Source organism: Gambusia affinis, linkage group LG11 (assembly GCF_019740435.1).
Source record: "Gambusia affinis linkage group LG11, SWU_Gaff_1.0, whole genome shotgun sequence".
NCBI classification, from domain to species: domain Eukaryota; kingdom Metazoa; phylum Chordata; class Actinopteri; order Cyprinodontiformes; family Poeciliidae; genus Gambusia; species Gambusia affinis.
The window spans coordinates 17,772,407-17,835,698 of NC_057878.1; the positions used below are offsets into that span (position 1 = coordinate 17,772,407).

At 37.9% G+C, this 63,292-nt stretch overlaps 1 protein-coding gene across 1 annotated transcript; it reads right to left on the bottom strand.

Moving 5' to 3' along the window:
* Positions 1 to 18,774: 18,774 nt before the first annotated feature.
* On the bottom strand, positions 18,775 to 57,222 carry kcnj3a (potassium inwardly rectifying channel subfamily J member 3a). The gene is made up of 3 exons (XM_044132212.1): positions 55,677 to 57,222; positions 52,422 to 52,638; positions 18,775 to 20,597 (listed from the first exon to the last, which is right to left on the bottom strand). Exons 1-3 carry the CDS (start codon positions 56,352 to 56,354, stop codon positions 20,005 to 20,007), a joined length of 1,488 nt encoding a protein of 495 aa, XP_043988147.1. The 5' UTR covers positions 56,355 to 57,222; the 3' UTR covers positions 18,775 to 20,004.
* Positions 57,223 to 63,292: the final 6,070 nt, after the last annotated feature.

Consider the following 63,292-nt stretch of genomic DNA (forward strand, 5'->3'; position numbering starts at 1 on the left):
CCCGGCAGAAGACCCCGAGCCGAGGATCGCCGTGAGCAGGCGGTCTGCTCGGCGAGCTCGGATAGTCTTCCCCCCGGGACCGAATCTGGTGGTGGAGCGGAGCCTGGAGATGGGAGAGCCCGGAGGATCCTAGAGTATGTCCCTCATGGTGAAGGTGGAGATGGGGAGGAGGTGGGTCGTAGCACGGCTGACGAGCAGGAAGCCCCGAGGGTAGCTTGAACTCTTGAAGGTGTCCTCGGACGACGATTGGCTGGAGCGGCGTGGAGCTCCGTACCGGATTGGCTGAGGCCCGGCGTGGTGATTAGATGATGTGTTGAAGCTGGTCGAGTCTCCCAGTTTGAATTTTCGCCTAAGCTCCATTTCAATCTGGAGAGACTCACAAAGAGAAGAAAATAGCAGTTAAAAAGATTTAATGGTACAATTCTTTGGCGCTCGGACCCGGCAGAAGACCCCGAGCCGAGGATCGCCGTGAGCAGGCGGTCTGCTCGGCGAGCTCGGATAGTCTTCCCCCCAAAAGAGGGAGCCGGGCCGAGGCCTGACTGACCTGCAGTCTGACGGGACTGATAGGCGTTGGTTGAGGCCTGCAGTCTGACAGGACTGATAGGCGTTGGTTGAGGCCTGCAGTCTGACAGGACTGATAGGCGTTGGTTGAGGCCTGCAGTCTGACAGGACTGATAGGCGTTGGTTGAGGCCTGCAGTCTGACAGGACTGATAGGCGTTGGTTGAGGCCTGCAGTCTGACAGGACTGATAGGCGTTGGTTGAGGCCTGCAGTCTGACGGGACTGATAGGCGTTGGTTGAGGCCTGCAGTCTGACGGGACTGATAGGCGTTGGTTGAGGCCTGCAGTCTGACGGGACTGATAGGCGTTGGTTGAGGCCTGCAGTCTGACGGGACTGATAGGCGTTGGTTGAGGCCTGCAGTCTGACGGGACTGATAGGCGTTGGTTGAGGCCTGCAGTCTGACGGGACTGATAGGCGTAGGTCGGGGCCTGCAGTCTGACGAGACTGATAGGCGTCGGTCAGGGCCTGCAGTCGGACAAGACTGATAGGCGTCGGTCAGGGCCTGCAGTCGGACAAGACTGATAGGCGTCGGTCAGGGCCTGCAGTCGACGACTGATAGGCGTAGGTCGGGGCCTGCAGCACGGCGAGACTGATAGGCGTCGGTCGGGACCTGCAATCTGCCAGACTGATAGGCGTCGGTCGGGGCCTGCAGTCGGACAAGACTGATAGGCGTCGGTCAGGCCTGCAGTCTGACAGGATTGATAGGTGTCGGTTAGCCTGCAGCCTGCCGAACTGATAGGCGTCAGTCAGGGCCTGCAGTCTGCCGAGACTGATAGGCGTCGGTCGGGCCTGCAGCACGGCGAGACTGATAGGCGTCGGTCGGGACCTGCAATCTGCCAGACTGATAGGCGTCGGTCAGGGCCTGCAGTCGGACAAGACTGATAGGCGTCGGTCAGGCCTGCAGTCTGACAGGATTGATAGGTGTCGGTTAGGGCCTGCAGCCTGCCGAACTGATAGGCGTCAGTCAGGGCCTGCAGTCTGACGAGACTGATAGGCGTAGGTCAGGCCTGCAGCACGGCGAGACTGATAGGCGTCGGTCGGGGCCTGCAATCTGCCAGACTGATAGGCGTCGGTCAGGGCCTGCAGTCGGACAAGACTGATAGGCGTCGGTCAGGCCTGCAGTCGGACAAGACTGATAGGCGTCGGTCAGGCCTGCAGTCTGACAGGATTGATAGGCGTCGGGTAGGGCCTGCAGTCTGCCGAACTGATAGGCGCCAGTCGTGGCCTGCAGTCTGGCGAGACTTGTTAGGCGCGAAGTGCGTTGGCGGGGGCCTGCAGTCTGATAGACTTGTTAGGCGCGAACCGCGTTGGCGGGGGCCTGCAGTCTGATAGACTTGTTAGGCACGACCGCTTGGTGACCTGTGGAGGATGGAATGGCTGCTGTCGAGCCGAGGGCTGAGGACCGATGGTCCGGCCGGATCTCCTAGGCAGAATGAGATGTTAGAAATGGCGAAACGCTCCACCACCATATATGACGAGATGCTCACCTGCAGAAATGGAACTTTGAGCTTCGAGTATGGTTGAGAGATCCGGTCTGATGTAAGACTAGAAGGCTGAGGAGGACCAGCGACGGAGCTGAAGGAGGGAAGCTGTGGGGACGCCTTGAACGGCGGCAGAAGTTGCGGCGCCTATTCTAAAAGAATGGCCCGAAAAGTGACTAGGTGGAAGACCGCAAGCTGTTAACGCGAGTCTGAAGTGGTGAGTGAACCAGTTAGCAGTCCAGGTGAAGCATTCAGGTGTGAGAAACAGAGATTTGGATCCGTGGCAGAGTTGATGTCTTTGCATGTGAATCTGAGCATGGTGTGAAAAGCGCAGAACGGACCGTCCATGCGTGCAATAGCACGCAAACCTTTTGTTTTGTTGTGTTTGATGTAAAGGATTGTAGTGGTCCGCAAAGAATTTTTAGATCAGATATAGATAGATCTCATGACGAACTGAATACTTTCAATGCAGACATGAACTCACTCAGCCCAAGAAATCCATGGAAGGCTAGGATGCAAGCGCACGGAGGAGCGCTTAGGTGTAGTAGGAGAAAACTCCGGAACGGAGCGCAGTGATGAGACGCCTAGGTAATGGGAGTGATCGGTCTCCGCTATCGGAAATAGAGGAGCTATGCCTAGCAATCCCTTTGGAAAGAAGCTTCGCAGCAGAGTTCGAGAAGAGGCTAGGTGATTAACTGGGTTTCTGTAGCTTCATGTGAAAACTGATGCCCGCGAGCGGACTGCGGATGGAGGACAGTACGAATCGATGGTCGAAACAGTGTGATAAAAGCGAGGACTATGGATATATTATCAGGGTAAAGGGATAATTGATAGCAGCGCGAACGGTGAAGGTTTGCCAGGCGTGAGTATGTGAAGAAGTGGAAGTGTAGATGGGGCGAAGACCAACTTTATGTAGTGGCGTGATGAACGCGAGGAGTGGAGAGCCATTTATTAAGCATCAAATCTTCGAAGGCTGGCGTTAGCTCGGGTTGAGCGTCGGTAGCACGGCATGAACAGCGAAACCTGAAATTTAGAACGGGACGGAGGGTCGGCGATAGCATTGTATGACCGGACACGTGCTGAGCTGAGATGATGAATGTTGTTGACAGCTTGCCAAGTGCAGCGGCGATTGAAAGGCATAATGGAGCTAACGGATGGGCGGCCTTTATTAATGCTTGGATTATGGCAATATTATCGCAGCGCGCTAATAAACGCATTCTGCTCCAAAGACGGCCCCAGAGGCAGGAAGCTATGGCAAAGGGAAATATTTCATAAAATGAAGAGGATTCAGACTGAGGAAATTAGGATGGCCACTCCGGCAACCATTTACCTTTTAAAGCCCCCAAAACTAGAGGGCGGGGCGGCGTCCGTGAAGACTGAAGTGAGTCGGTCGAGAGAATGTCGCGTGGTGGGGTGTGCGGTCTGTGAGACTTGATGGCCGTAAGCTTTGTTGTCTCCCCACGACTAACAGCCCTGCGCCTGATTACTCTTCTGCAAGGAACACATCCTACCTTCACACATACAACATGACACAACGCAGAGCCCGTAGGGTGTCTCCACCAGCTGCAGGTTTGAAGAGGGAAAGCCTGGGTTACGTTTGCAACCGACAGGGAGGGACAACCGATAACAGTTTTAGGTAAACGGCCACATGCCAGGGAAGTTAGATCTTGTAAGCTTTATACAGGCGATGTGTGTTGCCACAAGGTTAATATCGCTGATTTCCCTCGTGTGTTTGAGGAGGAAAACACAACTTCCACAGCGCTCCGATGTAAAGATGTAAAACAAAAGATTTATTCCACTGTATCTTGTGTTATCCTTTCATAAGCAGTCAAATCTTAAATAATCCCCCACAAAACCAACTACGGTTGAAAACCCGTGGCTCTGTCGATTCTCGCCAGCGACCTCGCCTTTTCCCTTTCTCTTCCCTTCCGTTAACACCAGGCACCTCGCCTCTTTTGCATAAATTACTAAGTGGCCACTGAAGTTATAAGGCATACAAACTAAAATAAAACACTTAAAACATTATGCATTTAGATACATGCAATATAATAATACTTCCTAAACCTCAACAAATTCTCTTACTAAATTACTAACTAAACGATTAAGTTTTTTTTTTTTTTTTTTCCCTCCTCCGATAAAAGAGGAATTTGTAAGTAAAAGATTGCACCAAACTCGTTCGTTTTCAGGTGCGTTTCATGTGTAGCTTTAAAAGAATCCCCTCTATTAGTAAAAAGAGCTTAAAGAAACATAGTGCTGTGATTAGGAGACCAGCGGCAGCTGGGCTGGAGGGCAGAATGTGCTGAGATACGAACTGGGACTTCTGACAGAATTTGGAGCGAGCTAAGCAACAGAGTAAAGAGAGGGCTACAGCGGCCTGAGCGGGAAATACCGGAATGAGGTTGACAAAGAGCGTCCGTCATTAAATGGCGGGCCGTGAGAACCCCGGCTCTTCTAACTAATTGAGCTACTCTAGACCCTGAAGATGCCAACTGACCAGCAATAGGAGGCGAGATAAACTTGAATTAAAGGTACTGGTGCGCTGACGGTGACATGATGCGATGAAAATGAACGAATCAGGAGTGGGTACGTCTTATTTAGACGACGCCCGAGGGGCGTAACGAAGTTCCCGGTTGATGAGGCTGAAGAGCCAGCTGCGAGCTGAGCTACGCGGAGGTGAGCGTAGTGATCTGATTTCGGTTTTCTCCTGGAGGTGGACTGGTAGAGAAGATCGGGCAACGGATGGAGTCCATGATGGGACGAGGAGGAAGAGCCGACGTGCGTCAATGGAGCCACGGCGGATCGTGGAGACAACCAGCGCTTGGCTGCAGGTTGACAGCACCAGTGAGCCGTAGCAGCTGACCACGGTGAGCCGGAACGGGGAGCCAGGCGGATGGCAGAGGACGCCTGCGTCATCAATGAGGGAAAGACATCAATGGAGGCCGAATGCAGGCTTGATGGGGTGGTTAGATCGGTGAGGAATGACTGGGAGTCGACAGGAGCGCAGCCGGCAGGTGAGGGACACTCCCTGCATTTGGTTCTGAAAGAGGGCTAAGATAATCGGAAGGTGCGCCAGCGAGCTGAATTGGGGACTGCAGGACAGGGCTTGCAGGCGGACGGGAGGCAGCTGACTAGCTGACTGAATGTGGGAGAGGTTGGAAAGCGCATACGTAGAGTCGTAGCACGGCTGACGAGCAGGAAGCCCCGAGGGTAGCTTGAACTCTTGAAGGTGTCCTCGGACGACGATTGGCTGGAGCGGCGTGGAGCTCCGTACCGGATTGGCTGAGGCCCGGCGTGGTGATTAGATGATGTGTTGAAGCTGGTCGAGTCTCCCAGTTTGAATTTTCGCCTAAGCTCCATTTGTTGCGTTTTAATTAACTAATCATAATTAAAGGAAATGAAGGCTTGTCAACCTCAGTGTGAGTTTGGGTGCTCTATAATGTGTTGCAAAATAAATGATCTCCATAACATTTTAATTTGTGGAGTGAGCCTGTATCTTTGCCAAATGGTGCAATGTGGTCCTGGTCTTTCAAATAAAATCTGAGCCAGTTAAGTACTAGAAAATTCCTTACTCACACTAAGATACCACTGGCTTGTTTTAACACTCCACTAAAATATTTTCACATCTGCTGGAAATTTAAAATTCAGAAAAAAATATTCAAATTTACATTACATTTTGCTTCAGATAGTGGATTACTCATTAAAAACATATGGCTGAAAATACAGAATTATTTAAATGATAATAAGTGATAAATAATTATTTATCACTTGTAACCTTTTCACTCCAGCTCTGGGGTTCTTGTTTCACTTTCTCATTTTAAAGGCAAAAAAATTAAAAGTTCACCTGACATGTCTCCGACAAAGGCAAAAAATAATTGCAGATCCTGAGATATCATGAACGAAAGCAAAGGTGGAATGATTATTGCTTCATTACATGGCTGTAATGATGTAATAATGTAATAATAATGTCTGGTGCTGCATGTTATTAAAAAAAAACACTTTTTACACTGAGGAATAGCTACAATTCAAGACCAATAATAGTGGGCTACACACAGATCTGTGTGTAGATCTGGCACACAGGTTTTGTAGACTACATCTATAAGGAAACATGCCTTAAAGGCACAATGTTTATTTTTCTTCATAAGTCCACAAATTATTCTCCTGGGTGGAAATCATATTATAGTGTGTCACACCTGACCTCTCAAGAAAAGCATTTTAATAGATTTTAAATGTTGCTTCTGCACACACCAATTACTTCCTTGTTCCTAATGTATCACATTTATATTTGATAATTTGCAATTTGAATGCAAAAGCAGTCAGATTTCTTTAGCCTTTGATTTATGCTTTATATTTTAAGATGACAATTATTTTGTAGGTTTTAGAGGTTGCTGCACAAACAATTCAGAAAAAATGTTATTCTGAGTGCATCCACTTTTTCACTGCAGCCACCGATTTCCTGATACACAGCTTGCTATTGTACTGTACAAAGATGATGCTATTAGCACAGATACATTAAACATGAACCATGAGTTGGGGTCTGGAATAAAATAGAACAGATGGTAAGCATATTTAGCGCTGAGCCAGAATGAATAATTTCCTAACAGATGACACAGCAGTGCCAGCAACAGCTTTACATACTTCCAATTTGTTGTAAGCAAAGTTGGCATATATAAATATATTTTTTTGTATAATTGTCACAAGCCTTGGTACAAGCCTATGAAATTTCAATGATGTACTTACAATAAAATGTAAAAGTTTGAAAAAGCAATAGAAAAGAACAGCTGAATGAATGTTCCTCACTTAATTGAGTTCTTCTGTGCATCTCTGTTGTTGTAATGATTTGCGGTCTACCTTGGTAAACAAGTTGTCTCTGTGTGTGACATTCTCCTTCAACAGCAGCCTAACTCTGCAGTTTGGAAAGGCGGATGTTTGTCCTTGAGGGGCCTGCTGCCCCCAGACCTTCCTGTCAGTTTAAATGAGAGATGATGGCGTGGTTTGTAGTACATTTCCTGCAAGTACTTTGAATATAATTTATTTCCAAAATACAAAGTATATCCTGATGGAATATTAATGCAGAGTGAGCCTTACACTTTTAGTCAGCAGAATATGAATCTGGTCCATTTTGTCTTATTACTTTTTTTCAGCCACGGGGAGATTTGTTCTCACTGCAGCCACTGATTTCCTGATACAGAGAGGCACAGATTGTCATTTCATGTCACAATCAATATAATATGTATGTAACTATGCTACCTTTTCATAACAACATTCCAGTTGTTATGAAAATGTATGTATACATCTAAAACAAAAACAAAGTAAAATTTAAAGGAAATTTTACTTTGCCATATGTGACACCTTGAAATTGGCCTTTGTCTCTTTAAGAACCTTCTACTCTTTCCTACACTACATATTCAGCAAGTCACCACAACAGTGTTTCTCCATGGCATTCATTGAAACCATTTGAAAAATTCAGAACTTAATTATCTATACTGTAGGTATATTTACAGTAAATACTTGCTCACGTTTACTTTTGTTCTAGAATGATAGTTCAAAATCTGACCAGGCACCCACCTGCCACTTTCTATAGTCCCTCAAGCCTTGTCAGGGTTTATCAGGTAGGGGTTGTAGCCAATCCCAGCAGTCAATGGGCAGGTTATAATCTGTAAAGATCACCAGTCCATTGCCGGGGAAACACAGAAACAACTATAATGTGTGCAGAGTTGTACTCCTACCCAAGGGCACGTTGAAGTTTCCAGGCAATCTAACCTAACACCTACTAATGTGCAAAAATGAAACAAACAAACAAACAAACAAACAGAAAACACATGGAAAGGGAGAAGTACATACAAAAGTCTGCAGCCACTATTTAAAACAAATTACTTTTTGTTGTGATGGAACAGTGATAACCAGCGCCCAACAATGAAAACATGGAAAATTATTTTCAGTCTATCATCTAATCTAGTGACATGTATATATATATATATATATATATATATATAAAGACACACATTTATGTGCCTCTTTATCTACCACTTGAAATACTGATAAATACATTGACGTTTGTAGCTATAGTGTGATAAAATGTGAAAACCTTCAGGATGCATTAATATTTTGGTAACTTTTTATGTCTGTTGATCTGTTTTTCTCACCATGATTCAGCCACTCTGCCTTTAATTTAAGTAAAATTGAAACCCATCTATTCACTTTTTGGCCCACTCATGTGTCTCTTGGGTTCCACAGTGACCTCACCCTTCACTGTTTATCTTAATGTTTATTGTCCTGAAACCCATTGATCTTGCCAGACCTTCAAACTAACAGCAGGACGAGAAAATTAAGCCCTTTTGTGATTACGTGACCCTGACAAAGAAAGAACACAAAGAGATGAAGAAAACAGTGCTTCATTCTGCAACATTTAGTCCAATCAGCTCCCTGAGGCTAAACACCAATGGGAGGTTAGGCTCCCGTGGTGAGGGAAAGTGGAGGCTTTAAGCCTGCTCTATTTTTCCATAGCATCAAAAATGCATGGGAGAGGAGTGCATTATGAATTACATGGAGGGTTGCATACAACAAATTCATATAGCCTGTAAACACGAGGCTGTTCAACATCTCGGTATTTAGACCAAGTAGCATCTTCATCCAGAAACAGACTCTGCAGATTATTAATAGCCTGCAGAATCAGTTTTGGAAAAACAAATTCACAGAGAAGACAAATGTGCATAGATGATTTGACTTCTTGACAGCCATTTCCACCTTTATTTGCCATTTCAGATCTGTTCTCTAGATATAAACACATTTTATAAGTTATCTTCAGAAAACCACTTGATTTATTTACTATGTAAGCAGAAATTATGGGATGTAAATTCAGTTCTCAAATTTTAGTTGTAATTTCTTGTGAGCAAATTGCCAATTGTTTGTGTAGAGTGAACAGAAGCTTTTGGCAGGATGTAAACACCTAAGTACCTGTGGGGAGACTCCATCTCTGTTCACAGCCAAAGTAACAAATGGAACACCATGTTGACTCCTGAAATATTCATTCTGCTACTACCACAGCAGACAGTGCTATGGCAGTGAAGAGACAATGATGAAGTGAGTGACCAGCACAAGGGGAAAAAGGTTTTGCTCAGCCAGGTGAAACGAGCCTTTAGTCTGGGCTTTTATTGTTTTGCTCATTGTCATTGAATACATACGCCTTCTCACAGAAGACAAAAATATGAAAAAATTATCCAAATTTGAATTAAAACATGTAAAATCCTGGCAACATGCAGATTTGATGTATTCTGGTTGCAGTTGCTAGGAAACAAGTGTTGGGAAATCCTTGTTATGAAGTATTTAAAATGCACTTTTAATTGCTTTTTTGCAGTTTGAGGTATTTCAATATCTGTTATAAATACTCACACATCATTACAACAAAAGCATGTGTGTGCATTTGACTTGATTTCATCAAAAGTTGCATCGGTGACTAAGAATTTGCAGTGTGTGTACAAGATGCTGGATTTGAAGCTGTACTGCGAGCTGGCTCCAAACCTCTCTGTACTGCACATCACGCTTACAGAAGCACACATTTAAATTCTCTTTCTCATAGCTTTACACTTATCAAACAGTTGCCTCCACAGCCATAGAGCAGAGGATGCAGCCGAGAATCTGCCACCCTCGTCTGAGCAAGCTTATTTTTAGCAGCCATGGATTGTAAGAGAGCACTTGTTTTATTTCAGTCCTTCTGGCTGAGCTTAAAGCACCACAGTTATGTTTGGTGCCTCCTTTTGTACGCAGCTATTCTAAAGAAGTGCATGGAAGAATATGGATCTCAGCTAATATTTTTCTTTTGTTCAGTTTACATAAATATCTCTTCATTAACAGAGTCTTCAAATGAGTGGAATTTATATTATCTTGGAAAGTTACTGATTCTCTTTTAACTTTTTTTTTATTTATTTTTTTGTTATTACGTGACCAAGAACAAGCAATGCATAATTTTAAAGTGAGGGAAAATCAGAGATGGCTTTCAATTTATTTATTACAAATGGAAATATGAAGAGCGGGGTGTGTATGTCCATAAAGCCTCTCTATAAGTCAATACTTTGGAAATCAACCTCTCTCAAAGTCAGTTAGATTGGTCACAGAGCGACTGTTGGATTGTTGCCACAGATTCTCAGTTCGTTTTAGGTCTCAAATTTGACTTTGCTATTTCCTACATGAATGCTTTGATCTAACCAATCCATTGCAGCTGTGGCAGTAAGTTTACGGTTGTTGCTCTGATGGAAGGTGACCATCTATCACAGTCTTAAGTCTTTTACATTTCACAGGATATTTTCCAGGATGGGCGTGAATCCAGTTCCTTTTCTCTTCCCATGAACTCTGATTAGCTTCCCTGTCTTTGCAAAGGAAAAGCACCCCCACAGCATGATGCACCCACTATTATTTCTCACAGTGGGAAAGTTGCGGTTAGACTTTTGACACACATCCTTTTTGCATTTTTGCCTAATCTGAAGATAATAACTTCTTCCATACATGTTCTATCTCCGCTAAAGAGATTTTTGCAAATTGCAAAGAACCTAGGGTGGTTTTTTTTTTAATTTAATTAATTACTTTTTTTTTTTTACCAGACTCCTAAAGTGGACATCTGTGACATGTGTAAAGTTTCATATATCCTTTTATAATCTAACCTTAAGATTTTCTACAACTCTATCTCTGCTCTGTCTGCTGTCCCCCTTGTATTTTATGATATCTGGTCAGTAATGTCCTGAGGCCTTCAAAGCAGAGTTGTATTTACCCTGAGATCAAATTACACACAGGTGAACTCTATTTAAAATGTTGGTAATTTCTAATGATAATTGGATTGATTTTATGAATATCAGAGTAAACACAAATGCCACATTTTGATTTTTCTATTGAAAAAGAATCTAAAAAGCAAGTTTCACTTTTTTTCTACTTCACATTGTGCTTTTCTTTGTTGGACTGTCACAAATCTCAACGTAACACTAAATTCTGTGACTGTAAGAATACAAAATGTCTTCAAGAGGAATTAATCCTTTTGTATGGCATTTTATGTATTTTATGAAGTTTTAATACTAAGCAGACTCATTAACACAAAGCTAATTAAAATGTAACAAAAGAAAAAAATCCTTCTACACTAATGACTCGCACATCATTTTCTGCTTAAATTCACATCTTTAGCTGAAGGACGTAGAGTGGCCTCTAGTAGCACAAAGGAAAAAGACCCTGCTTCTTCCTGTTCTCCAAAAAATATCATTTATACCAGAAAGACGGCAGTTGCTTACTGATCTTAAAGCAAACATGAATTGCAGATAGAGCAAGCATCAGGCAGACAGACTCGGTATTCTTCAAAGAGAGTGGGCTTGGTGTGATGTGTCCTACTCAGCTCCTTTTTCCCCGCGCTGTTGGCGACTAAAGCAGAGATAGATTTTGACTCAGGTGCAAACTGAGTTGTTTTGCAAACACCCACACCGGCCCGTTATCTTACAAATACAATACACCAGAGACGAGGCATCTGTTGTGGCTATGTGTGGACAGTATGTAGAGGATGTGTTTGTGCATCTGCGAGCATGAGGATATGTTTAAAAATAATATTTTTGCCATCACTTTTTCCCTCAACCCTCTTTTGCCACGTTTATTTTAAGCGCCAACAAAAAACCTTCATGGAATAAAACAAAGGGCGACACTGCGTACTGACTCGGCAGTCGTTGAGCCGGGCAGCTGTTTCCACATCAAATTATCAAATCTATTTGATTTGCAAGGAGAGCAGCGTTGGGATAAGGAGGCAAAGTGCAAATGTAAAACAAGTCATGACAGAATCTGACAAGAGACAGAAATATCCTCCATCCCCCCCTCTGGTGTTCTCTTTTACACTCTCCCAGCCATTTTTAATCTCTACTTTAATACCAATCCTCCCAGACTCAACTTTAATCACTGTCATTTTGCTAACTTACAGGACTAGAAGGATTGAGCAAAATGTTTTATTCATCCCACGCACCAATTTGGGTCTCCTTTTCTGTCTGTAATGCACTTCTCTCATCTCTCTGTCAGTTTTGTCTTTTGTTCGCCTTAGTCTATCACTGGAAGGGACTGATCTGGGGATTCATGATGGACGACAAAGTTCAAGAGGAAATTCTGGTAAATTGGTTAATAAATATTGTGGTTTTAATTTTGTAAAACAACAGAAATCCTTTAGCTTGTTTAGTGTAAAGCAAATAAGGACTTACATAAAAGTGATGAATGTAAGAAGCTACCTTCTACATGAGTGCTGATTCTTTTTTCTTTTTTTTTTTTTAACGGGATTAAGCAGCCACAGAGTGCTAGTATTTATTTTACGGAGTTGCTACCTGCATCACCTTGAGCTTGACTGAGCACTAAGCTTCCTGACCCAAACTAAACCTCGTTAAATCCCACCTAGAGCTCATGAATCAGGAGTTACAAGAATAAAGATTAATTGGAAATCACTATTCTGACCTTGAAAACTTCCCCCTCTTCCTCTCTCCCTCTCTCAATTTGGTTAGATGCATTTAAACTAATCTGAAAAATATGACTGACTCAATGTGTTAAAATATTAATTAGATTTTCAGTTGAAAACATTGCTTTTTATATTTTCCATTGTGGTTACACTGACATGCAGGTTAATTATCGAGGCCTTCGTTTTAATGCATGATTAAACCCAGACAAATAAAAGGAGCTTAAACCATTTAGTCACATTCACAGGAAGGGGAATTTGTCAGAAGACAAACCAGACACAACATCATACATCTCTAGGATGAGAAAATGATTAAAAGTGTAAAATTAAACCATTGGGCTTGTCAAAGTTTACTAAAACCATATTTCTTAATTGGAAAACAACAGGTTGAGTGTCACTCTAAAAGGGCATGTTGAACAGCACACCTGCACAGCAGTTTTCCATTCTGAACTCTCCTAATGTTTGGAGTAAAAAAGATGGTTGCAATCCACAGCAAAGCCAGTTTGCTTTCATCCAACACCAAGGCTACTCACATATTTTCAGAACTTACTGGGTAAGTTCTTTTTTTGAGAGAATGTTTCACAAACTTTTCTCAAAAATAGCCGGTAATGGAAACTAACCTTTTGGTTACGTCATTCATAGTTCATTAAAAGTAATCTTTAAATTTGATAACTATTTCAGAAAGGAGGCTGAAAGTGATGTAAAAGTTTTCTTTTTTTAAATTCAATTATGTATTGCTTAAAATGAATGCTGTAACCCCATTTGTTGGGGTTACAATTTCATTGTTTTCATCTGCTTTATTTTCTTCATGCTGTATTTTTGTTGCAGTTTAAATAAAGCATGTCACTAGACGTCAAAGGCGAAAGACTAGCTGTTATGATGCTAAGAAGACATTTGTCATGCAGTGCAAAAGACACACGCAGCTCAGTCTTTCTGTTGCACAAATCTCCATATGTGATGCCTCATATATTATCTCATCTTGACACTGGTACTGATGTGGTTCAAGAAGTGCCAGCTAGTCAGTAAGCCACATTTAACTTGGTTGTAAAGTATGCTAATCATAAGTGATTATAGAAGTGTTTAAATTCAATAAAACCAGTAAAACCAAAATGCTGCCATTTTTTGAGCACATTTGTTTCTTTGTCCCATAATTGTCACTTGATGACTTTACAGAAGTTGTTGTCATGTCAGATACAACAGAAACAGTAAGTTATCAAGACATCACTCCAAGTAGTAATTATTTTTGAGGGGTTTTTTAAGGCTTCTAAACCATGAACAGTCCTGTCTTCTCTTCCCCACTGAGCCCTCCCACTTCTTCCATCTCTGTCTCCACCAATTATTTGAGCTTTTAAATGCTATTTCAGAGGATAGGCACAGCCCCGCCTATCCCAAGACATGTGGAACACCAACCTGAGTATAGCAATGCACCACCTTTCTACGGTGATAGTGATGTAACCTGCCCTCCTACTTCCCCTCGGCTGGAGAGAAGTGAACAAGGGAGGAACTATGGGAATATCACACCTGAACTTTCCCCCTACAACCTGCGGGAGTTCCCCATGCAACCCCCTCACACAAGATTTAGAGCTTTGCAGGTGGAAAGAGAGAAGCTATTTCAATCACAGGAAGTTCTACAGGAGGGCCTGAGAGAACTTAATGAAGCGAGGAGTGACATCAAAGCACTGATTGAAGCTGCCCACTCACTGAGAAATGACATGGCTCAGCTGACTGCTTCAAAATATACCACGTATCAGCTCCCTATGAGTAGCTCAGAAAGGGTGTACACTACCACCACTAACACAGGACCGATTAAAGATGAAGATGAGGAGGAGTGGCCTGATCCACCTCCGTGGCCTGAACCTGGAGATGAGCTGCCTACAGGATTTTCCAAACTAAAGGTTGAAGAACAGTATTCAGATATATATATATATATATATATATATATATATATATATATATATATATATATATGTATATATATATATAATAAACTCAAAATAACTATTTTGATGTTGTATTTCTACTAAATACAACACTGATGTCCCAGTCATCAATTTAGATTTAATTTGATTTGTTGACTGTCCATCAATAAATATTTCACTTACAAAAATATCAGTATAATATTGTACAACTGTTCAGTGTATTTTTAAATTAGCAAAACATCTGTATTTATAGATCTATGTGGCCCTTTAGCTTGGTAAGAAGCAAGTTGCAACTTAAAAGTTTTTGAACAAGTTATTTTAACAAGCAAATTGTGATTTTAAGAAAGTAGAGGAGTGTTATAAACATTTAAAACATTTTTGAAAAGCCTTAAGTTCCTACTCCAAGTCTCTGCCTATTTCTGAATATCTCTTAGCCGAATCAACGTTTAATCTGTTAACCATCTTTCCGTGCTTTTACACAGCAGGTGAATCACTGGCTTTTATACCTTTGCTTGAGGTGCTGTAGCTAAAATTTTAAATAATAGATGGAAGTGCAGATAAAATCTGTCTTTATTTGACAACCAGATACAGAAGAAGAGCTAAAAGAGAAAGTGCATTCCTAATGGAACTGGCTACAGTGATTTACTTTGAGATTTTACCTTGTTGCTCTTCCTGTTTGGTGAGTAAGCAGTACTCAGCGCAGAATGTTGCAAAATCGAGAGGAGCACGGCATGACATCCCCCCCAATGCATTATGGGTTGTACTTCTGTTGCAAGATGACTTTCATTTTTCTGTTCATACTGTTCAATACTAATCCCAAATAATAAACACTTATGTTTTATTCACTGCATTTCCGAGTATTTCCATTAAAATCTCTACTGTTACCAGTTTTCAATTCAAGAGGTTATTCAAAATTTAGGTATTGAAGGAGTATTTTATCAATTCACTTTTGTTATTAAAAACACATTTGGTTTTAAAATACCATCACAGAAAATGTCATGAAAGTTGCCATTAAAAGGTACAATGTTTTCTTTTAATTAGTGTGAGGAAAATAAACTATTCAAGTGAAGTATCAGCAACTTGAATCTACATTTTCTCTTTTGCAGTTAGCATTAGTTCAGCAGTAGTTTTTCCCTAAAGAAGTTCAGCAGCCAAGTCGCAACTCAACGTTAGGAGTTCTGAGATGCTATCCTTTATAATTTCATGCTGTGTACATTTTTTAAATTAGGTCCAGCAGCCGCGTTAAGTAAACGCATGTTGCAGAGGGCATTTGGACCCCTCACTTCCCTTTCTTCAAGATAGAAAGCGCTTTTCAAAATTGTTTGTAAGAATTCCTGTGAGATTAAAAGCCAAAACTGTAATCACAGCCCATTCTCAATCTGCTGCAGCCTAAAGTGTTAGAAATCCACTTAGAAGGCCATCAGTTTCAGTACATCGAGGCAACACTGAAAAGATTCACTTTATTCACTTTTTATTTCACTTTAAGTGAAAGAACAATCCTGAAAATGTCTGAGTAGCACTGTCGACCTAAACCTAAATAACTATTTCTTTTTACATTAGGGAAAGCAAAAGCAAACAGCAAATAAAAGAAAAAGTAAAAAAAAAAAAAAGACGATAATTGCCTTCTCTATTCAGCCTAAAGCGTGGCCTATTTGTCCATAGATAAATACACTTTAACATTATCAGGCCATTCAATCTTGCAAACGGAGGTAGTTTCCACACATTCACTGCAGTCAAGGAGTTTTCTAGAAATGCTCCTCAGGGATTGCAGCCACTGTATGTTCTGAATACAAATGTCTGCATTCCAGACTTCTGAAAGAAATTTTTCCTGCAGCGCTCTATGCAAAAGTCTCTCGAACGTAGTTAGATGATAAAATATGCAAATACAGCATTTACATTTTTGAAGTACGGTATTTAATATGAGCCAGTGTGCAATTGTGTTTATAGCGTTCTGGATTGTGTATTTCCTGTGGGTTGTACCTCACTTGTTGATGCCGTGGACACATTAGGGTAAATGTGATATTGGTATGAACATAAGACAGACTACTTCTATTGTGAAGTAAAGCACATAGATGTTTCCACAACTTCATTTTTGCATCATATCCTTCCTTTAAGGATCTCTATGGGACCCTATTGCTGGGGACTGTCCTGCATGTTTTCTGCTTTAAAATACCCAGAATTAATGAATGAATAGCTTCTTCTGCTTGTCATCAAGTTCTGCAATAGTAGTGAATGATTCAATCATTTATTTGGCTGTGCTGAAGCAGGTAAATGACTAAAACAGGATCTGAGGACCAGGAGCTATGCCTGCTGCTCTAGAGGAACCTTCCACTGCATGCTCTTGATCCGTTTTCCTGCTTTCTCAAACATTCCCCTGAACTTGTCCAAAAAATTGAATGTTTATATCCATATGTAAATCTGTGTGCATCTGCAAGGATGAACTCACACATCCTATGCAAAACATTTATTGGTTAATTCACTTTTGTTTACTTTGCAGCTGGAGCTTCTTCCATCAGCTAAATGTGACTTTGTGGTGAAGCTATGAGTAAACAGACATTTGAACGTTTGCCAAAATGACAATAAATCAAAACAAAAATCACTTCAACTTATCATCCTCTGGATGTCACAGACATGAGACTGAGCCTGGGAACTGGCAGGAAGAGAGTTCACTTAAAATAGGTAGGCTTTGTTTTCCGTTTTTGTTATTTAGTGTAATTTGTAACAAATAGTCTATGTGGGCATATATGTATGTGTGGGTCAGATGCGCTGCTTTTGAGCAGCATGCGCATCACGCTCACTTGACCTGCTTGTGTGGAGCAGGAACTGACTGTCTTGTCCTCAGTGCCACATTGCTGTTTTTGTGTGCCATTTGCACCGCACACGTGGCCTGTATTTATGTGGGTTGGGTGCATTGTGTGGGTTTTGTTTGCCACGCACATTATGTGAGTTAGGGATGTGGTTGTATTTGTGTGGGTGAGGTGCAGTGATGGTTTTTGTGCATGCCCTCCAATAACATCCCTGGCCTCATACACACACACACACACTTCCTCGGTCTCTCTTTCATTGTCATCCCAATGTCACTTTCGTCTTTCTCTTGAGCTTGTGCTGTCCTCTACATCAAGCAGCAGTCAAGCTTTTTGAAACACGTTTGTTAAAAAGCCAAACATCAGCTGCATCGCAGTATTCAAAATGCGTGGAAAAAGTAGCTGCTTATAGTCCAGAAATTATGGTACAGTTAAAATTATGAAAAGTGTACATTTGTGTTTAACTTCTATTAATCTGATACCCCAAAATAAATACTGTTCAACCAGTTGCTTCAAAAATAGATTAAGATTTTCTTTTGTCAAACTACTCCTTTTCATTCAGAGCTTTGTGTTAACATGTGGCGTGTTCGTTTCAAACTGTAAATGAAATGAACAAATAAATCACCTATTTGTAACGACAGTCCATTTAGTTGCAATTCAATCCTATAAACTGTGAAGGGTTCAGAAAACATTAGTGAATAAACAGTACCATGAAGACATGTTAGAGATACAGTTGTGGAGAAGTTTCTGGCAAGGTTAGGTTATAAAATAAAGTCCCAAACTTTACACATGACAAAGAGCACTGTTCAATCTGTTATTCAAAAATGTAAAGCGTTTACATGACAGCAAACCAGTGATGACATTCCTGTCCATTTAACTTGAAACACTAGGTATTGAGAGTATTAATTGGAGAAGCAGCTAACAAGAAAAGTTAGGTGAGAGATGAGTAAAAAAATTAACTTTTAGCATTACTTGTACAATGCTAAACTGATGATCAAATTGCAAGATTTACTATCTGAAAAATGGTGCTTATTGTCTTCCCAATAACCCTGACAGTAGTTTTTTAATCAGGTGACTATTTTTTTCCAACAATCAGAGGAATTTTTATGGGTAAGGCTGAATATGAGCAGACTGCAATTATAACTTGGCCCTCCAAGTTAAATCCACCAATCAGACAATGCTGCAGATAAGAGGTTTTTGCATTTTGGCAATGGATTCGTGACTGAAAAGTAATAATGCTTATAACCTTGAACACATGGAGCGTTTAATGGCCATTGTGGCAGCATTGTACTGTGGCTTTTTTCCTTCAGGAGGGACATGAAAGCTGGTCTGAGTGTGTGGGAAGATGGATGGAGCTAAATCCTGCACATTCCTGGAAGAAAATTTGTTAGAGACCACAAAAAAAATGCTGTGAGCTGCAAACAAGTCATATAAGTACATAAATATAAATACGTTTAGAATTTCTGATTATTATCTCTTGTAATCAGCTGGCAGTAATGCATTGATAAAACATGCAAAGCACCAAATATCTTCATCCAAGTACCAAGATACTAAACAGTTATGTTAGATCTTTATTCCTGAATAGATCAGTTATCATACAATGTCTTTGATGCATTTAAAGAAAATCAGATTTCATGGCACAGATCAAGTAAACAAAACGATCATAGGGGGTGTGGTAGACCCTGTGGCTGTAAGTTGAAGTTTTTATAATATTATTGCTTTCACCACAAAGGAGGAATATTATGGTCCCTAAAAACAAAGATTAGTAAAATTTTTTTTACAGGCCCACCAAATCTAAACAGTAACACATAAGTTGAAAGTCTAACGGTGCCCTTGTTAAAGCAGCACTGGCTTACTGAAGATTGCATTTTGGTATATGATGAAACAAGAAAGAATTTCTAATATCTTAAGGATTTATATGATTGTTTTGTGCTTATCGGTTACAGCTATAGAATATTTCAACTTAAGTGTTACATTAATAAGCAAGTGAAAATTGTGAATCATTGTGCCCAGTTTTACTGATGCTAATAATGCATTTGTAAATATAGTACGCATCTAGCAGCACTTTCTGTATTCAATCAGATAAGATCTTTAAAGCGCACATGGTAAAATAGTCTGTATATGAAATACCAAAAATACTGCTGTGAACAAACATGAAAATGGGAACAAGGTAATATAGTTAAGGCTAAACATCTTTGTCTATTACCTTTGTATAGCTAAGTCAGTAAAAGGAGCATGCAACCAACGTAACATTGCCACAATTTTACAGTAAACAACAAAAGCAATCAACTCAAAACAAACATGTGCCTTTCTTCACTACAGATTAGAACCAGTGTAATGTAAGTTTTCAGTGGTGTAAATCATATGGCTTTGTGCAATTGTCCACTGTCTGTAAATTCACTAATGAAATTGTTTTATTTATTTTTTTGGTCTTTTTATTTTGTGAAATTAACATATTGTCATGCCAGAAACTGAGATTCGGTTCTACATGCGTCGCTTCTTACATGCCAATTTGTGCTAATTGTACATCATCCTAAAAAAGAAAAAGAAAAAAAAAGAGAAAGAAAAATAAATAAATCTGAGGTCTTTCATTAGAGCAAGAACACTTACATCCAGGGACAAATGTGCTCATTTCCATCCCCCTACTTTATATAAGGTATTTGTGCACGTATTCTACAGCTCCTTTAATATAAGAATATTGTCCGTTAATAAATACGGAATGGTACAAGGATTTCAGGTTCAGAAAAAAAAGGAGATAGCAGGAGTTAAAATTTGTTGTGTGCTTTATGTAAAGCGATCTGAGTTCATTTTCCTAAGCTTAGGTGGCAAGTGTCCGTCCATCCTCCCGCCTCCTCCCCCAGCTAGTCGCTGCAGCTTTGGGGGCAAGTCCGCCACCGACTTACTGATGGGCTCTGTGCTGATCTTGGCCTTCCCAGCCTGTTTGTCATCAGAGACACCGGGGACCGAACTGATTCGCTGCAGCTTCATGGGCAGGTCTCCGAAGCTGTAAGTCATCTCTGAGGTGGTGGAACTCATCCTCAGCAGCTTCTTGGGCAGACCGTCCCGGCCCGTGATCTTCTGCAGCTTGGTAGGCAGCTTGGTGGTGCTGTCATTGTCCTCCAGTGTCTCCAGGCAGTCCAGGGAGCTGTTTTTCTCCCCACTGTTGCACAGGGAGGGCGCCATGAGGGGCGAGGATAGGAGGAGGGCCTCCTCCTGCTCTTTCACGCTATAAGGAGGAGTAGGCACCTCGAACGTGGCATGAAACTGAGAGTAGTCCACTTTGAAGAAGCCCTCCTCCAAGGAGATGACAGGAAAGAACCGGTGTCCCCAGAGAACCTCGTCCTCCGTGTACGACGTCCTCGCCTGGCAGGTCATTCCTGCCAGAGAAACACAAGAAACGTTTAAGCTTCTTGAATCATATAAATGAACTTTTTCCCTGTGCAAAGAAAGCAGCATTGAAATGCTCTGTGGCTCCAATGTGAAACAATGTGGCTCTGATTCAATTATGTGCTTGGCGCCGTACCATAAAATCAATAATGTTTCCAGCATTAATGCTATTTTTAGATTACAAAGCAAACAATACTTTAAACATAACAGCCCCATCGAAAAAAACATTTATCGCATTACAGAGCCAGCTCTCTGAATCATAAGCCTAATTGATTTTTTATTTTTCTGCACGTGATGTTTGCAAGCACTTTCCAGGCTAATTTGAAAAATAATTAAAAGTTATTTGCTGTGTGAGTTTTATATGAATTACAAAATATTTAATCCTGAAAGCCTCAATTAATTTTGACACAAAAGCTAAGAAAAAACTGGAAGCATATTTGTCATGCAGCTACGACACAGAGCTAAACTTGATATTAGCACTTGAGTCCATTATTCATTCAGATTTGTTCTTCAGTGTGCCTTTTAGTTCTACAAACAGTACCCAGGGCAAGCTAATTAATGTATTTTAGCAATATTTTACGTAAAAGGGCCATGCAACGAAATGCAAATTACCCCAAAAAAATCTGAAAAGATGTTTTGTGAGCACCAAAGATCCACAGCTCAGGCGAGACAAGCTGTCAATTAGTCAACTGTTAGTTATTTAAACAAAATTGGCAAGAAAACAGCAATTTGTTGAAAAAAAAGCTTTAAGAAATCCTGCTAGCAGTTTTGCAGAGGTCATATAGAGCACACACACACACACAAAAAAAAACACACAATGAGGGAAGGTGCTCTGGTAGAAGAAACCAAAATTAAACTTTTGAGTTGCAGAGAAAAACTTTGTTCGGTATAAAATTAACACCGCACATCTCCCTAAGCCCCTCATCTCAGTGGTGAAACATAGTGCTGGCAGCATTAGGAAATGGGGTTGCTTTTCTTCAGTAGAGGTAGAAAAGCCAGTCAAAGTAGATGGCAAGATGAAGTGAACTAAATAGAGGGATTTCAAGAAAAAAATTAAACAAAATGATGGGCAAAGCAATTTCAGTCTCTGAATGTGCAGGTAAAGAGATGCCCTAAAAGATTTATAGCTGCAAAGATAAGGGCTGAATGCCATACGCCTGCAAAACAAAATATGAAGAAGTATGAATAACTTTGCATTGAAGTGTTATAGGTTAAGGCTAACTTATTGTGCAAAGATAAAAAGTTTCATTTTATAATATTGAAGTAACGAAACAAGGTTCTCAGAAAAAAAATGTAACTACAGAAACAGATTTTTGGTATGGAAGCGGTTTTCCTCACATCCCCTTTTATGCTACTTGCTTCTTCAGTTCACATCCTAAGCTTGGCTTCTAGCTACAAAAGATGAAGGATTAAGATAGTCAGTACTCCCTGTGAGTACTACATTATCACAGAACATGTCTACAGGAAAACATTTGACTTTCTTTGATGCAACAAAGGCAAATCAACTCATGCAAAAGCCTTTTATATATACATTAGGAATTTTTGCATATCCATTGAAATATTTTGGGTTAAATTGTTCAGTTATGTCCACTTTGAAGAACAAATTGGAAACGAAAAATCATGTTTTGCATCTGCCGGTGTGATCTGAGTGTTTATGTCTGCTCCAAATCACACCATGATAAATTTGGAATAAATGCTCCCCCTGTGAAGAAACATTTATTCCATTAAACCCCTGCGTCAAAGCGCCCTTCATATCCACAAAAGGAAATTAATACAGTTAGCAAACCCTGTCTTTAAAATTAGTCAACACAAACGTCTTTTCATGCAAACTTATTGGAGGCTTGTTAGTGATTACTCATCAATGATATTCAGCGGCTCCTGTTGTAGCTGTCTAATATTACACACTGCTGCTTAAAGCAAAGCCCTGCAAATCTCATAATATTAACATTCAGCTGTAAAAATCTGTATTAGCGTCTTGCAGAAAATCAGCAATGGATTCTAAAAGTGCTATTACATCATCCCAGGACAAGTAGATTTTTGCCTTTTTTACTTCTTGAATAAAAAACATGTTTGTATCGCTACCCTTCAAATGCAGAGCATGGATCAAAAATGGACCATTTCAATTATCAGTGCTCTTTATGTATTGTATGTCTTTTCATAAAGCTTATTTGATATCAAAACATTTTCTCATCCAGTCCTCTAAGTATTACACACATATCTGTTTTTTTTATTCAGTAGACAAGTGCAGTTTTGAATTCTACCTCAGGTTTACACACATTGGGTAAACAATCCACCTACATTTACCATAGTTGTGTGATGCAAGGCTGTATTATGCAATAGCTAGAACTGTCTATATAAGAAGACCTGGAAGGAAAGCTGGACAAAATATTTTCTTCCTCTTGAGCAGTGGAATCAGACAGAGAGGTGAATATAATGCATATAAAATATATAACATGTTTTCTCATTTGATTTCACTATCAACACAAAAGTAGTTTCATACAAGTTTGTACAATAGTAATAATAGAGCAGAGTCTATGGCACACAAATGTGTTGTGGTGATTTGTGAGGTATGGAAATGGTAATTATCAGAGGTATAGATTCAAGTCATGTACCTTGGACTTGAGTCAGACTCGAAACACAAATTTTATGTCTTTTGACTTGGCTAGATGAAATCATAGAAGAGTTTGGATTTGAATCTGACATTAATACAAATGCCTCATAAGTCAACTTATACTTGATCCCTGTGGCTCAAAAAGACTTCATCTCACACCAAACATAACGTGTATTTCAAGGGAAAAATGCTGGGAACGCCAAGAGGGAACCGTGTCAAACATGTGATCCAGCCCACTGTGTACATGCCGCCATTTAGCAATATTTCTTCTTCTTGTTGCTACAACAAGCACTCTGCATCTACCATGCTGTTTACCTGCTTTTCTTCTCCATCCTAGGATGAGAGAGCAATGCCTCTGTGGGTGGTAGAAAGGTCCTGCGTCCCACGCTATCAGGAAGGTGTGCACAAAGTTGGAAAGAGACAAAAATAGCTGCGCATGGCATCACCCAAACAAGGGGTAGGCTGGTATGCAGCATTGCTCTGTGCCATGATATTAAAACGCTGTAAGTAAGATTTTACTTTCAGACAGAAGCAATTGTCTGAATTGTCTGCTAGGTGATTCAGCTCATTACAACAGACCTGAATTGATCAAAGGTGTTTGGAAAGCTGTGAACTCTTTAACATAAAAAATTTAAATAAAATAAAAAAAAAAACAAAGATAAAGACAAAGACTAAAATACAAAGCAAAACATATAAGTATTTACATCCCTGTGTTCTTTTTCTTATTAATTCAGTTTAATCAGTACGTCACAAAGGCAATGCTACAGTTAGATTTTATGATACTGTTATGCTAAAATTATCTATCTATCTATCTATCTATCTATCTATCTATCCATCAATCCATCCATCCATCCATCCATCCATCCATCCATCCATCCATCCATCCATCCATCCATCCATCCATCCATCCATCCATCCATCCATCCATCCATCCATCCATCCATCCATCCATCCATCCATCCATCCATCCATCCATCCATCCATCCATCCATCCATCCATCCATCCATCCATCCATCCATCTATCTATCTATCTATCTATCTATCTATCTATCTATCTATCTATCTATCTATCTATCTATCTATCTATCTATCTATCTATCTATCTATCTATCTATCTATCTATCTATCTATCTATCTACATACAAACTTGTAAGATTCAATTAATTTGTTTAAGTGAAAAAAATTACATTCAGAACAGGGGTGAGCATATATGGTATGATTTATCATTTGTCGTTAATCATGATACATTTTTTATTTATCATTTTCACATTAAATTTGATATAATGTTTAAAAAACCTAAGACTGTCTGTTTTATCCAGATTGTTAATTTTTACTGTTTTTCTCCACCGTTTATTCAATAACGGTGTATCATTAAATGTCAAAAACATTAGAAATATGATTAAATACACTTATTTTGTCCATTTTAGAGGAACAATTCACACTTTATGATTAATTTCTGTAATCCCCACATAAAACACAAATGTGAAAAATTATATATTATAAATATATTGTTTATTTATATTTTATTATTATTTATGTATATTGAAAATTGTTTGCACAAGCTACAAATACATTTTAGTTACAAAACTGAAGTAGAAAAGTGTCTTGCTGACTTTCTACAAGGTACTAATACATATTGAATGCTAGGATTTTGAACCTTCGACTGGAAGCAGTTGTATTTAACAGAAGTTGACTCATTTGCAAGGCGAAAAATGTGGCTTAAATTGTTAAATGAATTAAATATTTCTTTGTGAGGACATTTATCTCAAATTAATCCAATTAATAAAATTTTTGCTCATTATCACTGGTTTAATCGGAACCTAATATTGTTTATGCAGACATTTGATTCCCAAAACTGAGGGCCACTTGTTTACTGTGAGACACTGCTGCTGACAGCCAGAGTGTCATCATCCAAACTAGAAGCATCTGCAATTCCCCCTGATTCCCAGTGCCGTGAGATAATTCACTGATCACAACCCTGCACACAATCACAGATGTGCAGGAGACTGAACATCAAGTGCGTTTGGGGTATTCGCAATATTACTTCAGCTCTATTGCTTCAAAGTCCCAGTGCCTTTAGGCTCATGCAAGCGTGCTGCGGTGAATGAAGCGGGCAAAACTAATGTGAACTTGAGGGCCAAAGCGTTTGAGAGTTAAGCGTGAATGGAAATCCTATTCCATAGTGAGTCTGTTAAACAGCCTCCAGCCAAAAATATTGTCGTCATCGACATACGTGGTCACGGCGTACCAAATCTGAGGAGATTTTATCAAGAAAAATGTATTTTTTATAGGCTCGGAACACTGACCTACTCACCCTCAGAAGTTATCTGCTTTATTGAACACTAGACTCAATGATGCAATCCTAAGCTGAAATCGATACTGTAAATACATGGCTGCGATATTAAAAACAGCTTAACTTGTGTTTTACAAGCAATGAAGTTGTAAACTAATGCTAAGCCTAAGGCAAAATACTGCACCATAATACACAACACTTATAGTTTCATCTTACATCTATAGATAATGCTCTGTTGGTCCTGCAGATGATGCAGGAGTTACTGTAAGACCTCTGTCTCCTGTGTGAAACCTTGCCTCCTGTTTCAGCTTGCTTCATGTCTAAGACAAGCAGCCCACAAAGGAGGCTCTCAGATATGGATCATCGTATAATTCTTCTAAAACTAACAACTGATGGTACTGGACACAATCTCTAAATATAATGCATTTCATTTACATTCATTATTCAACAGTCATTGCCCGAGCACTGCATAATTATAGGCAGAGTTGCATCACGTATGTTCAGTTGTGTTGCAAAGACCTGCTGTTCTGCTACGCCCACATTCATATGGCACAGACTGTAAGAGACAAGGCACTAATATTGAACTGTGCACCTCTGTTCTCAGTGAGGCCATGACACAGTTTAATATTTTATAGAGATGCAAAGATTATGTTAAGTATATGTAAACATTATCAGACAGAAACCTCAAGTTGTACAGAACGTCCTTGTAGCCTAAAATAGCAGCGGTAAAGAAAAGAAAGGCAGATTTCGTTATTTTCTGCTGTTGCTGTGCATTATTCCCAAAATAGGAATCCAGTCAAATGAGAAATCCCATATCAGATTGTCTGTCGTATTATTGGTAAGGTCTTATGTAACTCAGTAATACACGGCTGCCCGGCACTCTGTGTTTCTATGGAAACAAAACTGTTGGAATGAGTACATGTGACAGCCATAAACCTTTTCACTGCTCCATTTGGTCAAAAGTAACAGTGACACGACACAAAACAAGAGTGTCTCTCTCTTTCAAAGACCCTGACAACAACAGAGAGCATTTTTCCAGCAAGTGCGGGTTCTGATCATACATAAAGGACCAGAGCCAGACAAATATTGTTTTTACTGTGAAAGACTTGTGACCTTTTAAGCACACAAGCACAGAGTTAAAAGTGCTGTTTTTAGTGGAGTCTGGAAATTATATATTTTGGTGACGTATCTTCAGTGAAGCCCAGAGCTCTTGTTATAAATGTCACCTTTAATAAAGCACAGGGCAAGTCCCTTTCTTCTCCTATCTGTCACTCTTATATTATACTGTAAAGGGAGTAATAGTGCAGAAAATGTGTGTGGGAGGGTGGGGGGGTAAGCATGTACCCATTTGAGGTGAAAACGTTACTCAAAGTTAACTTTCCATAAGCTGTAAATTTTTTATTTTTTTTATTTATAAGAAAAAATTTTTTAGCACTTTTACTTATAATAAAGTACAGAAATAAAACGGAGGAACTGCTAAAACTGAGAGTTCTGTATATGATTCTGATTTCAAACTTACAGAAAATGGAAAGGCAGAGTTGCTTTGAAAAATATTAGCAAAAATAAAATACAATCTCTGACAGAGATAAGAACTTCTTACGTTATGAGTATTACTTCAAGAAGGAGTCTGCAGAAAGCTACAATTATACTTACTACAGGTGAAAAAAGGGAATTAAATCATCCCTTTACAGAAAAGAGGCAGGGATGTTACAGACGTTGGATTCATTGTTTCTTGCAGTGAAGTCTGCTGAATATTGTTTTGCAAATAATTTTTCTAATCAGAAGAAAATTTCAAATTGTGCTTAAAACTGTTATGCGTTTTAAAAAGCAATATATGTTTTCATAAAAATTTGTTTCTTTATACTCAATATATTATTACAGCATATATGCATGGTCTACATGGCATAATGCTCGGCTAGAAAGGCTAGAAATTAAAAGATGAAAGCTCTGAAAACAGATGCAGCTAAATGTGCAAAAATTGGCAACTTTTTTCACAAAACAGTGCTCACAAGACACTATGTTATGTGGTGCTGCTAACTACAATTTTTATATGTATGGCACAACACCCCGTAACTTGGAAACTTTGTCTAATAGACCATCAGTGAGAATGAAGAAAAAGCACCAAGCACCAGTCATAAGCCCACAAGTCCAGGTAGAATTACTCATTGAGTGAATATTAGAAATAATAATGAAGTGCATGGTGTAGAACTGTTTTTTTTATTAAATGTGCCACGAGATGCAAAATGATTCACCTCATTACAACCTGACCCGAATTGATCAAAGGACTTTGTAAAAACAGGAGATTTGTACAGAGAATTATGACAGTTTTAAAATTGTGATTTATTGTCAAAAGCAGAGCCAGGAGCTGAGAAAGAACTTCTCATGTCTTTAGACAATGATATTGAAATATACAAAGCTGCATGGACTGTTGCGCTGCTCATATGTTTACTAATGTGTTGGAGTTGGCCATATTTCTTCATAACAAACAAACAAGAATAGGATCATAAAAAAGGTAATGTCATACTGCCATTATGACATTAACTTGGGAGTGTAGAGTACGCTGTACTCTACAAGGTACAGTGTAATATTTTTATTATTCTTTGATTAAATATAATGTGAACACAAACTTGCTATTTGATTTTGCAGAAAACAACATTCTGATGTAAAAAATAGTATTGGAGGTTTGCCCTTCATTTCCTATTGCCCCAGCATGCATTGATGTCAAAAAATGACAATCTCCATAGGTGAAAAACATAATAAAAATATAATCTTTTAAAAGTAAATATGACTTTTTATGTACCACAAACAACAACTTTGAGGTAAGTAGGAAAATTACAAAAAAGAACCTCAAAGCCAACATGTTCACTAGTCACGGATCCCTTCAAAATAAATAAAGCTATTCAAACCAATCTCTTATGAGGTTATATACTGTATGCTACGACAGTCATACTTTAACAAAAAAGTCGAGATTTAACTATTCTACATAGTGCATTGAAATACTGTGGTGGTTGCTAATGCCACAAAAGCAGGAACAAAAATGCTCCGTTTTCTTTTTTATCTCATAGAGTACTTATTAAATCAGTCTCAAACTGTGTTTTAATGCTTGGTGTAGAATTATTTATTCCAGCATCTATGCATTTAATACAATAGATTATTATTATTATTATTATTATTATTATTATTATTATTATTATTATTATTATTATTACAGTACTTACAAATCATGTGCATTTTTTCTGTTATGCTTTCTCCATTTCAGGGTTCCAGCAGTTAAATTATTACAAAGCATAATCATTTTTGTTTTACTATCTTTTTTGGAGTCTGTTATTGTTTCAGCCATTTTCCCACCTGCCTAGATGTCTTCGAAGCGTATTTATAACTGGTTTAGAAGTGAAAATGACTCCACTATAAATAAGTGACTACAAGGGTCTTTTTCTACATTAAAAACACACACACAGGGATAAAACAGAAACTCAATTGAGGCAAAGAATGAACCAAATGGGAAAAACACCACTGGAATCGGTAAAGAGCCAGTTCCTCAATCAGCCCTTTAGAAGAGAAATTTGTGACTCTGTGGATCCATTGCACTTCTAATTTCAGTAAATCTATGCCCATGTCTGTTCCCCTCAGTGACTCAGTATAAGACAATACCAGTGCATTTCAAACAGTCTGTGGAGTGGCTCTTCTCTGTAAAGTGCTGCATGAAATTCACAAACACTCCTGAGAAATCAGTAGTGTTCAGGTTGTTTTGTAACAGTCTAAACAACCTGTATTACTAGGAATGCATACCATACTTAAGTTATATGATTTACATTCATGAACTTTAATTGTCATATAGTTATTTCAAGGTGCAGACTGATAAAAAATCTTCTGTTAGTTTTGGCAGTTTTCTTAGAATAGACAATGGTAGTATGTTAGTATCAGACATCTTTTTTTTTTCTTCATTACTCAGGAAATACAGATTTACAACCATGTTTCTACATAAAAACGCAGTTAATATATTTTTGCTATGCAGTACTTGCAGGTTATTTTTAATAGTAAAATATTCAAATGGTTGTTCTTTAGCACTTTTCAAATCTTTGTTTAATATTCTAACTATTTTTGATTAAGTTTCTGTTTCCCTATTTGCATAAGGTTTTGGGAGTCTCAAGAGAGACAAAGTTAGCATACAAACTTACCATCTATCTTAATAAGTGCAAACTTACCAACTTGTTGTTAAATAGCGAATCAGCAAATCATGCAGTAACTCAATGCATTATCCAGGTGTGATAAAGACAACTTGATGAAGTTCAAACAGAGCATCAGACTTTGAACTTGGCCTGGTTCAATAGGTCTCAATTCAGCTTCTGCTTTTGGAAGTTTTATGTCTTTCAGCAAGGCAAAGATTCAGCCACTATTTGTTGGGAAGTGTCAACAGTGCCTCAACTGTATGTAGCATACTCCACTATTTTATAAAGCTCAAATCATCTCAAACTGGACTCTCAAACATGAGAGTACTGCAATGACCTCCACAGTAAACAGATTCCATTAAAAGCATATTTAGGATACTAATGAATGGGAAAGTCACATCCATGCATGGGCAGCCAAAAATCTTCTGCAACTTTGCAATGCTGTCAACCTAATATGGACCCAAATCTCAGAGGACTGTTACTGATATTTTGTTGAATTTATGCCCATGTCTTTAACCATTCTGTCTCTCCCCAATTTTTGTGTAATTACTATCAATATAAGCCACCAGCTACACAAGAAATATATTTTTTTTTAAACTTTAGATAGCAAATGCTTTCCACAAGTATAAAATAAGATATGTTCCAAGCTTTGCACAATAATTACTGCCAGAAATATTTTTGAAATACCTTATTTGATTAAAATATTTCAATAATAGATTTCCAGCATGTTAAGCTGAGACCTAAATGACAATATAACATAATGGAAAGAAGTTTAAATCAGAAATAAAGTGAGAAGGAAAAAAGGTGACCAAATGCCACAATGTGTTAGGATTTTAAAAACAACTCTGGCAGATAATATAAATACTCCCAAAAAAGTTAAGAATCCTGTCTAAATAGAGAAAGTGAAATAAAATTATATCCATAAAGATGTAATGACTACAGTATGAGATCAAACGGAAAATGCAGGATGTGTCATCTCCCTTTTGTACAGCCATTGCACAAGATGATGATCCATGGTGATGCACACCCAAGACTCATCGCTGTACATATTAAGACAGCACTTATCGTCACTGCATGCCTTCCAGTTACAGCACCACTCCAAACACAGATGTTTCTGCTCTGGTGTTAATAGCATCAATCAGATGGGATGGTAAACTCATAGCCTTGCTTATGCTGGTTGTTGAGACACAGCGGAGGATGTCAAGCTGTGTTATGAGAAGTTCATTCATTACCTATGATGCTTAGGATATGACGATCGTGTGCTGTGTGGTCTGCCCTGGGTTATTGGGGAGCTCAAGGCTTATGTGGGGAACCTTAACAGTGATTCCAGCTGGGCATGGGCGCAAGTGTGAGATTCTTATGGCATGATATCCAAGAGTAAAATACCAGGATTTCATTTTGTTTTCACAAAAATTCAAAGTGGAGATACATAACATGAACTACTGAAGGAAATTACACAAAAAGAAGCCAACAACAAGCCATTTCTTTCACTATTTACCCAGAATTCCCTGCACTGTAGACTGTTTTCTGCCTTTAGAGTGGCCTCCAGTCTGCTTGGCATTCAGATATGCATTCAAACCACACCAGAGTTCACTTTAACAGAATTGGACACAAACTCGTGAAGGCCAAGTTGAGGCCTCCATATATGGGTTGTACGATCTATCCCTGCACCACTGCTATGCCCCCACATCTTGTTTTAACATCAGGTTCTGATGACATCTGTATACTCAGCATACCAATCAGTAACATAATACAATCACCCGTCTTTAAGCATGCTGCTAAAGAACCCATTATCAAACTCAAGTCAAGTACAGGTAACCTTATTTAATGCATGAATCTATATCTATGAATCCATATCTATGAATCTCAGTTTTATGTTGTCTACTTTCAGCTGTCTAAAATAAAATAATTAAAACAGAAAAGAAAACAAAACATACAAATACCATCTAAATTCAGTAGCCGTCTTCCAACTCCCAGAATATTATACATATTATACATAATGTCATTCCGTTCCTTACTGAGTGACACAGTTATGCCAAGCTCATATTAGCTGAGCAATTAGAAAAACAGCATTACCTCAACATATCTTACAATCTTGTAATGAAGAGAATATTGTAGAAGCTCTCTTTCAATCAGCTGAACATCAGTGTACAGTAACGGAGGAAGAGGCAGTGCTGTATTATTCTATGCTCCATATGTCATGATATCTGAGCGTCTGGTGTTTTTATCATGGTGTTTATGTTATTCATATTCTTTGCTTATTTATTTGTGGGTTTAGGTTTATAGTTATCCTGGTGTCATGTTTTGTTTTTGTATATATATATATATATATATATATAAATATATATATATATATATATATATATATATATATATATATATATATATATATATATATATATATATATATATATATATATATATACTTGGTTTTCTTTAGTTTAATTTGTGTTAAGGAGGTTTTGTTATCCTTCAGATGTAAGGTTTTATGTTTTTGTTTGCATTAGCTCATGATTTTCATCTACGTTACCTATCAGTAATCCTCCTCACCTCTCTCAGGAAGTATTTATGTTCTAGTCATGCTGTTGTCTTGTGCGGGATTGTTGTGCATTCTTATGATTGTTTAGTTTGTAAATACTCAGGTCTAATTTTCAGTATGACAGATTGCCGTTCACATTTTGGCTGTTTGTTATCTCCGCCTTCACCAGTTGTGACACCATACAGCTGGAGAACATCCCTGTCATTCTGGTATTTTATCAAACATTTAATTAAATTCACTTTAAACTGTAGGAAAGTTATGATGGAAAATTAAAACAATAATAAAACTTTTTTTTTAAATCATTTAGGCTTGGTTGGATTCAATTTTAAAGCCCTTTTGAAGAAACTACTCAAGCTATTAATTCACCCAAGACTATGCATTATTTAGAAACACTGGGAAAAAACTGAAGGCATTTCGGAGACCTATTTTATGGCATGCTTGGATAATCTTTCAACAATAGCTCAAAATGAAGAACAGGGTGTATCCAAACTTTTTTCTGAAAATGATGAAGTGTAAAACATAGTTGACAAGGTGTATATTAATCCTGTATAAGTGTGAAATCCCTCCAGGTTCTCACATTTTAGGGAAAGCAAGGGTCATGATATATCCAATATTCGTGTGACAACTGGAAAAAAATCCTCTCCTGAATCCACAAATTCACGCTATATCTTGAGAAAAGTCTCACTGGAAACACATTTTTGACAGAAAATATCCTGGGAGTCAGGGGATAAGCATGCAGATATGCTATATGCTCAGATTCCCTGTCGTCTAGTGACAGCGATGTTTTAAAAAAATGAATTCTTGAAGCTTATTCTACCCATGAGCAGGTGGACATTGGAAATACAAACCACTGAGTGGAAGAAATTACAGCTGCACTATCTGCACTTTACAGTTCAATTCAAAAATTTTCAGACTTGATTCTACTATAAACCGAGTGAAAGTTAAGAGGTGAGGTGTTGAGAAGAATCTTTAAGATTCAGATGGCCAAGAGCCATCTTCTTTACAAATAAATGTACCTGCCTAGATAAGAAGTAGCTCTGCATCCTGGTTCTATGGAAGTGAGGTGAAAGACAGCAAAGATAAAATGGGTTCTTTGGTGGCTGAAATAGAAAATCACTGTAAACCAATGCAGGCTGTCAGTGTTTCTTGATGGTAGCCGAGAAAAAGAAAAACATAAGAGATATTCACATCCTCAGCCGTCTAAGCTTACCCAGGTCGGAGAGAATATTTATTTCTCTCCAATAAATATATAATAAATATATAATAAAATTTTTGTAGCATATGTTTAACATGTAATAACATAATCAAATTTCCTCATGTGAAAACTGGATGTGTTTTACAGCATGAGTTTCACATGTAATTACATGACTGAATTTAATTCTATGTTCCACATTAAACATGACATGAGCTTCACATTAAACACTATAATGTCATTTCCACATGTGAAACTCCCTGTATTTTTCTGCATGTCATGTTACCACATTATACAAATGACCACATGCGAAACACTTGGAACTAAACAAGTGTAATAGCATATTAAACACATGTTTTATGAAAAAGAACACTGTTAAAAACACTGTTATGTTTTCTCATAAGCTGTCCATCCAACCACATTAGAGAGATTGCATGTTATTCTTAAGGGTTTCACATGAATATCACATTATGTTGTTAGGAGTTTCACATGGCTATGATTTAATATGGTATTGTAGGGGAGTTTCACATGGGAATCATATGTGATATTATTGGTTTCATACAGTGACTTAAATTATAATCATTTTACCAGAAAGGTTTCAAAGGGACATCTTATGAAATCTTTACATTTTACAGGTAATTCAAACATTATACAATTGTTCCAAATCCACGTGTTGTACATGTGCAAAATATATACTTTACATTTGTTCACATATCACATGTCATTTGAGCATATGAAATTGCATGTTGTGGTTAATCACATTCACATATGATCACAAGTTTTTGGATTATATGATTTTGGTGGTTCATAGTCATTGTTAGTCTAGGGGCCTGGTAGCAGAGGCCAATCTATTTCAACTCTGTGAAATCATCTCGGCACATTCCCAATCTGTGCTTTCAATTAGATAAATTAGAGCTATTGTGTGATTAAACAAACCCATGGCGCTAAAGCAAATGACTCTCAAAATTGCCCACAATGTGAAAATGAAGGTTTGCTCAAATGGGTTTTCTGGATGAACAAACACAGAGTGAGTACTGGATCATGGGAGTCAGAGAGGAGTTCTTCATAACCTTATATTTAGTGACAAAATCTCAAATACCCTCTTTATTCCTTAGTCTATCTCTGTCTTCACGCACAGGCACACACACTTATACTCAGTCATCAAAACCATGCTGTCAGCACCGTCCCCTGACAGTCTATCACCGCTGTGAAAACAGCTCGAGTGTTATGTATGAGAAAAATACCAGAAAAAACAAGTATGAGAATCTGGACGTTACTCACACACAGCGCCGTCACACAACTCTCACCGTTTTTATCCCAGCAGGGCTCCTATTGTTGAGCACTTGGCTGCAGCTGAATCTCCTTCCATGAAAATGCCAAAACACCAACAATGGATTATGTGGGACAAAAGTTAATTCAAGACAATTAGGCAGGTCTTAGTTTTTTCCAAATTAGAGAGCATCCTTTGTCTCTTTGTTGGCTTTTGTTGTCGGCCTTTTGGTCGCACTACACAAAGAAATGGGAACATGAGGTGACAGATAGTGAGTTTAAATCTAGTTTACTGATTCAGCTATCCAGAAATCTTACAGAGTAAAGATACCAATCTAAACTTTAACAAAGTGATCTAATTGCATATAATTGAAGACAGAAAAGTAGCTATTTCTATTCCTGTGAAAATATCAAAACAAAGTTTTCAGAAATGGAGCCTTAAAATAGAAAAAAAAAATGGAGTCTTGGGAAAATTCAAGCTAGGAGACTAAACCCAGCTTCTCCTCGTCATCTAATCACCACGCCCGGCTGCAGCCAACTCAGACCTGAGCTCCACACCGCTCCAGCCAATCGTCGTCCAAGGACGCCCTTAAAAGTTCAAGCTACCCCTGGGGTCTTCCTGCTCGTCAGCCGTGCTTTGACCCACCTCCTCCTCATCTCCACCTTCATCATGAGGGACGACCTCCAGGATCCCTACCTGCTCTCCCATCTCCAGGCTCCGTTCCACCACCAGTTTCGGTTCCCGGGGTTAAGACTATCCTGAGCTTGCAGAGCAGACCTCCCGCTCACGGCGATCCTCGGCTCACGGTCATCTGCCGGGTCCGATCGCCAAAGAACTTGCACCATTAAATCTTTTTCACTGCTACTTTCTTTTCTGTGTGAGTCTCTGCAGATTGAAATGTGGAGAGATTTGGAGATGGGACTTTGGAAAAAATGTCAATCAATGGATTTCCTTTAGGCTAAACAGTCAGTATTGGTTCAATAGGGGAAGAAGCACACAGACTCTGTCAACCTGGACTGAGAAAGATTTTTCTTTATTATATACCAATACTAGATAGGATTTTTTTTCTTCTGTAAAACATAGTGAATGAATAATAGCTATAATCTCATATTGATCGCAGTTATTACATCTTCTTACGGTAAGTCACGAAGAGGCGTTACAACTGAAAGCAGGCAGACAAAGGGAGGGATTTTTATACCGCAAGTGGTCTCACATTTGGATGGTACTTTAGGAGAGAGGAACTCACTGTTGAGGAAGAATCCCTGTTATGTTTTATTAATTTTTGTCACTTCAACTAGACAGCATATTATTCCAGCAAACAGAAGCCTGACAGAGACAAAAATAGAATGGAGAAATCCCAGAGGAGTCCGACTTTAGAACATGTTCACATGGTACTGTGTTTAGGCCTCAGAATTGATCCACATGCACTTCGAGGGACCGTCACAATCAATGCTTGTCATAGAGTAACACTGCAAATACAATACGTGATAACCTCTCCAACAAGCAGAGCACAATGTTATCTCAGTTTGTGTCATGTAACTTTAATCTCTAACTTGAGTTCTGTAAGGCAATGATCAAACCACACACTTCAATTAATTTTATCGGGATTCTATTTGAAGGACCAATTAAAGAAACAAAAAACATATACAGGGCTTTTACATTTTTTTTCCACAAGAAATAATCTATAATATTGCAGTGTTCAGATTTATTTAGCCAACTTTACTCTTTTACCTCTAAGTAAAATCCATTACCCCTAAATAAAATCTATTTACCGTTGGAAATCATCTAAGTTTAGCAAAAAAAAGTGTCATTTAATTTGACAATAAATCCAACTAGTCCGTGCATGCCTCAAAAGTTTGTTTGAGAACATAACTAAACAAAAAGAACTGTGAAGACCAAGAAACGCAGCAGACAGGTCAGGGATAATAAAGTTCATCCTGCAGACATCCTCAAAGCATGAAAAATTAAAAGGGTACAACTGCCGACCTGACAAGACACGACTGCCTACCTAAATTTACAAGCCAGTAATGGGCAGGACTTATCCGAAAGCTGCCAAGACATCCATAGTCTTGCAACAGCAGACATCCATAGCTGAGCTGGAAGAATATCAAAGTCAGATGTTACACAAATCTGGTTAACAAAGAGTGACAAAAGCAAAATCATGCTAATTTAAGAAAAAAATCCTCAAGGATTCCTTTTGCAGTTTGACACAAACAGTTGTAAGGCACAACAATGTGGAAGAATACAAATTCATGTCACACTAGTCAGATACTGGTTTGTCAAAAATAGAAAAGTAAGTTAAAAATGAGGGTTGATAATTGTGGCAAATGTTGAAATGTTCAAAGGTGTAAATACTTATTGAGGTTTCAACTCTGAGTAAATAATTACCAAAGAGGCGTACCTCTCAGGCTGGGGAAGAGAGCTGAGAGACAGACAGCTGGTTCTAACTCAGACGTGTTGCAAAACTGAGATCTTGCAGCTTTGGTCACACAAGTTCATCCCCATGTATTCCACCACACCTCCTCTGCCAGTGATTTGTTTCCATCCAACAGGGACCTGACAAATCCCAAAAGACACAATTACTGTGCACTACCTTTGGGAAGACAGCACAGTTCATCTAAAAAGGATAATGAATCCAGGATGTCATAGCGGCTTCGCTGCAATGCCCATTATCTTCATCCTGAGCACAATTATTGGATGTACACTCGGTAGATTACGTTGTTTGTTTTTCTAAAATTAGTAATGTTAAGTTCGCTGTTTCTTATTACAATGTGCGAGCAAAAGCAGGCTGTCACAGTGATAAGTACACACAAAATTAGCCTCGCAACAAATCTTATAAAGCTTATGAAAAGTCATGTTTAAAGAGCAAGAGGTGTTGACTTGTCTTCCTGGTGATTTTGTGGCAGGGATTTTGCTCATTAGTAATGGGCAGAATTAAATTGCAAATTTAGCACATTATGCACAATACGACACAGAGTATTCAAAACATAACATGGACCAATTATCACCTCTATGACACTATGTAAAACAAGATTATATGTTTAGCTATGTTTAGCACTGTGTAAGTGGCATGAGAGAGTCCACAAAATTTGAAATGATTCCATGGTACTGTATCTGTAAATTGCAAATGAACTGCATGTGTCACGCAGGATCAGCAAGCTTCATAAAATTAAAATCCAATAACACTGGTTTTACAATTTGAAATAAAGGGAATTATCATGCAAAATTGAAAACAAACAAATTATAGGGAATTTATCAGATTAGTCACTCAGGTAAAACAAAAATAAACGATTAGAATGTATTCAGAAAACATAGTACTATTTTTTCAATGTGGCAAATATTGTAAATTTACTCAATGAGGATTTATCTTAAACAAATTTGTTAAATAAAGTGACTATATTTACAGCCATTTACTAAAATATCACATTGTTTAAAACTGCAATCCATAAAACATGCAGAATATAAGGTTAGTATGTGTAGTGAGGGTTCTTTATGAGAAAAGCCCTTCTGATAACTCCACTGCGGTGTCAAATATTTTAAAGGCAGAACATTATTGAGTGTCATAAATCTTAGGTAGCAGCATAAAAGGCAGCTCATGTTCACACATGTTGGCAATGGAAAAAGGCACTAACATAATCAATGCAGTAGTCAGAGCTAGTTTGCTACATATGCTATTAGGAAATGTCTGAATGAGTAATCTAGACTCTCTTCAAAGGTTGGGGATATGTGTGTAAATACAACTATCATAAATACAAATTGAATGTGGAAAAGAGTGCAGTAAATGAGTTAGGTGTCTCACAGCACTCTCCAAAATTAGATTTTGAAACTAGTATCAACAAAAACAGGCTGTAGGATAACATGCTACTGTAATTATGTTGTATTTTGATCTATCCATGTTGGAACAACTCATGAGCTGTCCCCAGCTTTGATATAATGAAAACCCTAAAAAGTACATTGCACGGGGCAAAAATATTTCATATTTATACAAATGTTTAAAAATTTGAAAGACAGAGAACTTAAAGAAAATCACAAGTGGTGCCTTTAACCACAACAATACCAACCATTTCTATATTTCTAATAATCAAGGTCCATTCTGTTTCTAACTCTAAAAACATTATCCATGTTTCTCGTCCTAATGTTTAAACGAGTTGTTAAATGCATTTTTTAAATGGCAAAGAAAACAACTGAATGAAATACTTTAGAATATGAGTACCATAAGGCTCATGTGACGTTAAGCCTCTGCAGAACAGGCAAAGCTCAGTAGGGACAGAGATTTATCTCATGAGCTTTCACCTTGAGCACATTAGATTTAATTGGAAACTCCTGTTCTCACCTCCGTTCCAGCTTTTAACTTCCCCACTGAACCCAGTTTAACCCTTTGACCCACAGGACCGAGGCAAGGAAACGCGACACTGAAGCAGAGAGGACACGCTCTCGCAGTAATGACTCTGAATGAATTATGGTCAGTTTCTCAGGTCTTTCACAACTGCATGAGCTGCAGGGTTCAGTCTCGCTACTGTTTACTGAAGCTCTGTGACAACCTCAGGCCACCGGAGCCACAGATTCATACTTATATTAATAAGCCAGGCCAGTGGCGCAACAGAAAGCTCTCGGTTTTCCTTTCAATTACTCCTGCTAGTGATAAAACATAGATTGAGCCATGACATTGGCTGCTTTGGTAATCAGCGGCAATAAATGTGTCCAATTAATTATGCAGACTGGCTTTACTCTGAGACAGAGTCTACATTAAAGTAATTATTATTCTCAATTTTATTTTTCCTGTGTATGCATTGCAAAACAACATAATTGAAATTATGATGATAGTATTGTACGACTAAATTAGATCTTTCACTGCACAACACAAATGAATGATTTTATTTAACTAAGTTAAAACTAGGATTAATTAATGTTATCATAAAACACAAAGGCAAAGAACCTTAGAAAATTGAGTATTGAAGTTTTATCACATTACCGCCTCAAACTGTTTACTTTATTAGGAAAATATGTGACAGACCAAAAAAATGCTGAAAATGCTGAAAGTATTTTCAGCCACCTTTACTTTCAGCAAGTAGAACTTCAAATCTTTTACTTTACTTCTTAACACCTGTTTTTGTCCAGAGATGAACAATTTTGCCCATTCTTCCTAGAGCAAAACAAAAATTCCTTAAGATTAGTTAGATAAGATGGAGACTGTCCGTACTTTGAGTAGACCATTCTAAAAATGTAAATAAGCTTTGATTTTACTATTCCATAGTAAATGGTTGTTCAGTTTTGGTCTCACTTGACCACACTTTTACTGTAGGCAGTACATGATTTGAGATAAACCTCAATTAGTATTTGTATGTCTTTGATAACAAACACTTTCTTCCTTCCTCTCTAATATAAGGAACAGATTAAGTTGTTGACTAAGAGTTGTTTCGTTGATAGATTCCCCACCTGAGCTGTACATCTCTGTGGCTCCTCCAGAGTTAAAAAGGGCCTTTTGGTTGCATCTTTGATTGATGTTCTCCTTGCATTAGTCAGAGATCAATCAGTTAGGATGGACAACTACGTCTTAGAAAGGTTGGAGTTGTACCACAGTCTTTCCATTTTCGGAGGGTGGAATGAACATAAACTGCAAAGCTTAGAATATTGTTATAAAATGTAAATATTTTAACATTTTTCCAGATTTATCTAACGTGTCCTTGGTCTTCATGACTTTGTTCACTAATGTTTTATAATAGCCCCTCCGCACTATGAAGTATCTTACTTTAATTTCAGTGGCCAACACAGACATAGCAGCCTCAGGCCACTATACATTTTATACTGTAATATACACAATTTGATCATCAGATAAGCCAGACTGCCACAAATTTTTAGAACCATGAAAAATTTTGCGGTGTCAGCAAGAAAGTTTTCATACATTTATTGTGCGTACCTCATGTGTTTCACTGCTACAGAGTCAACTCAACTGCAACAAAGATTTCACAACAACGACTTCAGCATTTCTTTGTCTCACTTTGCAAACACTTCCCTCACCTTCATATGCTACATTATTGAAATTGAATGTGATTGCATGACATAGTTTTTGAATATTTCAGCTGGCATTTATTTGACCACTTGGTGGTCAAATAAATGTCCTTCCCAGATCCTTAGTTGATCTTTAAGTATGAAAAAGAAAAGAATGATACTGGTAAAAGTGAAATACCACGTAATAATGCATCAGAATACAGTAATTTCCAAAACCCCAATTTATATTCACTAAAGTAATCCACAGAATTGGAGACTCACTCTTATCAGGGCCTAATGTTCCACCAAATTCACATAATTTCCTTTTCTATGAACCCAAGTAACGTGCTTCAACATGCCAGCATACATAGGAAACAGTATAATATCAACACTACAATCTTTTGAGTCTACACAAAGATGTTAAGATATAATTAAAAAATGTGTACTTTATACTAATTAAGGGGTTCTATTTCTCTCCCCTACTTTTTTGGGGGTGTCATAGAAAAAGAAAGTTGAACGCCAATGCGTCCTGTACCTTTCTTACTTTTGTCTATAACTGAAAATCATGCATTGTTTTGCTTCTATTTCAGAATTTCCATTTTTATTCTTGACTATAAGGTAACAAGTAAAGAAGATGAAGACACGTGGACTGTACTCTACCGTTGCAGTTTACAATTATACATCTAATTATGCATATATTTATATGAATGTACACATGCATAATAAATAAATATACATTACTTGCCAATTGAGTATGCATGCATCCAGCTCTGCTAACCCGAACAAAAGGAATTTGATGATATGAATGTACCTGGGATATTCTTTTTATATGTTGGGCTACAGAGCATTACATAAAACAGAAAGGGGTTGCAAACAATTCAAATCAATTTGCAACATAAGCAAAAAAATAAATAAAAAAAATTGTGAATCCCTCCTCGACATCCAGATTTTTAGTGGGCCAGTGAGTGGAACGTGTTTGCCTGTTTTACAGCCATGCTGTGTCAGCAAACAGGTCACATAAAAAGAGGCAGAAAAACTCACAGGAAACACAAACACAAGTAACTTAATGAATATTAAGAGAACTGAATCGCTGCCAAGCAAACTACATTCCCATAAGCCCTAAAAGAAATGCTCAGCAATTATAGCATGGGCTGGAAAACATTTCAAATCTGGATTTATTTATTACATTTTATGAATTTAACTGCAACAGTAATGATCATACACACAGCACATTTTGCATAAAAGCCAAATCTCTCAAAAAGATAAAAGGTTTATGCTGATGACACACTTTATGCTCACTGCTTTTCATTGCCAATGAGTGAATTTAAAAACACTTCAGAGCTTGCAGAGGGGTTTTTTTAAGACTGAAATGCCAAAATAAAAAAACAACAAAAAAAAATGCTGTTGAAATTTTCAGGGACAAACCAATGTGCAATGAAACATCTTTTTGTTCTTTATTGAAAATGAGTCCTACGGGAAATAACTGATCAGCTTTTTTATCTCTGTCAGCTGAAAAGTCTCTAATCTGACAGGTGCAGGGTCTTAAATTACTCACTCTGATGCTTAATATTACTGTGTGGCATTCGTACAAAAATGTTTTTGGAAAATGGATTTAGTTGCTGATTAGTTTCTTAGCTGCAGAAACCTAAACGTCTGTTACTGGCAGCTACAGTTTATTTTGGGATCTTAAGAATCAGCGTCGCTAATCAACAGATTGCTTCTGGCTTGGTGATAAGCTCTCACAAAGTTGGACTGTATTACTGGTCTAACTGGGACAGTTACCTAAATTTCCAATGCATTAATTTGCGTAACTATTTTTAAAAGTTTTCTAGATGTTTTTTGCTAACTTTCCTGCTGTATTTCTCGGTCTTCATGATACTGTTTATTTCCTAACCTTCTGAAAACAGCTGGATTTATAGTGAGATAAAAAAAACACACAGGTAGACTGTTCACCAATTCAGTGATTTTAAAGGCAATCAATTGCTCTAGACTTTATTTATGGGCATGATATTAAAAGGGAGGTGACTGTAGATGTATATGACACACTTTTCAGCTCTGTACAAAAAATATTACAATTATTTTCCTTCTACGTCACGTTTAAGATCTGCTTGGCCTGTCACAAACTCAGTAAAATAAATTGAACTTTGGTTATAATTTGAAAATGTTCAAGAAATCTGAGTATATTTGCAAGGCACTTTCTATCATTACCTCATCAATGATCGCCTGTTTGCAGAGCTGCACAGCAGCAGAAATTTTGTATAGTGTGCCACTGGCTGCCAGCCTGGCCTTGTTCAAGCACCTGCTCCTGTACACACTGACACTCACTCAGAGACCACAGAGACGCCGACCAGCTCCCTTCCCCTGACGGAAAATTCTGCCTTTGACATCTCTGATATAGGTGTCCTTTGAGCCTTGAAGCAGTTTGTGGCAGCAACATGAGATGCTGACAGCAAACTCCAGCTGTCAGCATCTGATGCTGCATCTGGAGTTTTTACGTATGAATCGCTGCACAATGAAGCTTGAATTGAAAAACAGTTTGGGAGGGTTAGTTTTCACTTGTTTTTTTTTACCTTTTGACTTGGCTTTTACTCTAAATTCTGCTTGGTATTCAGCTAGGCTTCAAATCGTGGTCGTATCTTCACATGCTCTCATGAATATCATCCTGGGGATGATAATTTGGCAAGTCTGTTCTATTACCACCTAAACTTTCAAAACATCAAGTTTTACAATGAATGACTGGTTTTAATTTGCTCTGGTTTTCCACACTTGGTTGAAATAATATATATAGGACACACATTTTTGCAATGGCTGGTTAAACGTTGCAATGTACAGAGATATCACATACTTTGTGTACTTTTGAAAAGATTCTTGCTTACGTCTGACTGGACATTTCCCCTGCTGCTCTAATGGGAATTGCGACAACTCATTCAAATCGACTGGTTCCCCACAGAAGACCAAAAATGTTCACTACACTTCAGAGGCTTACCATAAGCCTAATTTTGCCATTTCTCCATGCCAACATTCATTCCAATATTTCATTGTCTTGTTGGAATTTCAAAATTCTGTCCAAGTTTCAGCCATCTAGCTGTTGATGAATTTGGATATAGTTTTCCTTCGTAATCCCATCCACCTTTTGTAATGCACCAATAACACTGGAAGAAAAACAGACCGGCCCACAGCATGATGCGACCACCAAAAATACCAAAATATTAAACTTATTTGTTGTGATAATTTTTTGGTGTGATGTTGTTGATTTTGGAACAGTGCTATCTTGGAAAGCAGCCTCTCAGTCTACATTTATATGAAATTACTGGTGTTCCAGCATCTTCCAGTTTACGGAAGGCTTGAGTTTGTTGATTATACTCACCAACTTTTTTTTTTATGACACTCTGCATTAGATGATAAAAGCATTGATCCAAAAAGTTATGCAAGAGTGATCAAATATCCCCCAAAAATTAACAAGTGTGATTATTCTGCAGCTTGCTAAGAGAAAATATTGGTAGATTGATGAGACTGTATGCATAGACTGAATGCATATTTTGGAACTTGTGTTTTAGGAAAAAAAAGTTGATCACTCAATTCTTTCTTTGAAAATAAAATATGCATTTTGTAAAACTTATAAAATCTGAGTTACATAAAAGTGGGGCAAATAAGTTGTGGGACTTCGGCACATATATTTTAGTACTTTGTCCTTGAAATGATTAGCTTTAGCCTTAAAAGCAAGTTAGTCATGGGAAAGGGCCAAAAGTTTTCAGCCTCACCTGAAGTAACGTTTGAAAAGTTATTTTTTCTTGACCAAAAGTGAGACCCCTGAACAAGCAGAAGTCCAGGCTATAAAATCTTACTAATCAACACAAACATAGAGCTAATCTGACTAAAGGACCTGCATACCTAAAGACTACCTTATCTTAAGCAGAGGACACAAATCATCTATCCACTCCCAGCAGTAATTTCTTTAAAAAGAAAGATCAATTTACATCAATTTACTATACAATGTAAGTTAAACATTCCTTTAGCTATCAATGTATGTAAATCTGTTAAAGACTCCTGTTCATTTACAAATACATCAACATAATCAGTGAGTACCTTTAATAATAATACTTTTAGCGAGATGTGACAACGGACAATATATTGCTTAACAACTGAGCAGATTGTTAAATATGAGCTTCACTAATCCAAACCATGTCTAAATCAAAACAGTGGTGGTGTTGACATTGGTGGTGGCTGATGACATTTGGCTTAAGTTTAAGATGACTTTCCAAGTAAGCAGGACCAGTACGAACCCCACCAGGTATTTAAAACTCAAGGATGATTGGAGGTGAAAAGGGAGAGAGAGGGTTTGAGGATTTCATGTGTAGAAGCTGAGAAGTTAAGAGCTGTTGTACTGAAGCATGAGCCAGAAGTGGGGTTTCCTAATGAATTTATCAATGGAAACAGTTCATAGTCTCAATTGATTTAAAAAAGTAAGTAAATAAAAAGTTTTAATTTGCTAACTTTGATATAAAAATGTGTTATTTTAATTCTTGGAATGTCTTTATTGTTGAAGATACAAATGTAAATAACATCCACAAGAACTATCTAACTAACCTTGAAGTCTACTGAGATAAGGCAATTATTAATTTAATCTTTCAATCATGAGTGACTCAACAAAAATGAAAGAAAGGGAAATAATTGAATAATACTATTAAAAATGGTTGTTTCCAGTCTCATGTTTCCAGTAAAATCCACTTATCAGAATAAAGGATACAATATTTTGCAGTTAGTTACAGTTAAGTAATACATTAGATATGTAATACATTAGATATGTATTATAATTAGCTTTAAATTCTTATCTCCTGAAAATTTGGACTTTGGGTTTTTATGACCTTAAAGCACACACACATATATATATATATATATGCTTTTTTATCTTTCTTTTTTATAAATACTTGCTCTTTTTCTCCCTAAATCACTAAAATCTAAAGCAGAAATCAAATAAGAAGGAAATGTGAGCATGTCCTAGGACTAGTGAAACATTTGGGACATTTTGAAGAGTGAAAGAAATTAATTATTAAAAGTAAAGTTCTATTAATTATTAAATAGATTAATTATTAATGAATTTCTCAGGTATTTGAGTGGTTTTCTTTGAGTAGTCAGGTTTTCTCCTACATTATATAGACATGCAGGTAAGATTGACTTAAGTGAGGGAAAGGATCATTTTGTGTCCCTGTGTTGCCCCACAATGAATTGGCTGCATGTCTAACTTTTAGGGATATATGATCAAGTCTGTTATTTTGTCTATGCAAACATGGACAATTTAAAATTGATTAACAAATGTAACAACTCACTATAAGCTCAATGTTAGTTTAATACCCTGATGTTGAGGAATATAAGGGGAGCAACTCTAAAGCAAACAACGGGACACCTAAACGTTTCATTCTGCTTGGGATAACAAAGCCATAAGCATTGAAAGTTAAATAAATTGCATAAGAGCACAGGCCATATGTAAGTTGCGTACCACTAGAATAAAAATATTAAGAAACACAACAAACATAAGGAAGGGTATAATGTACTTTCGCCCAAAGATAGATGTTCTGTCTCCTGTCATCAGCCAGAAGAACAACATAATATGAATTGTCAAAGCTCCTCTACGACTTGGAAATATTGAAACAAATGGCAAAGTTAACTGCAGCTCATGATCATGAATTTTGTGCTAACATCCAACCTCTAACAGGACGATCCCCCAAAACCAGGTGCCAGGTTGACTAAAGATGTTACGACAGCTCTGTCATCTGATGCGTGGACAGCTTTCACCACAGAGTCATATGTTACCATCACCAAGCTTTTTCTTATGCATGGCTGCTAGTGTGTTGCATGCACCAAATAAGAACGGTTAATCAGGACGCTCCAGAATGTAGCAGGAATTGCAGATCACCAAGAAGGATTGTTTTAATTACAAATGAAAAGAGGGGTATTGGGATCATTATTTTGTTAATTTGGTCAGAATGTGGAGACTACCGCAAATTGACTCATGATTGAATCGAACTTTGAAATGCCTAAAGATCAAAACCCTCCAAAGTTGAACTTTACCTCTTACCAGATGACTTCAGTTTTCTGACACCCTTAGCAAGATTAAACAGGTACAGAAAAGTGACGGATTTGATGCAGTCCTGATTGTTTTTTGAGTGATAAATCTGTTCCATGATTTATGTGTAACATCTACAGTTATTCTAAGAAACAGATTAATGGGGAAGACAAAGACATATAAAGATTCATCGCTTTATTCAGTTCATTACTGTGAAGATATTAATGCCCTGAAGGGTAGGGATCTTCCTAAGCCTATTGTCCAAAGCTAAGTCTAATAAAGCAGACACTGTTTTTCACAACTTCAGGAATGTATTCTCTGATATTAACTTGTAACAGTTAAAATGCACCTTTATGGAAAAAATAACACAAAGACAAGGAATGGTGGCCATTGCTCCATGACCAGTGATATTTATTACTTCCTAAACCTCTTCAGCTCTAAGACACAATGGTTAGGGGTAAAAAAGAATTTGAGTGGTAAAGCCTGAGCTCCAATTTAAATTCTGTGGTTGGATCTAGAACGAGCTGTGAATAAACAAATCAAACCTCATGAAACTGAAATGTTGCTAAGATTGGGCCGTAACTCTCCACTAGGAAGTAAGAGATTGATGAGGTAATACAGCGGAAGATTACTTCAGGTGACAGCTGCAAAAAGTGCTTCTTCAAATTGGTTATTCATTCTCAACTGTACGACACAAAAATGAAAAGTAATCCCACTTCCTTCGGCAAGTGAATGCATCAAAAACCAGCATGTTCTTTAATGGATTTGATGGACTAAAGAAAACTGGAAATCAGCATCTGTCAGTAAAAGCCTGGTCAGTGCATCTCTTTTACATAGTGCAAACCTCTTTACTACAGCACTCAAGCCCTGTATTATTATTCTGAGAATCACATCACCAAAGCAATGTGATGAACTACACATATAAAATCTGACATGTCTATGATTAATAAACCTAGAAGCTCATTCTGTCTAGAGTTATGCGATGTTTTGCTGCCACTGCCATTATTTACATTAATGGTATCAGTCATTAACCTTGGGGTTTGGTGGAAACATGGATATACTACATAAGAGGGTCTTGTAATATTAATAGCATTCTTTTAAAAACGTGGCCAAGAGCAACAGGTTGAAAGCTTATAAAAGATGTTGAAGTATTCCGGTTTGCACACAAAAAATATACTACTAGATTATGAAGCACACTGCATGTCTACTGTGTGGCTCAAGCATAGTTCTGATCTTAACATGCATTTCTCTATGTTAACATCAGAACTCATGTACTTAACTACCAATATGAGAGTATATTTGGCCATCAGTCATTAATTTCATACCATAATGCCAAAAGGTCTTAAGGCTTTTCAAGCAATAGGTTAAATGTATCAAAACAAGAACATGCCAAAGCAATAGTCCCCTTAACAACGTTATGTAAATGTGAAAATCAAGCAAAATCCAACAAGGAAACAGCTAAATTTGGAGCCTGAACAAAAGCTACTAAAGCAAAAACAGCAAAAAGCAAAAATAAAAAACAAAGCCAAACAACTGCAGCTAAGTCAGTGATTCACACTCTGGAAGAACAGGCAGAAGCAGAGCTGTCTGGATACTGCTGAGACTCTGATGCCACGCATGGAGATGATGGAAAGAACACCAGCACCAGCTACTATCCACACAAAACCTAATAAACATTAGGTAGTCTCTTATGGTTACAAAGTAAAGTTTGCAGCAAGCAGAAGAGGAGCAGACTGAATACAGATAAGACTCTGTAATCCCTAACACATGACAAAAATATAAGAACACCACCATGAGCTATGACTCTAAGTCCAAAACTATTCATACATTCATGTATTCATATACTTCTTTTCTTTCTTTTTTTTACATTAATAAATCTCTAACATTTTTGGAGATCTCTCTTCTATATCCTATTATAACATTTTGGTTGAATTAAAATCATTTTAAATCTAGATGTACAAGGAATATGTCGAATTTTGGGTTGAACTGTAAAATTAATAAAAATGATGACAAAAATTCTAGATCTTCAAAATTTGTTTGCTCCTTTTTTTTAACAGAGATGGTAACTATAAAAAAGAAAAACAAGAGAGTTTTTTGTAACAGATGTCATATGTCTTTCTAAAAAGCCCCCAAAAAGCAAGATGCCGTGTCTACAATTTTATTGTCCCAATAACTACATGTAACTTTAATGGCAATTCAGTTTTCAAATTGGTAACGCTAACTGAAAGAATTTAAATTGTTGTATCCTATTAATATAATTTAGTCTCCTACATCTTTTTGAGTTAACAGTGACTGCCGTTTCTGTTTCTGTTATAACATTTGCACCAATGTCACAAAGCTGCAGGTGCTGTTACTTTAGGTGAAGATATGATCTGTCAGATCTCATTTGGAAAATGTAGCACACACTGGTGATCATGAAGGTGAGGCGAGATTATATTCTCCTCTGACTTTCATACGTAGTGTGAGCATACAGAGCTCTTTTATTCTCCGATGTTTTCTTGTGTGCAAAGAGAAAGAAAGAGTCATAATTATTACTCTTTGTAGTCTCCAGGAGAAAAGATTCCCATGTCACAATGTAAATATTTTCTCACTTGGCATCCAGTAGAAAGTGATGGTGAAACTCTGCTACAGAAGAGTATTTTAGCTAATTTTTTTTCCAACAAGTGACACTGTTAGTTGCGCAGCTGTTTTTTTTTTCTAGTAGACAGAAAAGCAGGGCTCATAAATGCTTTATCTCATTCTTTCTCTGCTGGATCACCTGTTTTGGTGAGCTTTTAATGGCCCAGCAATGCCTCTGAGTGCTTTTCATAATTCAGACAAGATCATCACAAATAACAGGTGACATTGTTGAGGCAGCGAACTTATTTCATATTCAGCATTGCACATTTGCCTTATTCATTACTGAAACTGTGTAATGATTCCTATACCATAGAAACAAAAAAATATCTAAGTTTAGTGCATCGCTGCAATCCTGAATACTCGAGGAGAGGTTGTCATGGAAACAGAGTTACATTGGCCAGAAATGAGAGCGACGAAGGATTCAGACTTTCACTGTACATCAATTTTTAACTATAGATTGTTTCTACATCAGCATTTCCACCAACTTTCACATGACTGCAGCTGATCTGAAGTTAGGATGTTTTTGGGAGAAAAGACAAGAAAGCACATACATCTATGACAATAAACACCCATTAAAAATATGTGCTAATTACACTATCCACATTCCTGGACATTTTTTCCAAAGGTCATTCAAAAAAGGTTGAAACCCTTGTCTCTTACTTTTTCAGGCCCAGGAATCATTAAATTATTAAATTGAATTAAATCACCAATTAATTCCACAGTTGCAGATTTCTTGATATTCTAAGCCAAAGGTGTATTTATATATCACTTTAATAATTGATATTAAATTAATTTTTATTATAAAATATATTTCTCAAATGGAACCTCATTTTCTTTTTTTTCTGTAACACTAGGAACACATTCAACATTATAATATAATAAACATTACACATGCCATAAAAAGTACTTTAATAAATCAATCATTTTTACACTTCAGAAGTACTTATGATTGTAAACAATAAAACTCCAACTTTTTAGCTTTGTTGTCAGTAGTGATGCCTTTTGCAGTTATGTGAAAAAAGCTATTTGAAATAACCTATGTGGAAACTAATTGCCCTGCTTTGTTAAATTATGAATCTTGAGTGATTAACTATATTTTTGGCTCAATGTCACAAGCCACACCCAGGCCAGATCAAGAAAATAAATGCAACCTGTCTCACAATATCAAGTAGACTAAGAGATCTTAAACAACAACAAATCACTTCCTGATCTAAAGAAACTCAAGAATAGATCAGAACCAAAAACACATCTATCAGTCTGGAAATGGTTTTAGCTCTGTCTAAAGTTTTGGCGCTCCACTAGGCCACAGTGGAGAGAACATAGAGCTGTTGTCAGCTTTTCCTGGAGCTGCTAGATGGTAGCTGTGAGCACTAAACATAACAGTTTAGGGGTCAATAACTTTTTCACAAAGGGACAGATTATGTATAATAATTATAATCACAAAAATGGTTTACTTGGATATTCGTCTTGTTTTGTCTCAGCTGAAACACTGAGTTCCTTAAATTGAGCTTTGAAGACCACCTCTTTACCTTTGATCCCTAGCAAGTAAAACATTAAACAACATACTTGATGTATGTAATTGCTTGATGATTTTGATGATGACATTTGACAAAAGGTTATGCTAATTGCTTGTTTTATAAATGATGACTGTATGATGCCACAATAATGTAAACAGTTTGAACTACTTTGTTGCTGAAATGTGCTATAGAGATAAACTTGATTAGAATAGAAGAAGTGAGACTGAAGAATGAAGAATATGATAGTGGTGAAGAAAGTAAAACTAATAATAACCAAAATGTTATGATTATATTACTGAAAAGGTTTTTAGGCAACAGTTGTAACTTACCCCAAATTTATGGCACAAAAAAACCCCACTAATTTATGGCAGTAATATTCTATTAAGAAGTAAACAGTTGAGGTTCATTAAGAGGTCAATGTTTGAGCTATTGAGTAATATTTGATAAAACTTTGTTTAAATCCACAAATGAACACCTGACATGATGTGTAATGTAACAATAATATGCTCATGGGACAAAAATGTGTAATATTTTTTCAAGCCATATTTCATTTTTAATTCTTTATTCTATCTGGATTAATACTGACCAAAACGCATTTTGATAAATCAAAAACTCCACATTTTGAACATGCTGCACTGTGCAGTACTTTAATATAATTTAATAACATACACCTAGTTTCTCTAATATGTCTGGTCCCAGCAGATTGATACAGCATAAATACTGGATGGCCTGAGCTCCAGGGCCACACTATGTGTCAGATCATACTCAGCCACGATAAAACTTTAATAAAACTGCAAAACATCCCCATCATGCCTCTCTAGGACATGACTGCTTCACTAATTACCATCCTCTCACATCTCCATATGCTGCATTTCCTCTGAAGTGGTTCGTTACAACTGTTATAACACTAAAGGAGCTCTGTGTGCGGCACTTTATTATCAACTGTGTCAAATAAACGATTGAATTTTAAAAATGACCGTATAGAGGAGTTTTACTCGCGGCATCACTAGTCTCGAAAGAAATAAAATTCTGTAACTCCAAAGGGACCCTGAAAAGCAAATGATTGTGCCCTCCGAGAACAGCAGCCAGCGGTATTCAGGCACAAAAACGGGGAATGGATTTTTTTTTTTTTTTTTTTTTTCTGATGAGAAAAAGAAATTTTACACAGCCAAGCACAGAACTCTGAAAAATCACATTGAAGAAGAAAAAGAAAAAAAAACGGTAGAATTGCACTGTGGGGTTCAAAAGCAAAATTTTCCATTAAAATCTGAAACACTAATTTATCCTTCCTTTTGAATAGATGAAAATCAATCTCATTATTAGCTGCTTATTGCTGTGTTTCCCTCAAAAATGAAAATCAATCAAATACAATTGTTTGCCCAGCTGAATTTGAGCAGTTAACACTCATGAAATGGCTCAATATTACCAATCAGATTTGCTGCAAAAGCACATAAAAAAACACAACCTTCCTCTGTATGCAGCAACATTTAGTAAAACAATCTCTGTCTTTGTTTTTCAGCAGTGCTGACCGTAGAACATGCTGTTGCCTACCTGTGGTCTCCACGATGCCTTCTAGTATCACCACAATTTCAAACTGCTCCGTTTGCATGGACCTTTGTGAGAGGTCGTAGAAGGGGCTTTTGGTGTCAATCACATGGCAGATCGTGAGTGGTGAGACGAGGAAGAGCTGGTCAGCCCCAGTGCTGAAACCTACGTCCAGCTCCAGCTGATCCAGTGGAAGAAACTCGCCCTCAGGAGTCTGACGAGACTGATTGGGCAAGGAGAAAGTAAACACAGATGTTCAATAAGAAGGAAGATTAGGAGAGATGTGTATCATATAAGTTGCAATAAAAGGATAAAAATAGGTCAACATCTTAACTGCAGATCCTAACTCTCATAGCGTCTTGCTTTAGTAAAAATCCAAATAAGTTGGTTCTGAAAGCCAAGGCTGACGAGAAGTCGGATATGGGCCAAAACAGAAGTGGACCTCTAGCATATTAAAAAACCCTCCAATCTCAAAAATATCCAATCCAATTTCTGCAAAAGCTATTTTATTCATCTTTGAAAGAAAGTCATGTTTGCATTCAACAATTAATCATTGAGAAGTTGATAGTCATCTACACAGAAAATAGAGGTGTGAAGTGGTGCAATACCACAGATCCTCCCCCATGAAACACATTAAAAATGGACAATTTTTACACCCAACTTTTCAGATACAAAATGAAGCTTACAGCTTGACATTTTGTACTGACAATCCGTCACTTTATATCCAGCTTGGGATGTTTTGTACCTACTTAATAACCAACACGGTACATAAATGTTGCGTTATGACCGAAAAACAAAAATTTAAACATAGCAAATTTGGTTTGATCAATCTGTCTGGACAAAGTCTTTACCATCTTAAAATGACTACAACCTCAAAAACATCTTACCTTTGTATGTTTATACAAATGTATAATTTTTTTAGCTCTTGTGATGGTTTTATTGGAGTGCATTTTACAGAGAAGTTGATAAATATTTACACAGCAAATTGATGTAGGAGGCTATGATAATCAAACTAAAAGCACTTTAAGCCACCAGTCGCCAACTGCTTTAAGGACCATATAGTTGGTTTGTTGGAAAACCAGCTATATGGTTTGCCATATACCTTTACCATCCATGTAGGATGGTAAAGGCAAATCCCTTCCCTTGGAGGAAGGGACTCACCTTTGGTAACCGTTTAAGCATGGATCTGGGGAGAGGTGGGACAGACATAAAGGTGATATTCCCAACAACAGCAAAGATGTGCAGGGCCTAATGATAATCTCTTGTTTCCCTGCCAATGGCATATGTTCATATATGTCATGCGTCCCATCAGAAATAGACAAGAGAAACTGGTTAGTAAGAATAAAAATTAATAAAACAGCTTTTAGATCTTGGTCCCTCTAAATCTACTTGGTAGCCTCATAATTTGATAATCTTATCTCAATTTATACTAAATACAGAAACTTTGTAATGTGAAGCTTATACACTCACAACGTCAATTTGAGCTTGAATTTGATATCCACTGGACCTTAAAACAGACAGCTGAAAACACTGCATTCAGTCATTTATGCATGAGGTAATACTGTCTGAAACTCACTTTCTGTGCTGTCCAAACACAAGTATAAATACATATGGTTCTAAACTGCCTAAACATACTCCAAGTTAGAGTATTCTAAATGTCTTTAGAAATTTTCTAAGTTGTACAGTATTTTTCAACTATTACTGTATTTGTCTTTAACAAATTTTAGTCGTTGAAGGTAAAAGGCTATTTTTTAGGATAATCCACACATGGGGATCCTCTAATAACAGAAACCATCACTAACACACATTGTAACTAATAATGCCTTAGTACATTTTATAATCAGTGATGAATAAATGAGTCCAGGTTTAGCCTGTCTTTAAATCTTGGTTTACACATGCCTCAATCTCAATAATAAAAAAAAAGCATTAACCTCTTTTGTTTCCAAAAACTGATTAAGTTTGGATGAAGTATTTTGTGTTGTAAGGAATGTCTGTATTTTAGATTCTGACCTGTACTGACTATAAACTGACAACGAATTTTGCAGCAGATCAGCAACTGCAAGTCAGATGGCGCCTTGACTCTCATTAGAAACATGCACCGAATGGAAAAATGTTCTTTGACTGTTGATACACTAAGCTCAGAGTGTGAGTCTCTATTGAACTGACATCCAACAAAGCAATAGAAATCTGGAGTTAAACTATCAGGTGACGCTTTACTTCAGTTGTTAATTTATTTTCCGTTAAAGTTTTAAATGGTGTGATACCCTTTCATTTAACGATGGTCCTCCAGCCATGTATTCCCAGAAGAGCTCTGAGATAATCTAGCAAGATGGTCAAAGTGCAGACTCGGTCAAAACTTATAAAAAGGGAAGATTGGTCTTTTTCCTTCCACTAAGCATTCCATTATGAAGCCAACTTCTTTAGAAATGACCTCATGCACTGACTTTGGATTTTCCTTATGTATGAGCCATTATAATTAAAATCTCACTTTAAATACATCACTATGCGTGTAGTTGATCTATCGGTTTGCTATACAGGCTCCACTTGTTGAAATAAGTTTTGAGATTTTAATTTGTAAGAAATCTTTTTTTTTTTTATTAATTCAATTCAAAAAGTAAAGTGCATATCGCAAAGCTTTATAAAATACTTGATACATTTCAAGCACTTTTATATTAATTTTGTTTATTATAACTTAAAACAAACAAAAAAACTAACTTGTCAGCTGCAGCAGCTACTGAAACCTTCCACGAGAAGGGTGAAACCCAAAGGTTATCGATGAAGAAGCCCGCTGTTCACAAAGTGTTGATTGCTAGTATCCTAATGGGAAGTTCAGTGGAAGAAAAAGTGTGCCAGGAAAAGGTCAACAGGCCCCAGTGGAACATTGGAGGATTTTGAAGCCAGGCCCATTAATGTGCAGTATAATTTTCATTGGTTCTATGTAATATTGTAATATGTTTTTATTAGATGTAATCAAAATGAACAAAAATAAAATTTCTGTGTAAAGAAACTATTGGAGATTTATTTCTTTCCTTTACTTGTTGAACTGTTAACTTTTCAAAAGATGTACATCCAAATTTATGACACAAGAACTTTCCCTGAATCAATCTTTAGGCCTTTCTATATCGATTTCCTCCTTTTATTTCTCTCAGTCCCTTCTGTTTCTTTCTTTAGCTTTCTTTTAAATTGTGAAACCATAAACGTATGATGTGAGATTGCTGCAAACTATGAAATGTCGCTCCTTATTAAAGTACCACCACTTACTTTGAGCAATTTGCAGCGGATCTGTGCAGAGACCATATGGCTGTTACGCAAGTTTCCCACCCTGAACATGAGAGTGAGTTTCCCATCACGCATGGAGATCGCCGCATGCTCGCTGAACATCAGCGTCTCTGCCCTCTTCTTTGGCTGAGACATCTTGATGAACATGCAGCCGATCAGGAACGCGTCGACGATCGATCCAAGGATGGACTGGAACAGAAACAGAATTATCCCCTCGGGGCATTTGTCTGTAATGTATCTGTAGCCGTAGCCTATGGTGGCCTCGGTCTCTATGAAGAACAGGAAGGCAGAAGGAAAGTTGTACACGTTGGCCACACATGGAGTGTACTTGTCGTTGTGCGCTTTGTTGAGGTCTCCTCTGATGTAGGCGATTAGCCACCACATGGAGGCCATGAAGAGCCAAGCCACCGTGTAGGTGAGGATGAAGATGAACAAATTCCAGCGCCATTTCAAGTCTACCAGCGTGGTGAACAAGTCCGAGAGGTACCTGCTAGTCTCACCGCCCAGGTTCCCATGCTGGACGTTGCAACGTCCGTTCTTGTCCACAAAGCGTTGCCTCTTCTTCTTTTTCTCTGGGGGAGGCTGATTGAATCCGGACCCGCTGGAGGAGGTGGTCACTACCTGATAATCGTCCCCAAATTTCTTTCGAAGTGCAGACATACTACGATGACAGAAAGAAATACCAAAAGATTCAGTGTTCTTCAAAAAGAAAAAAAAAGTCTGGTAGTTGCTGCAGCCGTGCGCAATGTCTCCTGTTTGGGAAAGTATGATGTCTTTACCCCTCCTGTTAGACTTCCACTGTCCTCTTTCTCCACACACCACTGTTGCTGCTCTCTAAAGCCATGAAATCTTAATAATGCATGACTTGACAAGAAGCCATCAGAAATAAATAAAAAAATAAATAGAGACTCTCAAGGATGAGGTACCGAAACGCGCCAGTCGCAGTCCAGGTTTTACAGCTTTATCAGTTACTGCGTCGTGAATCACTCATCTCTCCCCTTAAAAGCTGAGGCTTTAACCGACTTGCTCTGGAGCCGCTCTCGCAGTAAGTTTTCATTGGAAACTTAAATCCCCCCTCTCTCCCTGCGCTCTGTAAAACACAAATAATATAAACGTCTCTGCGTAATTATTCGATTCAATTAAACGAAACCTCCATGCGCGCACTGGCGACTGCGTTGGAGATAATTTGGTTTCCCAGTTCTTTTCTTTGTGCTGTGTGCGCACACGAGATAAACTCCAGGCATATGGTAAAAAATAAAAAAATAAATATAGAGCTTGATGTGAAGAAGAAGAAGAAGAATATCACCGTCCCGCTGTCGTCATTTTTGGAGGCTCGATTGCCAGGGCTCTTTTCCTGCAGCTTTTCCTTTCCTTCTTATGGGAACATCGACGGGTTTCTCATTGTTCCACTGATACAAAGATCCAACAGATGCTCTTTTTGGCCGCTTACGTCCCTTTCTTTTGCTTCGATTTCTTTGCTCGGCTCCTGCGCACTTTTGCATATCCAGTGATGCGCCCACGGTTGCCTAGTGGTACCACATAGAGACACAGTTTGGAGGAAGGGAGAGAGAGGGATTGCCTCATTTAACAGTTATTTTTTTATATAGCAAACATGTGAAATCCCACTAAAGCAGAATCGCTGAATGAACCGATCTCTGGCAGTTTGATATGTTATTTTTTTTAGCAATAAAATTATCAGTGACTATTGAAAATCTTGAAGAATAATCTTTTACGCATTTATTTACAATGTTCAGCAAAAGTATTCACATCCCTTTAGCTTTTCTACAATTTGTTACTTCATTTAACCCTAACGTCATTGTGTTTTATTGGAATTAAATTTTTATGACGACCATTAAAAAAACAGCAAATGTGGAAGGGAAGGGATCCAAAACAAAATAGTTTTTGAAAAGCAAATATAAAAAATCTGGAGTCTATTAAAAATGTAAAAAAAAAAATGATTTAGTCAAATTGAACTGCTTAGTCTTCATACAAAATGATAAGTATGTCGAAAAACTAACACTGTACAGGCATTATTAATACAGTAAAACATGGCGGTGGAAGCATCACTATGTGTTTGTGCTTGAATCACAGCAAGAAAATTGTGTTGCCCAATCCAATGTTGCTCAGTTTTCTCCAGGGCAACACTGAAGAAAACTGATTGAAAATGTGCAACAGATAGAAGATCTGTCAGCAGGATAACCACTCAGCAAGAAATACAATTGGACGATTTAGATCAAAGCATATGCATACGTTATGTTTTGTCTTTGCTGATTACTGTTTTTGCTCCTCTTTTAAGTCTTCCCTTCGGTCCCCAAACTATACTGAGGTGTGGTTCTAACTTGAAGTATGAATTCCTTTAAAAAGGAATTTTATTTTCCTAATAAAAGCCTCCACAGTGAGCCAATTCGAGTTATCGATCTGCCATTATTCAGCACGTTTCTCCACAGGTCACTGAAATCTGTTTACAGGTTATTCTTCTGGGTCACCTGTGTTAACATTCTCCAGTGACCCTGCTCTCCCAGAGGGGACAGCACTTTATTTTCCTGATATATCTACACATGTTCTGCAGGGAGAGTTTCTCACACTCCACACACACACACACACACACACACACACTAAATAATGGCGCTATTAGCTCCCAGGTGCACAAAAAAACCTGCAACTAGAATTACTCATCATATTACCAAGATTGTATCCACAGAGGAATACACCCACACTGCCCAGGCTCACACACTGTGTCAAACACAGAAGGACAGGAGGAACAAAACAGCACCTCCTCTACAATAAATAGATGATCTATCTCTTCTTCTTTGTGTTTGCTCTTTATTTATTTTCGCTGCTTTGTGCAGAGGTTGAAAACAGCACAATTATCACTTTGTCGAGAACCCCCTGAAGGGTACAGTAGGAAATTTGCATTAAAATCTAGTATTTATATCATTTTAGTCATAAAGTGGATTTATTTAGTTCTTATTTGCATATTGAAAGTACAATTGGAAAAAAACAAAGCACATTTTGTTACAATTTTCTACATCTAAGTGTACCACCACCTGATAGAAAGGGAATTAAATGTTTACATATTTTAATAAATAAAGGAAGATTCAATGTTTAATGTGCATAGCACATCAGTAGATTATGTATTAATTTCCTTTAAGCAATTATTTATTCATCTATTAACTGAATTATTATCATGAATTGTTTGGTGGTGAACTCAAAATGCAGCCAGTACAGCATAATTAAAGCTCTTTAAAATTTGTTGTGGCTTTGATTTTGGTGTGCCAGCAAAAGATTACTAGGAAGCCCCATTCAGCTGCCTCTTTAAAAAATATTTTTTTCTCCACCCCTGCTTGTAGTTGTCATGATGCCCACCACATTATTGTGATCTTTCATTTAAACAATTTATGTCCACTGCAGCTTGTTTATTTTCCAACCATTCCTGGATCCACTGTCTGACCTCACTAGGATCAATATGCTGCTAAGTCAGTCTGGTTCCAGGCAAAAAAAAAAAAGAAAAGAAAAAAATAGGAGAAGAAGAAAAAACTACCTCCCTATTCACTTGCAGCTCCCTGTAGTTTATCACATCACATTTCTTGTCTAGTCTGAACCCAGCAAGCCTCCTTGTATGAATGGTAGCTTCTAAAAACAGCGCTTTGGCCTGACATAACTGTTTCCAAATGAATGACTGCATGGCAGGACGGTGAGAAGTTGAGATGCCTCGGAGCGCTGTCTGTGCGGGTCTGTGATGCAGCCCTCTTGAGGGGAACAGACAGGAAATGATTTCCCTATCAGTCACTGGGCCATCATAATTGCCAGGTGAGCATTAGCTATCCTGCCTCTGCAAGACTCTGTGCTTTTATAATGAGCGCAGAGGGACACGGGTCATCTAATCTCTGCATGCTGGCCCTCATTAAGAAAAAGAAGCCATTTTTTAAGTTTGGAGAGTGAAAACAAGGCCATTAGTTCGAACTGTCCAACAACCAGTCAACCAGCATTATGAGCTACACATTTTTAATTGCTGTATTTTCTAAATGTAGTCATAGAGACAAAAGTTTTAGGGGGGGGGTTGTCAAAATGTCTTTTCTGCATAAACTTTTGAAAAAAAAAAAAGGTAAAGCAATAAACTTCATGAAACAGATGACTTAATGCATTGACTTGATTTCAACTAAAATAATTTCCTTACTGGGTCATTCAAAGCAAACGCTTCAGAAAAATAATGTTGAACTTGGTATATTTATTTGCATTTAGAAAAATTTAAAACACAAAATATCAAAATATGTTTACAGGCCATGTATTTATTTCTGATTTACTAGTCGGATTATGAAAGTAAATCATTTCTTTGTTCACTTAGCTTCCTAACTCTTCAGATTAAGTTACTTGTCTATTGCATACTTTTGAAAACATATTTAAATATTATCCAGATTTATCATGTTTTACGTGACACTTGATTCTTCAAGTGTTTATAATCATGTATTTGTCATATATTTCCAAAAGAATAGAGGTTGTATTCGTTGTGTGCATGAGTGTGTTTGTATGCAGAAAGACACTTCATTTGATTAATACCTCAAGAATATATATACTATAAACTTTATTTTTTGGGCTGTAGGTACCATTGACTAACAGCACTGTCCACCTGTTGCTGCACACTGATAGTCAGCTGTCTGACAAAGAGCAATTACACTTCTTTCTTGCTTCATTACTCCAAAGGCAAAGGCAAAAAGTATAATATTCTGAAAAACAGATGAAAACTAATCCTAAATTTTGCAGATGTTTATTTCACATTTCTGTTTCAGTAAATTTATTAAAATCAAAATGTCAAATACATTGAGGCTACTAAATGAACCATTTATTTTGGGGCATAGACATAGACAATTATATATTATTTATTTGATTGGAAACTAAGTGGTAATTGTTGCAGAGGAATCAATATTTTATTTTCGTCATTGTAAAACATTTGCTGTTCAACACTCTGAAGAGCTGTCATTGCATTGTTGTTATAATGTGCTTGATGCATGAGAGGACGCAGAGCTGCATAGACGGCAAGCCACTCGGCACAAACACTCTCAGGCCAGATTCACCAAAGCTTTTGCATCCATCCGCCATTACCAGACCAGAGTCTCTGTCTCATTTACAGAGCTCTTGCGAAGGAAGATTTGAACCTCACATGATGCTGCAAGTCAAATACACCTTTTGTAATGATACAGCTTGCCAAATATTACATAAGTCTATATGCATGTATTTAGAGTAAATTTGCATAGAGAACACCTAAGGCAAAAAGTGAAGGATTTTCAGAGGCCAGTTCTGTCTGCAATGTGCAGTTAGTGATAAATATTTACCTTGTCCTAGAAAGTGTAAATAAAAAGAAAAAGGAATTTAGGCAAACTGCTGCACTGCTGACATCACACAAACAGGCCATGCAGGTCAGAGGATAAATCATTTTCCTTGGGATGGTCATCAGCCCTCTCTGTCCTGGTCCTTCTAAGTGGTCTCCCAGTTTTTTCTGCTGGGGACACGGTTCTGGGTCTGACCTGCAGAGTGGGTGATAGTGAACAGGCTGGGTCAAGGTCTTGTCAGTGCTCGACCCTGTGCCTCTTCAGCCTGGGATCTGCTGGGTTTGTGGCTGCCCTGGGGTGATGCTTTATGTTTATCTGTCTAAGGCTGCTGCAGCCATCCAAAGTCAAGCCCACCTAACCATTGTTGCTCTTGGGTGCTGTATGTTTCAGGTCTTCTACCTTTCTCAACAACTCTAACAACTGAACACCTGCAGGTGACCCACAGGTAACCAACTCATTACAAACACACTCATTTATACGAATAAGTATGAACGGTACTTAAGTTCACCAAGTTTAATTGGGTATTTTGTTTTATAAAATTACAAAGGTCATTATGGTTTATTTTCAAAAACAAACAATTGCAAGCAAAAAGTGTAATTTTTTTGTAAGTTATAAGTATATCTAATATAATGGAGTTGCTTGTCACTAGCAGCTTTGGATATTTGACCTTTTCTAGAAATCAGATTTTAACTTAAAACATGGAATGTGAGAATCCAGAACCTCACAATTATGTTTACACAGGCAGACATGACTACGGAGTATTGACTAATATTGTACCCATTAGATTACATATTAGACCAATCATGTTCAGCTTAGTATCACCTATAGCCACAGAGATGTCAGCAAAAATATAAGGCTTTGTGCACAAAAAAAGATATGACCACCAACAAAGAGTCTATCGAAAGCTTTCTTTGAATCACTATCCAACAGCAGCACTCCTTTAATCCCACAGGGTGCACAGGCTTTGTCAGTGACAGCCCTGAACAAGAAAGAGGTTAAGGTCCAGGCTTGTTCTTGTCACACACGAGAAGGTAGCTGATGTACACACTGTGCACCAAATTGGAAAATATGCAGATTAGTTCTCATCTATAATTGGAGGGGTTTTTTAATGCAGAACATTTTGCAGAACAGACAATTTCAGAAAATGGAACGTCCTATTTTATAAGACATCTTCGGACCATCTAGTGAAGAGCTAACATACCTGCATCATTTTAAAAAGCTTTGAAGATTCTCTGCAACCTATTTCGTCAAATCAGCCAGGGTCAAATCTGATGTGCACTCAGTCTAGATGGAGAATGTGTGCAAACACTCTTCTTATAGTCTTACCAGGTTTTCAGTTGGATTTAAGTCTAGACTTTGACTGGACTATTCTAACACAAGCATATGCTTTTCATCAAAACCCTTCAATAGTAGCACTGGCTGAATGATTAGGATGAATGTCAGCTGAAAGTTGAACATAAATGTTTTCTTTCATGCAGTGGTCATTAAGGTATGACCACAGCATGATGCTCACACCACCTTGCTCCAACATGGGGATGGAGTTCAGGGTTATGTACAGATAACAATACAAGGACACACAAAAAAAATTATTTCTTTTCTTTTCTTGATATTCTACCTCTGATTAAATGCATGCAGAAGCCACTTTCTGCCACAAAATAAAATGTGTGTCAACTGATCAGAGGCCTTTTGATGATCTTCTGTAACCCAGTTCTTAAAAATAGCCTAGTTAAAACTCGATGGGCGGGTGGAGATGGGATTGATTTATTAATCCAATCAGACCGATGTGGGACATATGATGCTTTTGACCCCTTCTCCAAATCAACTAAAACAGCACTTGAGATATTTCTCCACGAAGATCAGGCAATCTGATCTAATTTCTCATCTTCCTCCATAATCCTGGCAATCAGAGATGGAGCAGGGAAAAAAACCCGCCTTGGCTTTGATCTCGACTTCGATTGATTTGTTCCTCTATGGCCTCCCTGCAAATGTATGACTTACTCGCTAAAAATTCTCTGTATTCTCTGTATTGTACAGCTGGTATATTGATTTTTGAATTTGTTCAAACAATTTTGTTCACATTAAAAACACGTAGTGTGAGTTTCCCTTTTTCCCTTGAAAAGCTAAACAAGATCTGAAAAATGATCAGTGGACCCAAAGGGCTCTCCTTTGTGATGTGAAAAGGAAAAAGCATGTGGAAGATAGTACAGATCAGATTTAAACTGGGTCAAAATATGCAGCTTTCAAGTGATGAATGTAATTGTCAACATCTTG

Excerpts from the sequence above, each read along its gene's own strand:
- kcnj3a (XM_044132212.1), bottom strand. The coding sequence starts at position 56,354 with ATGTCTGCACTTCGAAAGAAATTTGGGGACGATTATCAGGTAGTGACC. Across the intron at positions 52,639-55,676 it reads TCCGCTGCAAATTGCTCAAA|TCTCGTCAGACTCCTGAGGG; the intron begins GTAAGTGGTGGT and ends TTGCCCAATCAG. Across the intron at positions 20,598-52,421 it reads AGGCATCGTGGAGACCACAG|GAATGACCTGCCAGGCGAGG; the intron begins GTAGGCAACAGC and ends TTTCTCTGGCAG.